The 69,000-nt window shown below is 39.2% G+C and overlaps 5 protein-coding genes and 1 non-coding gene across 8 annotated transcripts; all 6 read right to left on the reverse strand.

The window, feature by feature from the left end:
* Positions 1-502: 502 nt before the first annotated feature.
* Positions 503-6,847, reverse strand: bicdl2l (bicaudal-D-related protein 2-like). The gene is made up of 6 exons (XM_030783074.1): positions 6,419-6,847; positions 4,935-5,057; positions 4,288-4,446; positions 3,958-4,040; positions 3,096-3,216; positions 503-820 (listed from the first exon to the last, which is right to left on the reverse strand). The coding sequence occupies exons 1-6, from the start codon at positions 6,845-6,847 to the stop codon at positions 503-505; spliced, it is 1,233 nt and encodes a 410-aa protein (XP_030638934.1).
* Positions 6,848-10,126: 3,279 nt separating this feature from the next.
* Positions 10,127-13,492, reverse strand: sumf2 (sulfatase modifying factor 2). The gene is made up of 9 exons (XM_030781949.1): positions 13,234-13,492; positions 12,918-13,065; positions 12,686-12,800; positions 12,438-12,482; positions 12,152-12,302; positions 11,880-11,935; positions 11,576-11,660; positions 11,154-11,295; positions 10,127-10,686 (listed from the first exon to the last, which is right to left on the reverse strand). The coding sequence occupies exons 1-9, from the start codon at positions 13,304-13,306 to the stop codon at positions 10,584-10,586; spliced, it is 918 nt and encodes a 305-aa protein (XP_030637809.1). The 5' UTR covers positions 13,307-13,492; the 3' UTR covers positions 10,127-10,583.
* Positions 13,493-16,285: 2,793 nt separating this feature from the next.
* Positions 16,286-22,784, reverse strand: cct6a (chaperonin containing TCP1, subunit 6A (zeta 1)). 3 transcript variants are annotated; one of them, XM_030781485.1, is made up of 14 exons: positions 22,586-22,784; positions 21,881-21,944; positions 21,010-21,144; positions 20,426-20,599; positions 20,020-20,123; positions 19,653-19,763; positions 19,371-19,530; positions 18,833-18,915; positions 18,352-18,448; positions 18,088-18,235; positions 17,572-17,705; positions 17,360-17,462; positions 17,095-17,167; positions 16,286-16,659 (listed from the first exon to the last, which is right to left on the reverse strand). In XM_030781485.1, exons 1-14 carry the CDS (start codon positions 22,720-22,722, stop codon positions 16,587-16,589), a joined length of 1,596 nt encoding a protein of 531 aa, XP_030637345.1. In that variant the 5' UTR covers positions 22,723-22,784; the 3' UTR covers positions 16,286-16,586. The 3 variants fall into 3 exon arrangements, with proteins under 3 accessions (XP_030637345.1, XP_030637347.1, XP_030637346.1); XM_030781487.1 differs by lacking the exon at positions 21,010-21,144; XM_030781486.1 differs by lacking the exon at positions 19,653-19,763.
* LOC115819888 (small nucleolar RNA SNORA15) lies at positions 16,767-16,898 on the reverse strand. Its single transcript, XR_004025559.1, has one exon. It is a non-coding gene; the product is annotated as a small nucleolar RNA SNORA15 (small nucleolar RNA).
* A 912-nt stretch (positions 22,785-23,696) lies between the features above and the next one.
* LOC115818581 (protein NipSnap homolog 2) lies at positions 23,697-29,945 on the reverse strand. The gene is made up of 10 exons (XM_030781993.1): positions 29,854-29,945; positions 28,633-28,772; positions 28,395-28,440; positions 27,951-28,045; positions 27,685-27,755; positions 26,916-27,056; positions 26,382-26,413; positions 25,652-25,746; positions 25,244-25,327; positions 23,697-25,049 (listed from the first exon to the last, which is right to left on the reverse strand). The coding sequence occupies exons 1-10, from the start codon at positions 29,943-29,945 to the stop codon at positions 24,985-24,987; spliced, it is 861 nt and encodes a 286-aa protein (XP_030637853.1). The 3' UTR covers positions 23,697-24,984.
* A 1,864-nt stretch (positions 29,946-31,809) lies between these two features.
* Positions 31,810-33,069, reverse strand: mrps17 (mitochondrial ribosomal protein S17). Its single transcript, XM_030782457.1, has 3 exons — positions 32,981-33,069; positions 32,626-32,775; positions 31,810-32,247 (listed from the first exon to the last, which is right to left on the reverse strand). Exons 2-3 carry the CDS (start codon positions 32,746-32,748, stop codon positions 31,951-31,953), a joined length of 420 nt encoding a protein of 139 aa, XP_030638317.1. The 5' UTR covers positions 32,749-32,775; positions 32,981-33,069; the 3' UTR covers positions 31,810-31,950.
* Positions 33,070-69,000: the final 35,931 nt, after the last annotated feature.

Below are 69,000 nucleotides of genomic sequence, written 5' to 3' on the forward strand. Positions count from 1 at the left end.
TATCAAAACAGTACAAAAAAAACGATTGTGAGGTTATTGTTCGTACAGAAAAAAACCCCACTTCAGCACAGAATTCATAACAATAAGTAAAACACTGCATAGTGTTAAGGTCATTACTAGCTTTCAAGAGTCGCAGAAAAATCCCACAGAAGAAGAACATACTGAAGCATGGGGATGTGCATTAGATGTATGGAGGCTATAGTACTCTATGTAACCCAGATCAATTTAACTAACAGCTTGCTGCACAGCAACAACATTCACGTCCATATAAGTTCTTTATTGTATGGAAAAGTATTGGAAGCGTAATCTAGTGCCTTCAACGTGTTTGCCCAAAATTTTGCGAGACTTAGCATTGATGTATCCTTTATGGAGGTATCACCTTGGTATAAGAGGCTTGTGGGTGTAGATTTTCCACAGATGGGTGTTTCTTGCCCCCTAATCTTTTCATAAAGGTGATGGAAAGTAAGGACTCGTGAGTAAGGGCTATATATAGACTCCAGCATCAGTCTAGAGAAATTGTGTGAAAAGTGTCTTCAATGCCACCGGTTGGGGCTTGGGATTCTCGGCTGGGGAACTGGTCAGAGCTGTCACTTTGGCGAGCGGTCCTCCCTCGTCGCAGTCTCTCTTTCCATCGCTGTGCAATTGGTGTGTTGGGGGTGGAGGGGGGACCTGAGGAAACTGAAGGAGTGGCAGGGGAGGCATTCTTGGAGCCGACTTTGTTTCCCCGTCGCAAGACACCCATCCGGCTGGGTTTTCTTTGGCTCTGCTCGGCTTGCTGCTGACTTTGCAGCTGATGGTTGAGTATGTACTGAACGTCATCCTGGGAGGAAGACACATACGCCATTGAGAAAGGGGAATGTGCCCCAAACAGCTCATATGATTTACAGGGTTGGACAAATTGTGACTTATCTGATGTGTGAATCAGCTGGTTAAAAAGGAAATTCTTTGTAACATATGCTACAATGTTTTAAAATATTTTTCACATCAAACCATTCTGAAAAGCTGGATGCTAGGCGTTCGTTCTAAATCATCAGTTGGATGGTTGCATAAATGTTCAGGACGACTTCATGGCAGATGCTAGAAAAGTGAACTATTTGTTTTAGATTTTGTTGTGAATTAGCATTGAAGCTTCAATAGTTTTCCATTATATATCTATATGGGGATTTCATCAGGACAATGAGGACCTTGGCTCTGGACTTGCTAGCACCACCAAAGCTGTTAAGAAACAGTTACAGACCAGATGGTCACAGTGTCAGAGCCCTGGATTCCCATAGAGGCACAGCTAGTCCTACCAGATGTCCTCTCTCACCCACAGCACTGCAGTGTACAGCAGAGCCATCCGGTCCTGCCTTTCTCTGTTATCCACACATACACATCTATTCACTATCGTATTTCTGCCTCTTCTCAGTGCTGGACCCCTAGGTCACAGTGTGTTAACCTCATTTTCATACATCACTACTCAGACATCTTTCGTTACTTTCGTAAAGAAAGTTTCCTCAATTCTTTTAACTGGTAATTTACACTTATCACCCATATTATTAGTTACTCCAGTACAACAATAAGTTTGCGATGCAAAGACCTTTTTGCTTTTAGAGGCTTCATTTGCAGATGGGTCAGTGGAATGACTAATGGAGAAGCTGTCAGTTCAGATGAATATGGCAGGTGTTTAAAACATCGCTCATGTAAGACGTTGTTATGGAGCATGTACATAATGCAACCAAATTAGAAAGCTTAAGTCCCAAAACATGCTAAAATTCTGGAATAAATTATAACATTCTTTTATGTAATTTAAGAGCACAAAGTATCTACTATGTATGAAAGCTATTTACTGTAATTATTTGCATGATAAATTAGATACCCCAATATGAAATTTGAAGATTGAAGTTTTCCTCAGTGATATAGAGCATACTAACCAGGCTATATATGTCTATGTCTATATATATATATATATGTGTGTGTGTGTGTGTCTATTGATATGCGATGAATATGCAATGAATTAGGGAAACAGCCAGAAGACAAAAAAGTCTCATATTTATCAGTGTGTATATAGTTAAGTAGGTGAACTTCTATTTCTTATCTTATCTTCTGTTCATGTACTCTCTATACAAGATGTTTATCTTGATATGGTCTTCTCACTGTATCATTCAGTTCCAGTAAGGAACGAGTAGTATGTTAAGACCAAGAGCAGGGCAGGATCTGAAAGCACCTCACATTTCAATGTGGTGACATAAGCTAATTCAAAATGAACTGTCTAACTGCTAAGAACAATTGCTCGAAATTTTTATTGGTAGTTAATCTAACAATACTTAACCATGATCAGCCTTAGTTCAGGCAGACTTGCAGTTCCTCTTATCAAATATTGGAGTGACCGACATACTTGTAACAGTGACGTTTGCTTCTAAGGCCTGGATAATAGCCTGCACTCCATCTACCACTTAGGCCTAGATTATAATGTGCTTTCCATCAACCCATTCTCTGCCAGAAATCTAAGGATATGTATACTTTGTGAAAGCTGGCTGCAGTCTGATCAGGAACAAGCAGCTACTCTCTATGTGCTGGGGAAGACTCCACATTAAGCTTCTGCCAGATTTAAACAATAGTGTGGGACACTGAGGGTAGAAAGAGTCTCTAGAGAGGAAATTCTCAGCCTCAGAGTCTTTGTTGGAATCCTATGCTCATACTGGCAGGGACAGAGTGAACCAAAGCTTCCAAAGTCTTCAGTGAAAGCTTCAGAAACTATAGAAACCAAGACGTGAGATACAATGATTCCGATCTTAAGTGTTCCTACTTTTACATAGATTTGGAGAGTCTTGGCATTTAGTGAAATCTCATTAACTTGTCAATAAGCATGTTGGTGCTGGCTAAATCTGTTGTTTTACATTCAGTTATGTAGTTATCATTCATCTGAAGCCAGAAAGAAGGAAGGAAGGTCTCTAAAGACTGTTTAAGGTTTAGATACTTGGACTTAATGGACAAGGATAAAAGTTTCTGTTTTAAGTAACACTAATTTCATATTTACTTTTTCCTCTATCCATATATATGTAGGTGTTCAGCATTCTACCATTCTGTCTTCTCACTGGTTATTTCAGACCCACCTTCCAGGCCTCCAGCTCCAATGATATCTCCAGCCTGCGCTGCACAGCCTCCAGAAGTTGGTTGTTGAGTAACATCAGCTCTGTCTTACTCTGCAGAAGCTCTGCCTCCATAGCTTTTTTCCTACGAATTAGTGGAACATAAGCAACATTAGCCGAAAAATGTCCTTATCCTAAAAGGGAATTTCCTGATTTGACATACAGGTTCATTATAACGCCTGCCTCAGAATTTGGCATTACGTCAGAGGTTTTTCAATCAAACATGCTCATTTTCAGCAACTGCATAAAATGCAATATAAACTGCACTTTAAAACTTTTAGCTATGAAACATTTAGAGAATGGGAGAGAGAGAGAGAGCGAGACAGACAGACGGAGACAGAGAGAGAGAGAGAAAACAGAGGGAGTGAGAGAGAGACTTATTATTCCAGCATAGGGCCTTCTGAGTGGTGTGTTCTAATTCAGTCATACAGCAGGAGAGACAAAACAAAATCTTTTACGATTAGATGGAATGTAAAGTTATTTTGGCTCAGTCAGCTGCACCTGCCCAACGACTATCTAAATGTAAACAGCAGCAAACTTTGATAAATATTGGTTTATAAAGATATAGAGATAACATATCAGAAAAAGGACCCATGTTCCTGATTGGACAACAAGGAGGTAATTATCAAAATGGACCTATATGTTAAGAAACGTGACCTTCTCCTCTAACAGGAAAAATATCTCACAATCCAATATCCACAGTATCTGATATTGTAATCTAATCAATCCTATCAATATCTTAGATACTGACAATCCAAAATGAATCAGACACATTTCATTTTAAAATACAACAAAGACTGATTCCAGCTGTCATAAATAAACTTACCTTTCTATAGCATCATCTCTGTCACGTAGTGCTTGTTGTAAAACAGCTGCATCATGACCTGAATCTCCATCTTTATTCTTTTTCTGTGAAAAATTAGACAAACAGACATAAATGTCACGTTCCAGAGGCAAAACGCGTACTCATGTCACAGATCTCACACTATTTCAGCCTCTTAGTTTCAAACCATGTGGATGCAAACATAAATAGACTGACCTAAATCCAGATCAGTTATTAACGGCATGTTTTCCCTTTGAGCAAAGAAGTAAATATTTTGAATACTTTAATACGGGGTGGAAACGTGCTCACCCCATGGGCGTGGTAAAAGCTCACCTGAGAGGTGTGGTCGAGTGCTAGTTTCCGTGCCACATGCTGTAGCTGGAGCAGAATGGAGTCTAGCTGGTGCTCTGGAGAGGAGGACTCAACAGGGTTCAGGTTGAGGTCTGTGAGTGGAAGCAGCAGCCTCAGAATGGACTGAACCTCCTCTGTTACCTTGACGACACATTGCGCAAATGTCAAAACACATCAATCAAAATACTGAATATATGGACAAGTTTGTTTTGCCTTATTTCGGTTTTAAATTGCAAAACAGTAGTCCACAAAACACTAGTTGGTGAATGATTTGCATTGTTGACTCTTAAAAAAACGAAAGTGTTTTTCCCATTTGTGGCAAAGTTTACAGAACTCCTGTACTCCGGCTGCACAGACACCGCTTTGGATTTTACGCTCTTAAATGACAGAAATACCACCCCTGCAGTTTTCCTGCTCAATGCTCCTCTCTGTCTGAAGCATTTACAAAAGACCTAATGCATTTCTGTATCAGAGCTTGAAATATTTGAGACATCTATTTAAAAAAAAGTGGTTTCTTTTACATGGGTTTGGTATCTGTTGACCTTCAAGTTTTCTCCAACAGCCACTGATAAGTAAACATTACATGTGAATTGGCTGAATGAAGGTGGTCCAGAGTACTGGACTCTCACCCGCTCTCTGTGTTGACTCCAGCCTGGGCCATCGTGGTTCTTCTCCTGCAGCTTCTCCACCTGAGCCTTCAGCCTCAGGCTACGGCGGCGTGACAGCTCCACCTCCCTGCGCACTTGCTTCAACTGCAAGGACAGTAAAAGATTTGAGTGGTTAAATCAAAAACAATACCTGCTGACACTCAGATAATACTGCTGATAATATGACAAAATAATAAACATGTCTAACGTCTATGTACACCTAAACAGCACGAATTAAAATTACGAAATCATATATAGTTACCGCTTCATATATAGTTACATAGCTATTATGTACAGTTATATACATTCTCACTCACTCACTCATTATCTAAGCCGTTTATCCCAATCAGGGTCATGGGGGGGTGCTGGAGCCCATCCCAGCGCTCATAGGGCGAAAGGCAGGGAAACACCCTGGACAGGTCACCAGTCCATTGCAGGGCACACACAGACAAATGCACTGACATGTTGGGGCAATTTAGCATCTCCAATTCACCTAACCTTCATGTCTTTGGACTGTGGGAGGAAACCGGAGCTCCCGGAGGAAACCCACGCAGACACAGGGAGAACATGCAAACTCCACACAGAAAGGACCCCGGCCGCTCGGCCAGGAATCAAACCAGAAACCTTCTTGCTGTGAGGTGACAGTGCTACCAACTGCACCACTGTGTAGACATTCTTATTTTACAAAACATTAACTTGCTGAAATAGTTCACTTGAAGTAGGTGTACTAAAACACAGTACACAGAACACACCCACACTCATACAGTTCACATTTAATAACAAGAGTGTAACTGGGTGTAACATAAATACACACGTCATCCGAAACCCTGTGATACCAGATTCCAGTAAGAATCAGTAGATGCAGAATCTTGCCTTTCAAGCTGAAGTAAGAGAACCTCAGTACAAAAAAACACATCAAATGGAGCGAGTTTCTTTACAAGACCACATGCTCCTTTGATTCAACCTGCAGTTCACATGATTGTGATAAATCAGTACATCTGAAGGTTTTTTTGACACCCCAACAATCGAAACCATTCTACTTTTTTGTTCATTCCTACATGGTGGTCACACCTGCTGAGACTGCTATTGCCATAAAATAACAGAGAAAGGCATACTGTGGTTCTCTGAGATTTTAAGTTTTGTCATGTATTGAGATAGCTAATTGTTTGACATTTGAGCCTTCAGCATGGAATTATATAGACTTATTTCCATGACAGAAGAATAAACACAAGGACAGACTGAGCTGCATGACCTTAAATGAGTATACACTTAAAAGAGACTCTTTTGGCCAAGTTCTCTCTGTATTTTCTTGCCTGACCTTCTCTGCCTCTGTCTCTCTCTTTTGCTCAGCCACTCTCTGAGTCACCCATTAACAACCTTTCATTGTCAGTTTAGGCGTTTTTCACTGGCATTTGCTCCCATTCTCTGTGATACTAAAGGTAAACATTAAATCACACATAGCTCACCGTGTCAGATACAGGGCTCGATACCCGTCTGCGAAGAGGGCTTCCGCTTCTCAACAGATCTGGTAAGGTCCCATCCACATAAGACTGGAGAGGTTTCCTCAGAGAAGAGTCTGGTCTTTCCTCCGACAACTGCTCCGGTTCACCAACCTCACCCGTCACTTCACGGACATCAGTATAACTGATCAAAGTCTCCTGCTCCTGTCCCTCGTCGGAGGTGGTCAGAGAGCAGCCCAGCGGTTCTCTGTCCAAAGTTGCCCGAGTTACTGATTCCTCCTCGTTAGCAGTTGAGTGTGACCGTGACTCGTCTGTATCCATAGTTAACTGTTCAGATTCGTCTTCTATCGTTAGCGATGTTTGTAAGTGTTCCCTAATAGTATCCAAAGGGTTTGCAACATCTGACTTAAAATAAGGCACTGTAGAGTCCTCCATGAGTCTCCAAAGAAACCGCTGAGCGGGACAGTTGAGTACCTAGTGATGTGAGACCGAAGCTAAACAAACGAGAAAGAATGTTTTCAGACTCGTTTTTCCTGCCTCTCAGCCAACAGAGATAGCGCGTACGTTTGTCCTCGGTGATTCACAGGTGTGACGTTTGTGGTCGGCAACACCTGCGACACTGTGATATGGGACCTTTTTTTTTTTTTTTTACTTAAAACATCATCCCTGTAATAACGTCACATGGACTGACACATTTATTGGCGGGACGTGTATGGCGTGAAGAAAAGCCCCTTGACTTCAGCCAAAAGATATTACCAGTGTTGCCTCGTGACGTATACAGCTGTAAAACTGCTATTTCATCTTAAGCAGAGTGCGCGACAGACGTGATGCAGACAGTGACGGTATTATTCATGCCCTACATTTGTTGCCCCACTTCTGTGATAATGATCTCTCTATTAATAGAGACAAAGTGTAGGATTGTTGTTACGGTTTCGGATTGATGTAGTGATCCTTTCTGATTGTTTGTTTTAGTTCAGAGCCAATCATTATCTTAGTGTCCTCTTATGATCGTATCATTTGGTGCAAACTTTGGTTACATTCACTTGAACATTTAGCGGACCGACATTTTCCATGTGCGGAGTGCTCATAATTCCTCTTCCACTCCATTGAGGAACTTGTTAAATTTGAGTCTTTAACTGCATAAGTAAATTATTCTTGTTTAGTGCAAAGTTATATTCACACATCGTGTTGTCAACAAGGCAGTGAAAGCAGATGCCAGTACACCCCCCCCCCCCCCCACACACACACCCCCACACCCGGAGTTGTTAGACGTGCACATGTGTCAGACGAAGAACTTATTTAGATGTCACATCATAACGCACAATGGACACTTTGTCCATAATCTTAAATCTGTGTTGTGTAAGAAAAGGTACGTCACTATCTGAATGTCATACCCTAATTGGAATTTCTCTGAGCCCATCAGATCGGTGCACCTCCTAACATTCCTGAGACTGGAAAAGAATATTAAGTTTAGTGAAAGAAGGCTTTGTCTTTTCTTCTTTAAGCTATTCTTAGTCCTGGTGTAAAATACCAAATTCAAGTTTCAGGTGACTGAGGCACCTACAAAAAAGGCACTAATCGCTTCAAAGGAAGGAACAGATCAGGAGTTCTATGACAAATGCCAATCCAAAGAGGGTTTTGGAAAGTATGCATCAGGCATACACTCATATGTACACGCATATGTAGCACACATGCATACCGCAGCTTAGTCACTTGTGGTAATATGTGGCATGGCGGCAGTGTTTCCTCACAGCCTTTCAGTCAGATTCTCTTTCCTCCCACCACTTACTGACTTACACCAGTATGACACAATGAGCTGATGGCATCTGCAAACTCGCTGCACCTTCAGGGAAAAGCCTGCTTGTGATACTACGTTTCTCCTGATCCAGAAGAGTGAGGAGTGAGGGGTAAATGCCCCTGTACAATGTGGAAAAACAGACCAGGCAAGTATATATGGTTAACATCATAGACATCATGTCGTCTGACAAGACGAACCCTTAAGAAGCAGAAGAACTTCAGGAAAGCTACAATGAAAAAGACTGCCACTCTTTGGAAAGTTCTCTTTGGCAAGAGAATATAATCAAGCCATGCTCATAACCATACCAGCATCAAACTTATGAGACAACAAAGTATTCTGTGATATGTGACTCACATGTACATAATTTACCAAGAAATACACACACACTTTTGCACTGTTGTCATTGTTACACCGTTGTCCTTACTCCTCTGTCTCACTGAATTTAACTGACTGAATTAATGAATATAACAGTGTCTGAAGGTCAGCTTTGCCAACTGATGGGTTTATGTGTTTAGTCTCCTTGCGTCCAGTGACTGAGACTGTCATGCTTGCATGGGAATGAGGAAATTAGCTCTCTCTATTGACTATAATACATGACTACTTCCTTCTGCCTTGGCTGATTAATTGTGTTGGCTGTCAGATTCAGTGATAACACATCAACACCTAGATGGATAGCTCTGTAGGAGCAATAGTAACATGAAGTTACATGGTGTTCACCTCTAAACCTCAGACGATTGCTGATTATAAAGAGGTAACTGAACCTTGTATAGCTTGAGCATATTTACTGTATTGAGATCCTTTCCCTCTTATTCTCACAATCCAAATGAAGGATCGCTTTATGTCAGAAGTATGTCTTTTATTCTCTTCATGCCTTTGCAAACTATTTCCCTTGCTGTCTTCTAATGGTCCTTAGAGTCTCATCTACTCTCTGAAATCCTAACTTGATGAAGAGATCATGACAGAATAATGTGCCTTCCACATCTTTTCACACTGTATTTAAGGGGGACATTGGAGCACAATGCTTGTTAGGGAGAGCAAATGTATGATTCCTGCAGACATAAACACACATATTCAGTCATTTACTGCCTTCGGCCTCTCTCTCTCTCTCTCTCTCTCTCTCTCTCTCTCTTTATGCCTTACACACCCACACATTCCTTCATTCACACTACTTCTCTGACACAAATAGCAAAAACAGATCTCTTTTCAGTTCCCAAGAAAAAAACATCTCTCTGTCTGTTTGGGTAACACATTCAGAGAGTACCTTTACATGGTTTCCTTTTGTTTGTTTAAAAACCTGATTTCTTTTCACGTTCCAAGTGTGATAAGCACTGCTTTTTCATGGCCATTGTATTCAAATGTCTTATCAGAACTGTGATTGTCAAAATTATTTATCGCTCTGCCACCACTATTGTCTGTATGTAGGTCAGTGTTGGTCAGGGTGCACTGTGGCTTTGTGTTTGTCATCACAATGACTTTTTCATGACCACAACTACTGTCGAATTTTGTGTAGTCACCATAAATCGCTTTCACTGAAGTTGTTATTCGTCAGTGGGGATGAAAAAGGAGAAGTGTGTGACTACATCACAGTAACCCACCTTAACAAGACTTAAACATACAGCACATTAAAAAAATAAACCATGTAACTCAAGGATTTATTATTTATCTACATACTTATTTGCATCTGTAGAACTTGAGGTGGCCTTGCAGTTCTATAGGACCTATGTTTATTAAATATTTTCTTGTTACTGTTTGCCTGAAGCACTGGTATTTAATTAAACAAAAACTGGAATTAAAATAAGCATTTAAATTCAAAGTAATATTATTTAAATTAAACATGATTAAAATGAATTAAAAATAATGAACATATTTACACATTCCGTGTAAAAGTCTTTTTAATTTGTAATTTCACAGTTTTGGATTTTGTGAAAAAAACAAAGAGACACTGAAAGGAAGACACGGTTGGTCCTTTGGTGCAAATCTCCACAGGAGAAAGATGCTGTGGTCCAAACAATTCACCTTGAAAGCTGATTCAGGAACAAAGGCACTAAATTATGTATTGCTATTAGTACTAAAGTAACATGAATAAATAAAACTCTTTTAAAACTGTTTATGATCCTGAAGTGGTAGAATTCTGTCTCCAGACTGTGGGTGCACTCTGTTTCATGGAACACTGTTACCATAGAAATGAGGGTGTGGTTATTATACAGTAGAAAGCTGTCATTGGAGTAGGCATGTTCTGATAGCTCAGAGGTGGACTGGCTTATTGTTGTCATTGTAATCATTAAAATGAAAACAAATGGACAACTTCTCCTAGATCTGCCCTTGGAATTAATGTCCTGGACCAGTATCCATTAATACTTAAATGTTTAGTCCTCATAGGTCAGTTTTTGCCCTAGTCTTCCCTTCCTTTACACTGTGGCTAACAGCACATCTGAAGCCTAGGTTATCAGACGCTGAGTCCGGAGTATTCCCCATCCTACAGAAAGGAGAGAATGAGTTATAAAATAAATTCATCATAAACAACAGCCATGTAAAGACAGATCAAATATACAAATAAAAAGAGGAGAGCAAAGCTGTCAAGGTAAAGCAGTGATTTCAGACTACTTGTATTATTGGTAAACTTAACACCAAAATATTTTCTGGTTATCAACAGTAGGCGACTTGTTATTTGGGGGATGGCCCAATCGTCACTGACACTACTCTATGGAGTATATAGGGGGATGGCAGGTTAAAAAGGGGGATGTATTTTGGTCATTTGCTAACAAGGGGGGTGGCATCCCCCCTCATCCCCCTACAAATTGCTTACTAGTTGTCAAGTTATATTTAAGAGGACACTGGAAAGGAGCATAATAGAATATTTGAATGACTCAGCGTACACGGTTGAGCATTTCTAACTAAGGTAATGAGCTCGAAGAACATCAGTTAAATAAGACAGAAACTGGCCTGGTAGTGACGCGAGCCTTGTGATTGGCTGAGCCATCAGCCGTGTCGATCCAAGATGCACCACGCAAGACGTACATAGTCTGTGCACCTGGAAAGGGCGTGGATGTCCACTCCCAGGCGTTTCCCAGCATGTCATACAATCCTTAGTCAAAAGTAGATTAACACGGATCAGATAACAAGAAATGTTCATTCTTCTAGAGATGAATTAAGAAAACAAGGTAAAAAACCCAGCAATTTGAAACTTGAAACAAAAACCTTCAGCAGAAGGTTGTTGAATCCTGTAGCAAAGTCAGTTCTATATTGCAATCAACCTGCAATGCATTTGTCCCAGTCAACTGATCCCATTATGCTAAGAGCTCTTAACGTTTTCATTCCCATTTTCTTTCTCTGTCTTTAGACACATGCATCTCATGGACATTTACCATAGTTATTCTGAGGGGGAAACGCAGCAACAGGTGCAATGCCATGATAACCATCCTCTGCTATGTCTCCATCAGGAAATTTTCCCTAAAATACAAAAATGTATGCCACCAGATGGTTGGGGGAAAAAAGAATTTGAACTTAAATTTAAAAAGACATATTTTACTTTTAAACTTTGTAAAACTATGAGGAGCTTCAAAGTATCCTTCCTTAAAGACTAGTTTTGTGAGTCAAAGACAAAGCAACAAATACCCAAAACAAAATTCCATTTTTTTTACTTTAAACTTTCAAGATAAATGTGCTGACCTGCCATAAATTAGTCCGGTTCTTCTGGAACTTATTTCCCCAGGGATATGTCCTACCTGAAAAGAACAGAGAGAGAGAGGTAAACTAAACCCCAGGCCATTTGAGGACAACGATATAAGGAAAACAAGTAACTTATAGATATCTAGAGGGTAACTTGACATGCACTGAACTAAGGCACTGTACAAAAGAACTTTGTACAAAAGGAGAAACAAAATTTGCCAAATGGTGGCACGTGAGAAATACTTGAAATGCAATCAGTAATGGAAAAATACCATCAAGTCCTCCACGAGCAGCGAATTCCCACTCTTCCTCTGATGGAAGCCTCTTCATTCTCCATTTACAGTAAGCTTGAGCATCATTCCAGCTCACCTGCACCACCGGAGAATCCAGCCGGTCCCTGATACCAGACCCTGGGCCCGCAGGCTGCAAACAGTCAGAGGACTTAGTATGAGAAAACAATTCATCAGGCTGGCTTAACAATGACTAGATACTGACTTATTAAGATAAAGATTACAGTCACAGGTAAACTACAGATGATGTTTCAGTAGCGATGCCTACCTGTCTCCAATATGCCTTCTCCACTGGTAACCACCAAGGGGCAGACTATAAAAAAAAAAAAAAAATATATATATATATATATATATATATAGAGAGAGAGAGAGAGAGAGAGAGAGAGAGAGAGATAGATAGATAGATAGATAGATAGATATATATAGATATACACATACACACACACACACACACAATTATGGAAATTAATACAAACAAATACAAATGAATTTAGTATTGGCTCAAAGCCCTCAAACCTCGATTCTCTGTGTAACCTTGCTCTTCAGCTCATCAGATACAAAATCCTGAAACACGAAACTCCATCCAAACGTTTCGGCTTCAGTTTTATACTTCTGAGCTCTGATAAATTCCCTGGAAGAGAGTAATAAAGGGGACATACGTATGGTAAGAATTTTTCAATTTAAAGCGTAATCTTCAATTATCACTTAAAAGTTACTTGACTGATAATTCGTAGTTTAAAAAAGACACCTGAAATCCGAATTAGTCACGGGATATTTGTCTATTTTGAACGGCTTGACTGACACATCTCTCGCAGGGGACTCTCCGTCTCGTCCATCAACATCATTTGTTCCCATTCTCATGCTCCCACCAGCAACATATACCATTTGCCCATCCTCTGAAATATCGGAACACATCACATCACTGTGGCACCAGGGCGCTGATACGCTTTAAATTAGTTACCAACTTCTGTTTAATAACAGTTCACAGAAATGCAAAAACTTGCAATACGCGTGACCGATCATTTCCCTCAATCTGACAATGAGCACTTTCACCAGCTACGTACCTGTTAAACATGGCACTATCCAAAGGGACAGGATTATTAGTGTACACTGATTTACCATAGTTTTGAATGGCATTTTAAGCTACTGTATGGCAACAAGACTCTCTTACTACATCCGTATCAGTTTATATGGAGCTCTCTTCAAAGTTAGCCTTCATTCAGTGCCTTGTACAGACCCCTACTTAATCGTCTTTGTTTTGACAATGTAAAAATGTCAAGAATGGTTATAATCCCGTCTATTAAACACTACGTTTTCAATTTAGTTACAGCCATGTTCGTCTCAGCGGGAAGTGGATGTTGGAATATCCCGTCATGCACTTGGGGGAACATTTGTAGTTTTTGTCTACGAACGTATGTTTGGTTTAACTGTATTTCTTGCTTTGTGTTTTCTCAAAGGTGCAAATATATAGACAGTGAGATAATAGGCATTCCATACGGGAAAAGGCGACTGTTGGAGAATTCATCCGAGAAGCCGTGCTGAATGAGACTCCCGGAATTTCCGGAAGAGGTGGGATTTTCTGAGTTGTCTGAATAGTTTAGTAAATAACTGTTTAAAGAAAGAGGCTAAAAGAAAGTTTGTTGACAGCACAGATTACTCTAGTCCGACGGAACCCCACCCAGAATGTCTTTATTGTAACCTTCCCTTAATCAAGGGTTTGACGATTAATTGATCACCGACCTGAAACAAATATTTGCCGAACAGATACTGAGCTCTCTTGCCCTGCAAATGGGCACTAGCGCACCTGATCAATTAATCATCAAACCCTGGTTAGCTCAATCAGCAGTAATAATGCAGGATTAAAACAAAACAACAGCACCCCCCCCCCCCCCCCCCCCCCCCCCAAAAACCCCAAAACCCAAAACCCGATATGCAGGGCAGGGGGCAGCAGGACTGGGGTTGAAAACCACTGCTCTAGTATATCCTTTCATGGCTAAAGAAAGAGAAACAAAAGGACTCCTTGGGAAAATGATGATGGTTTCCATTACAAACTATCAGCTTTTTACCATTAAAACCATGATGTAATTCTTGCCATTATATGGTGTGTTTATGAACATGCTTCAACAGGATTTGATAGTTTGCACTGGTTCCCCTTAGAATTTAATAATTAGTACTGGTAATACTGGTACTGGTAATACTGGTACTGGTGCTGGTATTTGAACTGGTACCCACAGTTCTTCAACTTTTTCAAAGCCACTGACATGCTGCGGCATGCGCTCGTCTTTCAAGCCTTACAAGCATTGGAATTTGGCAGTCAAGTCAGAATTTTTATTGAATCTTGATCTCAGAAAGCTCAGTCCCTTTACCTGCTGCCGTTTAATCTCAGTTTAAAATGAAGTGTAAGTGCAAATGCGTGTCATCTGCATGATAACAGTTCAGATTTCACCAGAATGCATCAGAACAACAGACAGCTGGGTAATGACGCCGTCTTTTCATAAAGAGTGTGAACAAAACCCTGAATGCAGTCTTTGCTGTAATACCTATTCTGTCCAGTCATGATTGTTAACCTCAAATCAGAGGCATGTCCTGTCAATCATTACTGCCCTCTAATGGCTGCTTTTAATACACGCATTAGATCAGGCATAAAATTCTTAGACATACATATAAACACACATTGACCTAAGGGAAAATTTAAATGTTAGTAACAAAATTAACAAATATATGCAGCGACTTAATGTGTATTACAGTCAGACATCTCTATTTTAAGTCTAGACTTTTTCATTTGGAGAAAGAGAGTTCAAGCTGAAAGAAGGTTTCTATAACACAAGAGACGGTTTAGTCAAAGTTTATGGTAAGCTGCCTTACAAGCAACTTTTTTGACTGTATAGATGGAACTCAGGTTGTTCATATTGGTTTTTAAGTCTTTTGCATTACTTTCTAGGCCAGTATTAATTAAAGCTGGTAATATCTGATAAAGTTTTAGTGATTTCTACATTCAAACCTTACCTCCTTTTCATCAGCAGGTCTTAATTTACTGGGGACCCTGTAACACTCCAGTTTGGAACAGCATATTGGTGCTGATTCAAAACAAATCTCCTAACAGCTAGAACTAGATGGGGAAAAGAGTTTGGCCTGCAATGGATTTACAGGACAGCAGGGGGAACTTTATACCAAGACTTTCTAGAGCACAATAAGGACAAATTGTATTCAGTTATTAAGGCTGTCCCAGTCTCTGTGATCAGGATGGTTCAAAACATCTTGTTTCGCCCTACCCTTCCCTGATCCCACTCCTTCCAAAATGTTTGACTGAAGGCCATAACATAATGGAAAGTGATCTTTCAAATAAATCGATCGCTTCTTTAATCATAAATCCAGTGTATTTCAGTAGAGAATCAATATCAATTTACCGAAACATTACTGTTCTCCAGCAGCTTACAAAATATGATGCATTTCCTAAACAAATTAAGTTCAAAATCTGTAATGCAGTATACCCTTCTGATGACCTATAACCAAGGATTTTGCATCAAATCCAGTAAACATAATTAAAAGAAAGAAGCTCATTCAGGATAAAATATGACACTGTAGAATCTGATCTAAATAATTAATTTACTAATTCATAACTATTCAGCCATTTTAAAACTACACATTAAGGGAAATAAAGTGTACAGCTACAACAGCTATTGTCACTGATTTCATCTTTAATCATGCAATTTGTGGTACTTATTTAAGTATAATGTTGACAGGATTATTTCTCAGCACACACCACCCAGTCAACCAGTATTAATTAGTTATAAGTTTAATTAAATGTGGAAATAACTAATACATGTTGGAACGATTCATTAAATGTAGTAATACATGGATACATGTGGCGATAATTAAATGTGTTGTTTCATCATTTCTTTTTTCACTATTTGATTACTTATTCAGTATTGACAATTTATGATTCAGTCTCCAGTCAAATGGTAATGGATAACACCCTTAAATGTAATTACAACGCTCTCATTCAAATCAAAAACAAAATTTTAAATTTGACCTCTCAAATTCACAGTCTCTTCAAAACATGTTTTGTTCAAAAATCAGACATTACCAAAGAAAGCAAGGCAAGACACTCATATCTTGGTTCATGAATCAAAACTTTTAATGGGTACAAAGAAAAGGGTGTGTCACAGTTCAGTGCCTTTCAACAAAATCTCATAAATAAACCAATCAATGTGAGGGGGAGGTGACTATTCCAGGGAGGCATAAGAATGGCATTGGACACATGTAACGATCAGACGATGATCAGATGACGAGGATGTGGATGATGCCTTGGGTCGCCCCTGGCGGTTGGTCTCCAGGCAGAATCCGGTTAAGCGTGGAGTTCTGTATGCCCACGGCTGGCCTCTGTTCATCCCATAGTTGTCTTCACACTGACTCATTAGCCTTTGAGAGAAGACATCCCAGCCCTCATGATCTCATCCACCAGCAGGATGTTACTGGCAATTACCGTGCTGTAAAGAGAGTGAGGGAGAGAGGAAGAAAGACTCAAATTAGTCTCAGCACAGACCTAAAATCACAGCCTGTTCGTGTCTTTGTGGTTATGAGTCCACAGAATTTGATGTGTTCACTCTCCATCCTGTAATGAGACACACATCAGGCCTCAATGTAGCACAAAAGAGAGTGAAAGTTAATGTTGCATGGTGTCTGACTGTATTTACTACACACAAAGTAACACAGAATTCAGCCATGCTGACAGGGAAGAAAGTCCATCTTTTTGTGTACTTTATCCCTAGTTTAAACTGGTAGCTTATGACAGCTCCTGAACCAGAGAATTCATATGAAAATGTAATAAGCATTGGAGAAAGATTGTATCATATTGTGTCATAAAACTGGGTTTCTCCCACAGTTATGATGCAAATAATCACAGAAGAATTCACTCTTCTCACCATGAGTGAAGGAGCTGTTTTTTCACACTGTAGTTGTCCCAAACACCAGCCTCTCCTGCCAACATGGGTTCACCTGCCCCAAAGAGACAAAGACACACAGGTTAAAAGACATTACACTTTTTTTTGAATAAAGACTTTGTCAAAGACCCAGATGTAGCCTTATCCAGTGTTAGATTCTCTGTTTTAGCCAAAATGCATTCTGACCTTTGATAGTAGCTGTTTAAAGTGGAAAACACAGATGACTTTTTTTTTTATAGATACATGCCTGTGCTGAGGTCCACACCCACGAGTTGGCCAGACTCTTTAAACTCAGTCTGAAGCTTCACCAGGGTCTCCTGTGGGTCGTAGCCTGAATTCTGGGCCAGAACCTAAACCAGACACAGAGTCATCATTTCAAACCACTTTGGAAACTTCCGGAAGTGACACTTTAGGGGAGAGAAGTCTAAACTGATTATCTTCCAGAACCTTTCCCGTTACCTTTGGAATGATGAGCAAGGCATCCGCGAAGGCCTGGACGCCGAGCTGAGCTCTGCCCTTCACTTTGGGTTTGTGTTTTACCAAAGCATCAGCCACAGCCACCTCAAAAGCCCCTGCTCCAGCCACCACACTGCCTGCACAGAGGGGACAAAAACCAAAACGCTATCATTCACACACCCAGAGCTTTAGGAGATCCAAGAAAGCATTTTTCAAACCAATTTTAATGAGAAGAAATGACAGAATGTTGAGTTCAAGAGGAGCGAAGTAGTAGTTTGTTTTTTTCCAAGTTAACTGTGACAGTTTGGAGACTTTAATTTTTTTTTTTTTTTTTAAACGAAAAACTTGTTTTAATGGACCTCATGTATTCAAACACACTGGATAATTTTTTGTTCTGGTGTATGAATATTTAAAATCTGTCCATTCAAAATGTAGTTTCGCTTGACAAGTGTTAGTAGCATTTACAGCACAGGGATAATCTTTGCTTCAAATATTCGTAGCTGCATGTTTGAGTCATACCGTCCTCGATGGCGTTTTTGACTGCCCGAAGTCCGTCTCTCACAGCATCTTTGATCTGTGTGAGCGTGTGCTTGTTAGGCCCTTTCACCAGCAGAGTCACGGAGCGAGGGTTTCCACACTTCTCAATGAAAGTGAACTTCTCCTCTCCCTTTAAACATAAAAACCAAACTTCAGTCACTCAAAACCCCCCCAAAATATTCACTATTCACACTATATATATATATTAAATACACGTTACACACAAAATAAAGTTGTTTAACTCACCAGTGTGTGTTCATAGACCAGACCGGCATGGCCTAGACACTCAGGAGTCAGGTCCTCCACAGAGTTCATGGCAATACCTCCACAAGCCAGAGTCAGTCTGAGAAAGACCAGACCACCACTTCTAATGTAAACTATTTACTCACTTCATTTCCCCACTACATCATACAGAGATGCAGGTGTGCCAAAAGTTAGGACTGATTTCCATTCTCAAATACAATAATGGAACCATTCTCTCAAGATGAAGTGGCAGCTATGTGGACTTCAAGGAAATACCATGAAAACCAATGCTTACACAGTTCTGTCTCTTGTAAAAATAATGACTGTAGCGTGTAAATGGTAATATGGCATGATGTAAACTGCACACACACACACGCCATCTCATTACCTGTTATATGTTTAAGACAGACAGTTTTACTGCTCTGTCTCAGACTTGTTTATGGTTATAACAGCTCCACAGATGGATATGTGGGAAAGCACTCACCTTTCCATGTTCCTCCTCTTCGCTCTACGCAGTGCCACAATGCCCTCTTTAGCCAGAGCGTCCAGAGAAAACGGATCAATACCCTGTAGGGACAAAATACACTAAAGGCACGGCACACACAGTCACAACAACGTGTCTTTAGGACTAATGTAGGCTGGTCTGATGAACAGATGTAGTAAAGAAAGGAAAAGTCTTGTAATGCAGAGGTACAGACAATGCTTTGCTCTAGCATGGATAGAGAGCCCAAGAATAGACATACTTGTAACGACCATGACTTTTTAAATCCTTCAAAACCTGTTCACTGAGATCAGAGGTCTACCCGTGAGAGGTTCAAAGTTACGTGGTTCAACCAAGTTGTATTTAAGGAGCTGCCCTGTGGTTGTTTACTCTAGAACTGCAGTCAAACAAATTAAATGTGTTTGACAGTCTTTGCAAGTCATTCTGAAAACTGCTATGCACAATAATTTTCTAGAGGACCTATAAACCAAACTAATACGCTGACAGAAGACGTGATACGTGAAGGACAATCGCTCATTACCTTCTGATTGATGACTACAAAGCCCTTGGAGTCATCAGTGCACACTTTGTTCTTCAGCTCGACGATCTTCTGCACGCGCTCCTCGATGAACTTGCGCTCTGCCTTGACCAGCTTGTCCCTCTCCTCGGCGCTCTTGTAGAAGAAGCCTGAGTTGACCTCTCTGTGGGTAGGACCAGAACATTATTCAACTTAAAAATAAGCACAGCCTTTATAAAAAAACACCTGACATATCATCTCAGTTCCTCTATTTTACTCAAAAGGTTAAAAAAAAAGGACACCCACGTCTTCTCATATTCCAGAGACACGTTGCAGGTGAGGATGTAGGCATCCTCCACCCTCTTCTTCATATCTGGATGTCTGGCGCCATGATCCAACACAAGTCCTCGGATCAGTCTGTATAACAGAGAGAGATGAGACCAGTGAGATATGTAATAAGTAACGTTAAAAAAAAAAAAAAGAAACTACTGCCATGTAATCAAAAATCATGAGTCATCCACTATGATCATATTTAAAAACTCCTTGCAAATCGCTTGGGTCATAACGCTATGACAAGAAACCAACTACAGAGAGTTACTCCTGATTCATTTCATGAATGTGCTTTATGATCATGTCTGACCAGAGTGTTGCTGCACAAGAAAAGGATTCTTACTGTGTGTCGCAGTCACTTTTATGCTTCATCTCCATGACCTCCACCATGTATAGGTCAATGGGCTCGTTAGGTTTTTTGATGGCCAGCACAGCATCCACGACAGCCTGAACAAAAAGACAATCAATCACTTTATAATATATATTATAAAACACTTCAATTTAACTTCAATTTAAAGACCTAGTTGACCATGTTAAGGACAGAGGATAAGCCAGCCTACATCTCTTTGTGTTCTCTAGGTGTGATGAGAACAAAATAAGGTTGCTCTCTGAGATGGCCATAAGCCATAAGGAACAGCAGTGTCCAAATGTGGGCATGTGAACTGTGTGGAAACTGAGTGAGGCAAGATCAGGTATGTCTGATTGATCTGAGCTAATCGCCACCCGTAGCAGGTCAGATAAAATGTCACCTCTGTGAGCAGGTCAGCCAACTCCGCATGGACCTTGGTTCTCAGAGAAGTCCTGGCCACGCTGATGAGTGTCTCCCTGTCCATTTCCTTAGTAACTTTAACCTCCTCCAGAACTTCAAGGGCTTTGTCTTTTGCAGCTTCAAAGCCCTCAGCAATTATTCTGGGATGAAGACCCTAGAAATGAAAGCAAGAAAAAGTTTTAGAGATACTTCATGGCTGAAACCTAAAACATTATGCAGGCAATTTTGACTGTGACATTGTCATGAGCTAATGCAACAGTAGTTTTTCCGACTACTGCATGTTTTCTTTTGAAAGAGTGAGCATTTTGATCCCAACATTGAATAAAACACAAATTCAAATATGAAACTATGAAAGGTTGTCAAGAATTCATCATATTTACGGCTGCATTTTAAGTAAACCATTTTTGTGGCTATGTGCCCCAACATCACTCTTCCATAAAAATTCCTAGATAACAAGGTCTCAGAATGGAAATATGAATGAACGGGATCTTTCACTTCCCCTACAGGCCTGCATCTTCATACTGGAATTACCACAGTAACAACACGAGTCATACTGGTGCTGACCTCAGACACATAGAGGTCTGCTTGCTTCAGCAGCTCCCCGATAATGAGAACATTAGACGTGGTGCCATCGCCAGTGATGTCATCCTGCGCAGTGGCCACCTTGGCAATCAGTGATGCAGTTGGATGTTGAATTTGCTGATCAAAAAGGCATAAAAGAGCGAGAGTTTAAAGTCCACTCTATGAGAAGGGTGGAATCATCTGTACCACAGAATACAAACCAATTCCTGTTCACATGGACTGACTTGGTGAATGTGTGTAGTTAAGTATATATTCCAATACCTCACCTAAGCATAGTTAAAGACACTGTGGAAAGGTCCACAAATATCCATTAACATCAGAATGCTGACTACTCCTTGTGTTTTCTGTAATGCAGCCTCAGTTTAATTACTTCAGAGTGTAGCAATAAAATCACCAGTGATTTGAGCTACTATATACTATGTGAAGAATTGATAATGATTATAGTAATAAATTTACATTGTCACTGTTATTTAAAAAATTACAAAACAGTCCTACACTGCTAATATTACAATATCCTCAGTAATACTGTGAGAGTGCATCACCAATATATTCCACGTTGATTATGATTAGTGGAAAAAAAAAGAAGTTTGCCTGAAACATCAAGCCCTTTTTGTCTCTAAACAAATGTCAGCTTTATTCTGTTAACCAGGTCATACCTTCAGTCACTTGCAATATTAAAATAAATTTTAAAAAGATACTTTAATTGCTAAGCATGTTTCTGTAAATTTGTAAAGGCAAATTCAGATAAAATTTTAAAAATGCCTAGGGTCTGAAAGAGAGAGCAAAAGAACGAGAGAATAGCTTGACCGTCAAAATATTCAACTTTTACATTACAGGGGGGAAAAAAGCTTACCATCTCATGCAACAGAACATTTCCATCTTTGGTGAGCTTAATGTCTCCGGCTCCAGAAACAAGCCTAATTGGAGAGGAAAGACTCGTTATAAATCAACACAAAACGCTATCATAATAACGTGCGATTTTTTTCCACAAAAATGGTCGGGATTGTAGTAACCAAGAAAGCCCCATTAACAATAGACCGTTAACAACAGACTACTGAAGCCAGATGGGTGGGTCGGATGCAGGATAAATATGACAGATGCAAAACATCACAACGGAAAAAACTGTTTATAGTCAGTTCATCCAGGCATTAAAATGCTCCCCGTTTTGAATCATCCGAGCAATATAGGAGTCAGTTAACCGGATAGCTTGTAACTCCTAGCCCATTATTAAACCGCTAATGACGACATGGTTTTAGCTAGCCTTCTTGATGGAAACCAACCATGTGGGCCATTCAGTTTTACGAGAAACTTGCCTTGGCCAAACCAAAAGGACTCTATTTTTTCGTTTATGACACGACTATTATTTTTTATTTCAATATTTGAATAAATACATAAATTATATCCCATGAATGAATGTAGGAGGGATATGCACACTGTACACGTTTATTCATGCTACGAGCTAGTCAACGTTAGCCAGCTACTTTGTCAGCTTACCAACTGTAGCACGCGTGCGCCGACAATGGCACTAAGAGTTGCGCATGAAAGCACTGAGACTCACATTTTCATTGTTCCTTTGGGTCCCAGATTTGTTCGGAGGACATCCTGAAGTCCCCGGGCTGCACTGATATTCACAGCCAGAGCTGCTTGGGCTCTGGCTACCTCTGCTTTCGGATTAAGAGCTTTTACTGCGGCCATTCTGCTGTGTAATAGCCAAGTAGGCTAACGCGTCCGCAAGGCAGCTTCACAGGGTACCGAGGCCGGCTTCAGAGGCTAGCGGAAGGGAAAGCTTCCAGAAACCTCCAACATGCGTTTGTCGTCACATCCTGCCCCTTGCTCTGATAGGACAAAAACCTTAATGTGGGTCTTACCTATCTAGAATACTGGAAATGGATTGGTTAAACAAACTGTCATCCATTGGTTTATTATTCCGCACACTTTATGTTGATTGACGTTTTACGAATAAAAGTTGGCTGAAATATTTTCCATGTCCCTTTTCCTTGTGACTTCGAATCTTGATAGTTCTTACAAGAAATCTTTCTGATCCTGAACAGTAAAACGTAGAAATAGTATGAGAACGTTCCGTAAATGCAGTTTTAGTAGCAGCGTAACTGCCTTTGAATTATGTGGTACCCTGTTGAACACATGAGAATACTGACAAAGTGATGTTGCATATTTGATACAAATACACGCAAAAAGACATGACCAACAATCAGTATGAAAACACACTTTCATGGCTTTATTTTTTGTGCTTTTCTGTCAGCCTCGTTACACCTCTGAATCATGTTTGGTCTGAGACCTCTGAGATAAGCGTACTGCCTCTCTGTGATGCAGCCCATTGTAAAAATCATCATGATCATTTAAAGACGTCAAGCAACAGGAGTATCACTCAAAAGAAAGAAAATACAGCATATGTTTAACTTTACTCTCTATTCGAAACCGTAATTATACCATAAACTATTGAAGCCAAAAATAAAACATAATGGACTAACATGACGATATTGTGTTACAACTGTAATGTCACCAGTTTCCATGTCTCTCCTTCAAAAAATACACATTGTTCTCATTAAAATATCAGAAATTATATTCAGTGTTAAGTATGGAGGAAACTAAGTCACTCAGTATTAAAGCACTGAAGTCTGAATCAATGAATATCATTAAAAAACATTACAGAAAGTAAGATTGTTTTTATTTGTTTAATTCAGTATGTACACCTACTCTTATCAAAGCTCTAGATATACATAGTACACAGCTTGAACACAACTAGAAACCAATCATAATTAAATTTCCCTCAAAATCTCACAGTATTGCAAATCAATCCAATGAATTATGTGTCCTGACATGCGTCTGAGATTCTTAATAGAGACACGAGCTCCTGGGTCATGTATAAGGGGCACCGAGTTAAGGCCAAAGAAGTTAACCACTAGATATGGGGCACCAGCTACTGGTTCAAATTCTAACGCGTGCCAGAGTATTAAGGAGCCCTCCTTTTCTTGACATTTATCATGAGGTACCAGAATCCTCAATGGAACTAATACAAGCCACAGGACAGGACATTATATGCCAGGACATGGAACAACAGTATTTGTGATGTTTGGACTAGTTTGATTATTGATGGAAATAATAAACACACTTTTTCAACACAATCTGAAAAGGAAAAAAACAACAACAACAACAAAAAAAACAGATTTGGTTGGAGGTCTGCAGCGTATCAAAAGCATTAATGCACTGCTGCTGATTCGCACTACTATACATGACTGATATGGAGGGACTGATATGAACCATGCCAGCATCATCAGTATAAGGGGGGCTTAGACAACAGACTATTTTGATGCGAAAGCCAGAGTTTTGATGAAAGTGTATAAAATGCACTTCTCTGGTACATGGCACATCTGCTGCACACTCACACTTCTCTTCCAACGGGGCACATTAAACAACCGACAAATCCAAAATGACATCATAAAATACTGTGAGCAAAAGACTACTCACACTGTTTCAGGGTAATTTCGCTGTGCAAAACTACCACCACTTTTGAGTTGATGAATGAAGTGCCATAATTTTATAAAATTAACAGATGAGATGGTCAAAGACAAGAAATGTAGTCCTTGGATGATAGCAATGCTCTCTTACTGTGGAACCATGTCTAACATGTCTTCATTGATGATTTTCCTCCCTACCAGATAATGTGAATATGTAAGAATATTTAGAGCTTTCAATGTCTGTCTGTCTTTCCAACACAATAAGTGTTTAAATTGTGGGACTTCAATGCTTTTCCAATAAGGAGTAAAGAAAAACGTAACAAAAATTCAATCTCTAATGCAAATCTTAAAAAAAAAAAAAAGGAAAAACCCTTGCTAGCATGTCAAAATTAACCATAATACTCGGCAGTGCAAAACTTGACTGACAGTTGGTTAGAATTTCTAAAACTCCATTTAGATTTCAGTTTCTGAGCATCAGCAGCTACTGCAGAGGTGAAGACTTCAGTGGGATCATTATTCTGGACTCCATGTGCTGAATAAGAGGAACTGAAGAAGAGAAAGAATATAGTTATATTTCATCTGAAATTTCATTGTAATGCTGTTTCACAGGAAAGCTCCAGTGCCACTGAGATTTAACAATGATTTCTAGTCTGTTTCTGTTATTTTTTTAAATATTTCAAACACCCATTATTTCCTTATTTGGTTTACAAACACATGACACTGCATGCTTTTCTACTTACCTGTGTAATACACAACTTCATCCCAGCCTTCATGCTGCCAGGCCGCATTCCGTGTGTCCTCTCTCGACTGAAGGTCTTTATAAGCTAAAGGTGACCAACAGTTTCAATGATATTATCAGGGGGGCAAAAAAGGCAAAGTATGTGTGCACTAATGTGAGGGGGCTTTCTATCACTATTCTGTCTAACATTTGAGGCAACCCACCCCCTATTGAACATTTTCATTTTCAAGAAAAAAGGTTATAACACAGTCATAAGAATATCAGGGGTTTTCTTTCAGTCAAAAAGTAAAAAATGCTTTGAGATTATGTATGACAGCACATCGTCAAATGTTACACAGTGTCTATGAATCTCGGGAGGAGCTGACTGGGTATAATCCATACAGCTATAAAGACAAAGCTGTTTGCATACCCCAGAGGTGATGTACCATGTACAGGCTTCCAATCTGAGAAAAGAATCCACCAACTGCCTCATGGTTCTGCTGGCGGAACTCAATGGCTCGAGCCCTATGGATCATTATTGGAATTAACGTCAGAACAGCTCTTAATGTCAATCATTACTATTTTGGGGTTTTTTTTGCCTCACTGGCAATGTGAGGCCATCATCACATCTTACCTTAGACAGGCCAGTTGTACTAATCCTCATCTCGTCCAATATATTTATTACAGTCTCACTGATTTAACCATCAGTGTTTCAAATTCATTTTTATTCACAAAGAGCTATTTTTCAGTAGAGCATGCAGAATTGATGATTCCAAAGCTCTTATAATCATGTAATAATCTAACGAAGGAATCAGAACAAATTGTTCAAAATTTTCAGTTTGACAAGCAATATTTTGAAAGATAATTTGGGCAGGCATGGTTAAGAGCCGCAATGGGATTGTACATTATTTATGAATCCCACGGCATTCTTAATTCATACTTAGTTTGCTTGCTTAAAACCAAGGCGTGGGCTCATCCATTCTCAGCTACTATAATCTGTAGAGGCAATAATGAGTGTAATTCATAGTTTTCAAAATACTTTGTGTGCTTTTGCGATTCTTGAACTATGAATATGAAAAATGATATAAAAAAAAAAAGGAGTTCAACAAAAAGGTTAAAAGAGAACAGGTTTAACAGAAGAAATGCTTCAATAGCCTTACCAGTAATTTCCCCACTCAATCATGGTTCCAGGCTAAAAAAAAAAAAAAAAAAGGAAAGACAAGCATGTTATTTAAAATTCATTAGTGTAAGCGCATGACTTTGCATGCAGCCCTAGTTAATGTAGTATTTACAACAACTCAACTGTGCAAAGACAAGACATGTTAGGACACGCTTCTGAAAGTCAGACTCAGATGATCATAATTATACAGAATGAGAGAAGATAAAGTAATTAACACCCAAGATTAACTGGGCCAATTACTGTTTAATTCTTTAAAAATCCATTCGCTGACTGCTGTCTTATTAGAGGCACATAACATTATGGATGATTCCACAAAACTTATTGTGTATATCCTAAATCTGATCTCATTTTAAAGATACGCCTTTGCATCTTTTTGAACAACGCAGTTCCAATAAGAACTGTTGTCCAATGGCTGTTTAACATATCACTGACAGACAGGCCAGCCCCGATAACCCTATAACCCCACTGAAATTTACCAGGTCACAAAAAATGTTCCCGATTAGACCACACTCACCCTGAGCTGGTATGATCTGAGCTCATAAATGTTGGGTCCTGATCTGGGCACAGGCTCATTCCAGAAGCTGAACTCCAGCAGCAGCTGATTCCGACGAGACAGCAGCATCGTCCCACGTTCTTTCCTGAACTCCATAAACTCCTGAAAAGTTAAAAACGATATCACAAGTAAATAAGTTATACTTACACGTGTAAATATTTTTTGGTTTTTAATTCAAACTAAATAGAACTAATGATGAAAGCAAAAGAGACAATGTGACAGAAATTACAAAAGCCTTGAAACGAGAGAAGGCCATTTCTGGAACAGCAGACCAGTCCCAAACCTGTACACTGCAAAAGCATCAAATATGGAAACATGTCTTTCCTCTACAACACAGTATTTGATAATAGTACAATACAATCTATTCAGACAATAGGCAGATTTACCAATGCTGAACATCAGCCTTTTACAAACATACAAAAATATCACACTCTAGTTTTAACAATAGCAGTACCTTATTGTCAAAATAAAATGACATATTATTTCTCAGGATCACCAATAATTTCGGTTCAGATATCCTAACAGTTTGAGTAGTTTCTACTGGTCAATACAAAATTGCACTTTATTTGAGGATTACCAAAATTCTTTTTTGTTTAGATATTCTAGTAATTTTACAAGACAAGAATTAATCAGGGATAACTAACGAGATGTGGAAAACACACCTTTTTAGAGCTGAATCATGTGACAATCTTAGCGATTTTGAACCTGGTTTATTTCCTCAGGCATATACCTTATTCTGCCTGAGTTTGCTCATGACTTCAGTCAAGGCTGGGTAGCCTCCTCGATATCTCCACAGGTGCACTGAGGAACAGAGACACAAACTCACTCCACGTTCCACATGGACAATGCAGCCAGATTGTGACACGTAACAAAGGGTTATCCAATAGAGAGGAACAAAAGCGTCAAATCTTTGAACCTCTCCATGTATTTTTCATTGGAAAAGGCTTAAGCCAACATCTTAATGACACAGAGGAGTCAAGATTGCTAAGCACTGACCTGCCTGGTCCTGCTCCCCATACCATGTGTTCCATGTACCCACCAGCTGACATGGGTACTCTGGGTTGGCATGGATAGAAGGTAGAATATCCTCACTGTGTGGGACATGAGAGTGATTTACCATTATAAATATGTGATGCACCAAGGACAGGACACATGTACAACAACATAAGACCATGTATTTTTCTCTCAAATCTCAGACAGATTATATCTGAGTTTAAAACTGTTTTAAAAAAAAAGTATCTAACAATCTGTAGTCTTAACAATGCTCAAATAGCATTTTTCATTACTTTCCTACCGATTGTTATATTTTTTATAATTCAGAAAAAGAGTGCATGTTTAAATAAAACAAAAATATTTGATTTCAGAAAATGTGATGATGTTAAAAGATGGGGGCATAAACTTCATAAATATACAGCTATTCCAAATTTACAAAGATCTTACCAAAGTTTGTTATACGCATCAAGGCACTCTGGCTTGACATTGTGAACTGAAAGAGAAACATTTGTTAGAGCATCATTCCAGCTGAGTGACCAATAAAAGTCAGGAGCAACAACAAAAACACACTGTTTAATCAATGTCCAGCTGACCTTTAAAAAAAACAAATAAAACTCGAATATTATCTTGTAACAGAAATTTTACGATACTATCTTGTATAAGGTGACTAGAAATAGTAACATACACTGAATTTTATACAAGTTGTGGTCTTCCTTTTTAGCAAGCAGGTGAGAATGAGCATCCTTTCTGGGGTCGACTTTTCGGACAAAAAGAGATTTGAACCAGCTGTCTTCACGGTTTCTGTTAGTGGATGCAGAGAGATTCCTGAACAGAAGAGAAAAAAAATGACATGTCACAACCACTTAAAACAGTCAACAACGGTTTTCTTTCACGTTGAATAGAGGATCACAGTAATCACGGTCATAACGTTCCTCTGTAATCTGAGACCGCACAGGAGGAACACATCCATCTTTGTATCCTCTCGCCTTCACTACCTAGTCCACTAAGACGAATAAGTGGAGAGAGGGAATTTGTGTTATGCACAAAGTTCAATATCCTCTTTTTCTTAAGGAGCTTGGGGTATGTACTGATCAACGTAATCAGCAGCTCGTTGTTTAGCAACTGTATAAGCTGTGGTGCTGAGTGTGAAAGGTCAAGAGCTACCATTAAGGGAAAAGAAAGTCAACTTCACCTTGTCGTTAGTTAGAATATTACTGATCAAATATTTTAAAGCTGAGGATTACTGCCAGAACATGCACCAAACCGCATAACTTAGAGATAGTTGGTTTGCAAACACGACGCTGGACCGGTTTGAAGCACTGACACTTCTCCTCCCCCTTACCTCTCAACGGCTCACAGTATTCAGTGACATAAATTCATATTATTCCAAGGGCTCGCAAGCAACTTCTCAAATTTCTATACATAAACTCAGAGCCAATACGTTTAAAACTACTTGCACTGTTGAGAAGGCCATATTATGTGCAACGCCAGTTAAGTTATGACCTTGAGGCAGAATTCAACTGGATAACTAACCCTAGCTACACACAAATGCCACGCACCAACACACTCAGCAAGCAGATGGTGAAAGTTCCTTCAGAATAGGTGTCCGCGCGTAGTTTTCCCTGAAAGCATTAACTAGAAGTTGTATAAAAGAAGGCATTAAAGCCTACGTTGAGGTGCGCTGAAAGTTTCTGCATAGGACATGTTTCTGTAACCATGTTATTCACAGCAAAAGTCAGTAGCTAAACAACCTAGCATGTTAGCTTGGTCTGCAGAGAACGCAGATTTCCTGATTTAGGGATTTGGTTGAACCTGAGAGTCGATAACGTCTAAAATGCATGTAAATCAGTCGAGAGTGCTTTGTACCGTCCTCTATGGTCTACCATATTCTAGAAGGCAATCTCACCTGACAGTCAGTGCCACTTGCTGGTTCGCCCGAACCCGGTTCTTCGCCTGGTTCAGGCCATGTCCTATTCTCTGAAGGACTCTCGTCGCCATCTTCCCTGAATGTTGAGTCAGTGTAGTTCCTGCTTAAAGGGTTACTAAATTGCAATGGTAAACAGGCCTCGCCTCTAGATGGTAGCCGTGAGCAAAAAGGTTAATGATGTTGTTTGATCGCTTTACGTGACGACCAGTTACCAGTTGTACGATTATTTATTTTGGTCATAACTAATCGGTTAATCGGGAAGACAGATACAGGTATCATGTAAGGCATTCAGTCTAAAAAGTGTTTATCTTTATATAAATTATGCCTAAGGTCTAAGAAGATCTGATCTTCCCGGTTTAGTTTCGTTACTAGTCAAGGTATCTGCTTTTTGAAAGTAATACGCAGTAGAGAGAAATCGTTAAGCCACTCATTTAATCGATACAGTACATAACTAGATATTGTGTTCTCGTATTGACGTGCTCAGTCACACAGACTTATGGTTTCTTTCTTTTTTTTGTTTTGTTTTGAATAGGTGTAACACGCTGTACATGCGCTTGCATTAAATGACATTCAGCACAGTGATGCATTCTGAAAGACTGTCTAAATCTTATCTCTCTGAGTGAAAGCAGTGTGTACACTATAATAATGTGACCTCTGAATACCACAAGCTTAACTATGTTGTTCCTCAGGGATCAGTCCTTGGCCCTCTTCTATTCTCTATTTACATGCTCCCTTTGGGTGACATTATTCGTAGTTACAACATTAACTTCCATTGTTATGCTGACAATAGTCAGATTTTCTTACCTATCCAGCACAATGACCGCTCTGAGTTGGCGAACCTTGAGGCATGTCTTTGTGCTATTAAGGGTTGGATGTCTTCAAATTTCCTGATGCTTAACGCAGGCAAGACTGAAATGCTGATCATTGGTCCCCCTACGCATAAGCATCTTTTTAGTGATCTTACCCTAAATTTTGACAACTGCATCATCTCTCAAAACTCTTCAGCTAAAAACCTTGGTGTGATTTTTGACTCTAGTCTCTCGCTAGTCACTCATATCAAGAACACAACCGAAACTGCCTTTTATCACCTCCATAACATTGCTAAAATTAGGCCCTTTCTAAGTATGGCTGATGCAGAAACCATTGCTCACACATTCGTCACATCTCGCTTGAATTACTGCAATGTTCTTTACTCTGGCCTGCCTGCCTCTAGTACCAATAGTCTTCAGCTGGTCCAGAATGCTGCTACTAGAATTCTGACCGGAACAAAGAAGTTTGATCACATTAGCCCTGTCCTGGCTTCCCTTGATTGGCTCCCAATTCATGCAAGGGCATATTCAAAGGTCCTCTTATTAACATATAAAATTTAACATGGGCTTGCGCCTTCCTACCTGTCTGACTTAATTACACCCTATAACCCACCTTGCACCCTCCGCTCTCAAGATTCTGGATTATTAGTCATTCCAAGAGTTAAAAAGAAGTCTGCTGGCAACCGAGCCTTTTCCTACCGCTCTCCCTTCCTCTGGAATGGCTTACCTACAGAAGTTAGAGAGGTAAACTCTCTCAATACCTTTAAAACAAGACTAAAGACTTATCTATTTTCTCAAACTTATGCATAATATAATTTTGATTTGACTTTGTTATAGACATGTAAAGCCCTTTGAGACTATAAATAGTGATATTGGGCTCTAAATAAATATTATTATTATTATTATAAAAGCAGGGTTCATAGCAATTTATTATTTTGGCTCTAAGGTTCCAATAAGCACGTTTTACCTAATTTCATTCTATATAGGCAGCCACGTGCCAACACATTATTACACCTCCATCAACACTGAACTGTAACCATCATAGATAAGTCACCATCACTCATATCAATGAAAGCACAGCATATCAGACCAACTATACTGTTTTTATTATATTAAGTATAATAATGCAGAATAATTAGAAAAAGAAGAAATTTTCACTATAGATTCTTCATAATAGTAAAGTACATTTAATATGGTCGGCAAGGGTTAAACATGAGGGTAAGTAACGTAACAATGAAACATCACATGACAGTCTATATAAACAAGATTATGTGGATGTTGATGGTGGGGAAGCAGTAATGTTCAGTTCTTGCAACTTTTCTGTTAAGGACTCTGGAGAGGGAGAATCTGTTGTTTCGGTGAGGGGCTCCAGAAACTGGCGACCTGCCACTCTCTTTCCAGTGAGAGGGTCAATAACATTGCCCACTTTGTACACAATCTCTGACAGTTCATGCTTAACATGTTTGGATCTCCTCTCAGGTAAGGCCCTCAACAAAACTATGTCCCCGACAGAGCACTGTTGCAGGGCATCATGAGCAAAGTAAGTCTTCCTCTTGTTGTAGAACTGCAAAAAATAACACAAGTATCAAATATTTTTCTACGGAAATATCACAACACTTGTGTGTAGCGTCAGATGTCACAATATATTCACACAGGATATTTTGTGATCACATAACACTGGACTACAAACAGCAGTGCAGTAACAATAATCATATATTTCATTAGTATTTCCCATGTCAAAACAGCAGTAAGGTTACTGATTTGCAATGTGAGTCTGGTTATCAGTAGACATACGCTAAGATTTTGGAAAATTAGGCTACATCACTCACCGTGTACCTCTCCACCAAAGTGCCATAACCTAAATGACAACCATAACACTGAGACAAACAGTAGTATCAGTGTCTCTCTTCAGAAAATGACTAGTAACGGTAGAGTAACTTGCCTTGAGAAGATAAGGATCCAAGACAAGCCTGGTGACTCGCACCTTTGCCGTCTTTCTCATCTTAGTTCCTATCACTTTGCCAATGATCCATTTAGCATGGACCGATGCCTGTTTCACGGACATGCTAAGATTTCTTGTTACGTTGGTAACCTGAAACCCCAGAAAATGGAGTTAGCTACATAAGCTCCAGAGTCGAAATGTAGTTCATGTAGGGTTCAACATATTCAACCTCACAAATACACAAAATATATTCGCATCTTTGAGAGAATTTAGAGAATTTACACTAACTTCAGTGCGCCCTCGCCAATATTATTTTGGAACTCAAATTATGAAAATAAACAGATCGTGAAATTACCTCTTGCAAGAATCAGTATAAATGTCATAAATTCACGAAATCCTTCTACACGCCATCGACTCAACTGAATGTCAAGCTTAGCGCACGTTGATGACGTTTAACTACGGCTTCGCACGAGGAACAAATAGCACGATTTCAAATCTCAAACGTGCAATGACGTACAATCTCAAACGTGTAATGCTGTGCACTTCAGAGACCATTTCATTATACAGAAAATTGGCCACAGTTCACAGTTTGCACTTTGTTAAATATAAATAACCATTATTTTAGGCAAAATACAAAACACACTTAATGTTTCATTGTTTATTGTTATGTAGACTACATTTAGGCCTTGGTTTAACTCAAAATGTAAGTTAGAACACATACTCAAATTGCCACACCACCCATGTACTCAGCTTTTTAAACTAAATGTACTTTAATGTACAAACAAACTTGTTCTAGCAGACATCTAAGGTGACAAGCAATTGCTGAAAATACTCTTGTAGGTGCTTATACATATGATGTGGTGTATGTGGGGCAGTGGTCGGGACCCTTGCTATGAGTTTGAGAACGTAAATCAGAGCCGCTATGTACCCTCACCCATCGTGACACATTTCTTTGAGCTCTGATGAGCCATGACGAAACACCCCATGCAAAACTCTCGGCTGGCATATTTTCCAGTTGGCTATTTTTATCCTACACATTTCCCTGTGTCTAAAATCAACATTAATTATCTGAATTTTGTTTGAATGGGTTGGGCATGTCATCCAAGACTAAAGCACCCTCAGTGAGACACAGAGGAAGACAACTATTTAATTTGTAGACTTCAGATATTACTGATTACTGATATTACTTGTGTGATTCACATTAGCTTACTAGATTTGTCAGGACACTGCAATCTTTTTAAGAAGGAATGCACTCATCAGAGAGCTGATAAGGTACAGCACTCCTTTCACAAAAGTAGATATAGACAGTAAGTTATGTTGCTGTAGCTTGCTACATAAAGCAGACAGAGAGGTATCTGTTCAAACATTTCTGTACTGTTTGAACATTAGAATGGTCAAGATGAGTGACCTAAATTACTTAATATGGTCATTGCTCAAGACCTACAATTTCTTACATCTTCAGAAAGGCTTGTTACACAAGGCACCATTTGGGGTCTTCTGAAAGTCAGGTGAAAAAAAATAGGGTTGGTGACAGTCCTGTTTGTGAAATATGCTCATTGAGTGAGAAAGGCAAAAAATTATGGTAGGAATCATGTAGCCTAATAAATAAATGCCCGAAAACCACAGCAATGTATAGAGTGGCATCTCAAGGCATGCAGTTCAGTTCTTTCCAATGAGCCATAGCAGCAGACAAAGAGACTGTGGCTGACCTGTGTCAACTAAAAAAAAGAAGAAGCAACTGCAGTGTCCACATGGTCACCAACACCTGGGCATCTGCGAAGTAGAAAAATATCACCTGGTCTAAAGAATCCTGATTCCTGTAGTGTCAGAATGATGGCAGTGTGAGGATTTGCATTAGACGAATGAGTCCATAGACCTGTCTTGGATGGTATCTAGAGCCCAGTCTGGTGGCAGTGGTTTAGTGACATGGGAAATGTTTTCCTGACACCTGTTAAGGTTATGATACCAAATATGTAATGTTTGAATTACAACAGTATATCTAACTGGGTGCATCTCTTCATGGCTACAGTTTACCCTTCATTACATGGATATTTCAGTCAGAATATGCCTTACATAAAAGCATGTATTGTCTCAAAATCATGTCACCAACATGACTGCAAGTTGACTTTCCTTGTGTGGTCTTCACAGTGCCATGACCTCAACTCAGTGGAGCATCTTTAGAATGAGATGTAAAAGGCTGTTAACAGCATGACTGTACTACTGTCCAATCTCTCGTCCATCCAACATTCATCCGGAGCCTCTCTTATACTTTGTAAAATACATATCCTGAAGAATTCAGGCTGATCTGGAGACAAAGTATTATTCAAACCAAGGATTAGATGGGTGTACCTAATAAAGCGGCCACTGAGTATGTATCAACATGTTCTTGATCACTTGTGTAGTTTATCTCAGCATAATGGTATGATTTTTTGGGTGTTCTGTGGGGTTTCCAATTTTCTGTTGTACTCTATGGTTTAAGAAGTAAGTGCTCATACTGGCGTGAAATCAAGAATTTGGTGTTTAGTACTTGAAAAGTAAAGGTCTGTATCTAAATTAAGTTCATGCTTTTCTAAAACATGTGTTCTACATAGTAAGAGGTAATGCATTTGTCCCTGGATGGGAATTGGATGAAGGCCAAAACAGCGAAATCTGGTATTAATCAGACCCATATGAAAACATGCCCTGTTGCTATGTGATTCCCATTTAAGGCAGTGTAGTTGGACCTTTAGTGGAGTGTTAGCAGTCCATCTGTCTGCCTGAGTTCTCTCATAGAAGACTGTATCTTTCACCACAACTGTATATTCTGTTTGTCTCAGTATGCTTTAAATCTATGAGTTCATAGTCTGCCCCACAGAGTGAAAATGGACAAAAAGCTGTGTGAGATCAAGCTGGATGGAAAAAGATCATATTGCTTGAATGTCTTCAGTGCCTGCACAATATACCTTTTTAATTAAGATTTTTGTCTTTTACCCTCTCTTTCTCATGTAGATATTGGTAAAATGCTGGTCAAATAAACTAAATTTATTGAAGGTTAGACCTCTACCAGTGCAATAACAGGAGGGAAAGTGACTGATAACGAGGCTGCAGGATATGGAAGTGTGAGATCTGGGGGCAGGATGTCCCCCGGGCGTTAACATATATGTTAGTGTATGAGGGCAGTGAACCGTATGTCATGGTCTGTTTTTTTTCACTGTAAATTGAAATGGAAATGGAATTTCTAATGAAGAAGACCACGGATTACCCTCTCACTCCCATCACTTTTCTGTGGGTCTACTTATTTAAAGCAACTGCATTTTCCCAGTGTTACTCAGGCTTAGGGAGCACAGGATAACTGAGTGAGATTTCAGTGGAAAACTCTTTGTAACCTGGTTTTTTTTTTTGTGACAATACATGGCAGCTTCTGTCTTGGGAAATCCCAATATCAGAAAGATTGTGTTGCAATGTGCCTGGTCTCGTCCATATTTCGTTTGATCGTAATATTCTGTTCTGTGGAATTATTCATTTTTACCACAATTAACTGGGTACCTGCTCCCTTTCCGTTGCATGCATAATGGCTGCTAACAGTGACTCAGTCTTGAAAAACTGCTTTTTTGGTGGGGCAGTGGGCCACGAGTCTACACTGACATCAGTTATTTTAGCTCTTTGTTTGATGGTCTGGGAAATGTATTTCCTCTCGAGGAATTAAAAGAGATAGATCTTATACAGCTGTTTTGATGAATATCAGAATGTTCACTTTGCTAGTGTCAGTAGACATGTCAACAGTTGTGATGAATAACATCAATGTATTATAGTTAGATGTCACAATCTCCTGTTTATGTCACGGTCCAACAGGTGCAGTTCATAAGCTGATGTCACTTTCTCCAGAAAACAAGCTTACATCATTGTAGAAATAGGGGTCACCCACTCAAGGAATATAAATCATTCAGTAATTACTTAAATAATATTTTGCTCTTTTAGATGGCTATGTAGCAGCCAGAGGGATATAGCTCATAAAAGTTTCCAACCACGTGACACCTGAGACTACAACACTGTCTATTTTTTTTAGCAAATTCATGCACGCAGAAATGTTGTAATACTGGTCTATGAAATCCTTTAAAAAAGCTGTGAGACATGGTGAAATGGCATTAACTAAAAATGCGTCTCTTAACAGACACAAACAGTCCATACAAATATACACACGCAAACACCCGCACATCCGCATGTTGAATATGAGGGTAGCCAGCTTGGAGGTGGAGTATTTGTATCCTGACGGGATGTGGCTGTCAGTGAGGCAAGTGTAAAGACAAACACATTCATAAGGTACAAATACATAACTGGTTACAGTTATGTTTCTGATTTTTAGTAGAGATATTGAGCGACAGAGAAGCATGTGTAGAGACAGTTGACACTGCGCACCTCTCTGCTATCTCATCTGTGAGTGGCGGGAAGGCACACTGTCCAAGAATCTGACATGCTGTTTACAAAGCACAAGGTTGCAGGTTACCTCAGTGCAGCACTGCCCTTCTCACACAATGACACTGCTCTTTTCAGGATTTTAACTGAAGACATTCAGCTCAGACCATAGAGGACTGACTGTTTACTGGCTAAACTTTATACTACCCTGAAGCACAGTATACCTTAAAGGAGAGTTAAAGGGTACTAGCACAGTATAATATTTCATTATGGCCCAGTGGAAACATACACCATTACGAGATTTTTGAAATAGAGGTAGCAATGATTTTATGTTGCATTGCCAGGGAATGACCATGTTCTGTCCTGAACTAGTCATAATAGAATGCTCTGTGAAGAGTCTGATAGACTGGCCTGCATCAAAGAGTAAATCACTCCTTATGTTCCTACATAATAATTACCCGTTTAGCTAGTAACAATTAAATGCTATGCCTCATGATATGTTTACTCAGAAAATCATTTGAGATGAAAAAAAAAAAAATTAGGTTCAGACTCAAGTATAACCTCTCTGTTATATGTACACATCACCACATAATTAGCCTGTGAACTTTGTGTTTTGTTACTAATGTGAACTATATTCAGAGGTATGTTCGTATTTTGCTGTCCTGTCTGCATATCCTCTGCAGAGGTGTGCAGAGCATGTCATAAATCATATGTCTACAGCTGAAATGTAGAGCTAACTATGACATTTTTTATGATTTTAGCTAGTATATACATACTTCACAGTCAGGACAAATTTAAACACTTAAAATGCTAACCATGTGTCCGTGATTAAACTGCATTCATATTATTTTTTTCTATCAGTCATCCACAGGTTGTCTTGATTTGTTAAAAAAAAAAAAAGGTCGTAATAAACGATTATTAAATTCTCCATATTCATCCCTAGAGAGTCCTTCTTCTTGATTAACAGACATGAATAACACTTTTCTCCCCTGCATTTCTTGTCAGATGTCCAAACCTAGCCGTGCTGAGAGTGCAGTAGAGTGAGCGAGACAGTTGGATAAGGCATATCGAATGAGTCTGACTGCGTTAGCCAGACTACGATCCATTGACATGGCCGTTGACAGGGATGCTGTTTGGCAGCCACAGAGCAGAGATGACTTCAGCATGACTTAACTGGCTGAGAAAAACCTAACACAGGAAGAGGCTTTAAAAAAAATCTTCAGTTGATGGGTGTGTAAGCTGTTCATTTTTAAAGATGTCTTTGCCTTGATGAAATGCATTAGAATAATTCAAGCAATCTACCATCAAGAATCCTGAGATGCAGGTAATTCTTAACAGGGCTCTCATGGAGCATAGAGAGGTCAAACTTGTTTCTTTGTAGAGGCAAAAGCTACAGCCAACTGAGAGAGTTAACAGGGTATTGTTTCAACTTGGAAAACATACACAATTTCCTGTGAAGACTCAGGAGACTAGGATTTCCCTTCTGATTGTTGCACTGCGCTTTAGATTTCAGAATTTTAGAAGTTGTCACTTTTAAATGGTATTGCTTATGGATGTATGATATGCATGAAAATAAAACAATAAATAGGATTGTAACTGTGTGTCAAAACAGAGAATAAAGTTTCCATTAAATGCATGTTGTCCTTTCTCTGGAAATCTTCCCTTGTGGATGTTCACATTAGATTCATTTCTATGGAGCCTAAGGTCTTGCACATATGGAACTGGAATCAACTGCTCTAATGATGACATTAGTTATTGTTGGCTGTGATCCAACCCCGGACCACCAAATCTCTCAACCAAAACGGATGTGCTTCAGTAAATCTTGTCAAATGTCTCTTTGGCTGTCGTAAAATATCAAGTTTTGTGAGGATAAGTGGAGGGTCATGACTTTAAAACGATATTCTGTCAAAAAGATAAACTTTTACAGTTTCACAGTAGTTAGTGTGACATTAGGAAAATTCGACTGTGTTTTGTGTGTATGCACTGATAGGTAATGTTTTCCTGCCCCCAAAGACACTACATGGTAACTACTTATGAGAAAACTATTAAGAGTAGCTTTCTATTGTTTTTTATATACTCCACACTTTGTGTCAAAATCATACATTGGATTTTGTTCACTGGAACGTATCATGTACTTTCAGTAGAATGCTGTGTATTTTTGGGGGTGTCTTTGTGTCTTTGTCACATTCCCTCCTGTTTTGTGTTTGTAGGTATGTTGCCCTCATTCTGTGCTGTGTCTGAGTTGCTCATTTGTCTGTATGTGGTGAGCCATGTGTGGCAGTGGCTGACATGGTCATTGCTGTGACCATGAAGTTGACTGTGTGAAACACTGTCAAGCAGGGGGGGATTCTGACAAATTGAGTGTGATGTCAGAAAGAAAACATTGATTGTGTTCAAATACCATACATTTTTGGCTTAGGTCAGCCAAAAGGGCGCAGTCCATTCCATAGATAACATTACTCAGGCTCACCCGTACTCTTGAATTAGCGTGGGAAGGCAGCTCAGATGCAACAGTTACTGACAATTGGACAACATGCGTTGTTCCAAATTTTCTAATACACTGACAGCTCCAACAATTACAGAAAAACATGCAACAGTTATCGTAATGAAAGCATTTTAAGACATTGTTTTTCATGTAACAGTGTCTATCTGCTCATCGTGTCTGATCTTTCCATCATCTCGTAATGTCTGTAGGTGCTGTTTACTTAAAACTCTACCGTCAGTTTGATGAAAATTGAGGAGATTTTGAATGTAAATAAATGGTCAGTTCAATTCTCACTATAATATAAATTCTGGACTGGTGTACAGTCGCTTTCCCCCCTTTGGACTGGAAAAGGAAAGAATGTGAATAGAAAGGTAATAAAACTTGCTGCAGCATAGTTTCAGCACTAAAACCTTTACCTCTGCTGCCAGGCATTCTAAATTCAAGACTAATTTCCCCCATTCTGATGCGAACTGACTCTATTTAAGGTAACAACTTACAGTTGTAGGTATGTGCCCCAAAGAGTGCATTCTCTGAAGGCAAAAGCTTGATTGACAACAAAACCCCTCAGCTCTGCCTCTGGCTGATTAAATTCCCTCCATGTTGTTTGCTCAGTGACTCAGTCTGGCTCGGATGCAGTGTGTATACAATGCGCTCATAATAAAAGCATGAGCATAGATAGATATTTTTACCACACTACCTTACAATAGATACCATGGCGATATCTCTGTATGATTTATGTCACAATACGCACAGCTACGCACTTTCTCCAACTCGGTGTCAGCCAAAAAAACTAATGGATGGCAGGGCCCTGGATTTAGAATTTTGTAGCACCGCCGTTGGAGTGATAAGCTGTGATTTCTATGCGTGTAGCACATCTGTTGGTGGTATATAGTCCTTTTAGTGCTATTAGGTAGGTCAGGACAGCATTCACAAACACTCAGCTTTACTGTTGCCATGATACGGTACATTTTTGTTGTCACTCATCAGGATGCCTCCAGCCAATTAGCAATCTTCCTATCAGGCATCCTTATGAAAATTGGTGATAATCTGTTTGCTCCTACATGTACCAAAAGAAAGTTTGCCCAGGCTGTGAATTAAAGCGTTCCCTTTTTTGTCCACGTGCAATACCATTTAGGTATTAAAGCTGGCAAACTCTTCTGGTCATCAAATAAATTAAGATCTTATGTGTACAACTGCTGTTTATTTAGTCACCAGTCCAGCAAAACAAAGAGTGAGCAAAGAGATTTTTCAGTAACGTGTATTTTCAAACTGTTACTTATAGTAGCTTACAAGCCAGATAATTATTCGTGATGGAAAATTAAGAATTGTATTTATTCAACGTAATTATTAAGTATAAATATATAAATATAGTTATATTTATGCAATTTATGCCAGCACCAACCATACCACCAGTTATCAATGTAGCGTGCACTGTGGTTACAAGTTTCTGCATCGTCTTATTTTTGGATAGCTGTGTGTAATTACACATTTAAAGCAACATTTATCATTTGGGACAAGCAGGTAGTTTTCCCTTCCAACTGATAGATAGCTCATTTAAATCTGCAAGCCCTCATCTGTAATAAATTATCCTGCTTTTTGCATTTTTTGACCATATGAGACAACTTGTAAATACTTGTGATATGACTTCATATCTCTTTAAGGACATGACTAGCTACCACATAATTCTACTAAACTTTAGTAGACCATACAGGACGACCACTTTCATGGGAGGCATTTGTGGTGTTGTGTCAATGTTGAAGAGACATATTTGTGCTACAGCTTTAAGCTGGCATGGTGTGTTCAGGGTTTATTTTAGTATATACTCTGAATTCTGACATGCAGCAGCATTTTTATTTATGTTTAACCTGATGTTGCTTCACATCGAGTGAGGCCTCTGTGGAAATGTCAAAAGTGAATGTCTGAAGTGAATGTCTGAATGTCAAAAGTGAATGTCAGAAGTGAATGTCTGAAGTGTTATTTTTAACTGACATGTTCAGACCACCAGCTGAGCACAGTCATGATCCATCATCATATGAGGTTATCCTTTTTTAGACTATCCATTTCACAAACTAATGCTAAAGCAGGTGTGGAATATGGGGGTTGTGGGATAGAGATAAATCCTTGAAGCTATGTTATACTTGTTGGCCTTGGTAAGCATGCCTGATTTCTCAATGATTTGTAAAAAAATACATATTATGTCTAAGTTTGCTGCAGACTGTGCCACCTACAAGGCACAGCAAGCTTATTTTGCCATTAATCATAATGATAAAGTACCGACATCTTGGGGGCCTTACAGTCATTTTTTGAACTCCTCAGATAATGAAAGAAACTTTCCATTCTGACTTATGCTGTGTGGTGTGGTCAGCAGAGCTAAGAGGACTAAAGGCAGTGAAAGACCTGTGTTCACTATTATTTCTATTCCAAATATATCTTGCTAAATCTCCTGATTGTGTCTGGCAGTGATAAAGTGCAATGTTTTACAGCAGTCCAATTGCACTCTTGCAGCAATTGTTCATCAGAACATATAGGATTTTTCTTTCGACTGGAGAGGTTAAAACTGTATCTGCCTTAATTGTGTAAATAATTCTTACGTAGACCATTAAATCCTTTTCTATGATGATGAAACGCCTTACACAGCAACACAAGCTAACTAATCAATCATGATGAAAACTTTTTGTGTTTCTGACCCAAATTTGTAATTTGGTGAAAAATGAAGCATCTAAAGAAAAATACGCACTCTGTAGACAAAAGAATCCTGCGCATATTTTTGCGCTGAGTCAATTTTCCAGTTCTAATGTAATCGAATGACAGGTCATTACTCACTAGGGAGCAATGGCTTACATGAGTTTTCTCATCTGCCTGACAAAACTCTTTACACTATCCAAAATGCCCAAAGGTTGCTGAGTAGATATTTCATCTTCTGGCAGTGAGACAATCTCTGCTTCCACTGTCACATTCTCATAAAATAGGTAAGAGTCACCTGTGTTTCCCCATGAAAAAGCATAAGCATGACTATTTTTCACTTATCCACGCCCCCAGTGTCCCATGTTAAGGGGAACCTCCTCAAACAAAATAACTTAATAAACAAATAAATGTTGCAGTGAGGTCTTACACTTGCAAGATTTGAAACATTTCAGACATTGCTGGTTATAAGTTACAAAAAGAGGCTGAATTCCATGATTTACATTAACAATTGGTGTAAGAAACAAAGTTGTCTGGCACTGGCAGTGGAGTGCTGATCTGCCCTTTTGGAAACCTCTGGAAATCCAGATCTCAAACTCTCTTAGATGACAGCATTGGGACAATTTAGAAATGTTGTTAATTTTGTCCCTGACAATGTCATCTGCTGAATGCAACCAGTCAGGAATCTTTGGGTAAATGTCGTGCAAGCAATGCAAAATGATATGTGCAGATTTCATCAGTAAAGTGTTTAAGTTTGATCCGGGCTTTCATTGTTGCTATATCCAAACTCTGCTGGATGGGCTGCTGTATCATTAGTCCATAATGATGTCAACAGGAATGTGAGACCATTACTTATATCCACAAACTAATCCATGGAAATTGCATCCAGCTGGATGATTCTGCCTTAACCTGATGATAGGAACTCTTTCATCTTTAGCATAGATCTGTGTTCCTGTCTAGTAGTGGTGACTGGAAAGTGACTTCAGATTGCATGATGGGTCTTAATTTAGAGTATGAGTTACTGTGGCCTATCTCTCCATAGGGTCAAATCTAGTTAAGAACTGAGATACAAAAAAATTGTTGGATTTTGTGAGCTTATGGTCCTCTTTTAATATTTTACGCTTTTAGGGCGTTTTTTTTTTTTAAGTTTTTTGTCATGAAGCAGATGGCAATGCATAAATTGGAATCCATGTCCTGGTGAAGGAAAAGATAAAACCTAAATTACTGTAATATTCAGTTTAGGTTTACACTTAGCGTTCTTTCTTTCTTTCTTTCTTTCTTTCTTTCTTTCTTTCTTTCTTTCTCTCTTTCCTTCATTTTTTTTATCAATATATAATATATAAAATAGTTCTTTGCCTAGAAAATTTGACTCACTGATTTGATTCTTTTAAAAGAACATTTTCTGATGGAAATAATTAGACTGATGTGTTCAGGTCCAGATGTTTTCCGGGACCAATGATCAGAATGTCAGTTTTGTCTCTGTTCCAGTGAAACTAATCAACATCCACAGTATTAGATTTGAGTGTCATTGGTGTATCAGATACAGATTAAGTTATCTGATGATTTGCTTCAGAATCAGAAGGTAGACAATGAAAAGCAGGGGGCCGAACGCAGAGCCTTGGGGCATGCCTTGAGTAACTTAGTTAAAATGGATTTATGGATATTGTCTTGTGGACAGATGTGATTGAAATCAGTGTTAGGCAGAGACTGATACACCCAGGCAAGACTGTAAGCAATGAAAATGATTCACATGCAAAACAGAATCAAATGCAACATACTGGTCAAGTGAGAAGACTGCTGTTTCATTGCTATACCTAAAAAAGCCTAAAAACAGGTTGTGATTGTACAAACATACTACAAACATAGTTCATGTTTTAACACAGAACTCTTTCGTTATGTTGCAGCAGTATGTTGTGATGTTTTGGAAAGAAGTTCAGGGATGGAGTCTGGCCGATAGTTGTGAAGAGTTACTGGGTCAAGTCCAGGCTTTTTCTTGTGATGGATTTTGTCGATTTTTTTGTGATGAAATTTGTTGATTGTTTCAGGCACAAGAGTGGAGAGTTCAAGCAGGCTTATCTTTAGGACTGGGGCAGGTATGGGTTCAGGCAGTATGGAGCTGTCTTCTGCACTGTCAGGTTGAAAGATTTTGAGCCCACAGTGCAGCTTTACATTGATCATGATATACTGGGCAACAGAGGAGTCATGACAGTGAGGATGCTGAAAGACAAACAGTATAGATGAACAGTACTTTATGCTAAGTAAAGATGAGAAATGCATTTCAGGGCATGGTGTGAGGGGAGTGGTAGCCTATATGGCAATGGGAATTTACTAAAAGGAGACATTGAGAAGATTTCCTGTAGGTAGACTTGAGATCGTATAATTTTGGAGTTGTGCACACAGACCCAGAGAATTCAGAGCTATGAGCAAAGGGGATGCTACATCAGCTGTAAAATCTATATCACTGTTTGGCTGTTAGCACAGGGGATCTGACATAACATACTCCGATGGAAAAGTGGAATCATGAAAGTGGTGTCATAGGAAGAACAAAAAAGGTCCATGCAGAATTGCTGACTCAAGCCGCAAATCCATACCCTCACATGCAATGTCATGCTCACCTTGATTGTGAAGGATTAATGATAGTTGCTGCAGGTAACCCAGTCTAAAATTATTCACAATTAGGCCAGATAACATGCAACAGGCAAAAATGTTAGTGAGGTGTGGAGCACAGAACACAGTCAGGGAGCTGAAACAGAATTGGATTTTAATTTCTATTTTGAAGAAAGGATAAGAAACAGGACAGGTTTGGAGGAGAAGCTGTGGCCAGTCTGCGTTAGCATAATCTCACAGCCCAGAGGGAAATAGTACTGTGGGAACGAAATTATCTTTTCCCGGAGGATGAGCAAGTGATGTCCTCTGTAAACCTTTTTACTCAAATGCCCTTAATGAAATATTTTCACTAAACATCTAGTTATGTTTAGGGGTAATTTGGTTTGACTGTTGTAAGAGGACAATGACCTAAAAGGTGTTTAGGAAACCTTAGGGACATTTTTCACTAGGAATTTCCTCTTAATAGAGATGACCTCACTATTGCATGTGAATCCCACTGCATGCGCAAAATGAGCTCACTCACAATCTTGAGTTTATTTATCACAAATCATCTCCACTCGGATCGTTCTGCTCTTGTAACTTCATTTTAGGTAGGCTATCTTGTTTTTACATCAGTCATCTCTACAATCAGGCAAAACATTTGTTATCCCCCAGTGAGGTGTTTTTCTCTTATTCTAAATTACAGTAGAGAGCTGGTGGGAATACAGCTTCAGCATTTTGTAGATCCTCATTTCTTTTGTGTAGATCAGCAGGTTGTTTTAGTGGGTGACCCATTTAAATGAGACAAAAACTGATTTAAAGCTGACTCATGAGTTTCCCATGAACAAGAAATATAATTTTTACCAAATGTTGACTGTTGTCACTCAGTGCAAAATGGGAAGATAGTTTAGTGTTTAACGCTAAGTTTCAAATTCTGTACACCTTACACAGATAGTCCCTGACACACTCATTGCTAAAGAGGCATTTTCTGTGGTTTCCTACAAAAATTTCCCACATTTTTTTTACCTCCTTATGTATTTTTACTAGACATTTTGATTAATGCACTCTATTTAACAGTTTGCTTAAGTCACTTACTGTTTTGTTTTTGTTTTGACCCCACCAGTACAGCAGCCAGTCTGGTGCAGTGAGTCATGGGAAGAGGGGTAGTGGTGGCGGGCGACATAATGCTGCATAAGTCAAGTGACGTCAGGCAGCTTGTCTTTGTTTTCAAAGCTGTGCCACAGCCATTTACTATTATCATTACAGATTATGCACTTTACAATGACACAGCTAAACGGTCCATTTAGTTAAATATGTTTTCTTCTCATTTAATAGACCTATCAAACGAGTTTAAAGCAATCAGGCCTGGACAAACCTTAGTATTTCTCTCCTTTGCTAGCCGTTAAATGACAGTAATGTACTGGGTAAAGCTGAGCTTTTAAGCTTGCTGAAACTACAAAACAGAGGTGGTATTTGATGCGTGTAATGGGGTAACTTCGCCCAGGCTGCAGACATCATGTAAAGTCAACAATATTATTTTTCTTTGTTTTGAAATGACTTGTCTTGTTACACTGGAACAAAACCAGCTTATATGCCTGCTGAATTATTGGTTAAGAGGTCATACAGAGATCATGCTGCCATTTTTAAAAAAATGTATTTTCTACCTGTGGCCATTTGAGCGATACAAGGGGTATTTTCTTGCGTTGCTTGAGCTGTGGAAATTGATCCTTCCCAGACATTTCAGCTGAAAAATGTCGATACTAGTGCCAGCTTATCTAAAGGGCCCCTCTGACCTAATTCTTATTTCATTTGCCCTTCTTTCCTTATCCAGGACTTGTTAAACAGTGCAGCAGCCTTTGGGAGTTCAGCCTCAAAGCATGAAAGCCCTTATATAGGCAGCAGACATTAGGTAAACTCAAGGTAGACATTAGGTAAACTGAACATGGGCACTCCTCTGTCGACAACTTTATTCATAATTGTGATATGCCTTTCTGACCTGGCAGTGGCACTGAGTATGGGGTAAGGGGCACAAAAGAGAAAGAAAGACTGAGAGACAGCAAAGGCAGGGAGTCACAGCTGGACCTCAAGTAGTTAAGGAAAAAACACAAATCACACTGCATATACTATCATTTGAGCCTAACCTAAATCAGACGAATAACATACATATTATATATAGATAATAAATAAACTTTTACTCATGCATCACTGGTTAAGATGACCTTTTTTTACCTATATAACCCAGAATAATATAATTTACCTTATAACCCAGAATTCTTCATTCTCTGCCATGTTTCTGAAACCCTCTACATTCTCAATCAACATGCTGTGTCGGTGAGAGAAATGTAACTCTTTGTGTCTTTTTTTACATTCAGCCCCCCTGTTATTTCATCACATAACTATGTTACTCCATCAAAGTTATTTGTCTAAAGGGTTCAGTCATGTTTGAAATGGGGCAATAAATGCAGTCTGTTCTGTTCTATTAAAGGATTACAGTTAGGGGTAAACACCTCCCCATCCAAGTCTACACACTAACTCACAGACACACTCCTTCTCCCATCCTAATAAAGCCACTCTGAATATTGGCAGAGCCCATGCAGGTCTCAAGAATATCCAAGAAACTATTACTTGATGAAATTTGCCACAAATGCAGTCATTATCTACTGCTCGTTCTGGAAAAAAGCTGCTTATTTGGAGAAAAGTCTGATTGTCTGAACATACAACAATACACTGATCCTAAAAAAAGCAGGTGCTCCACCTACACTCTCTCCCTTAGAGATTTTACCCCATAGTCTTTTCTGGTCATTCAGTTACCTGTGGGGCCATGGTATTAAGGACACATTATATCCATAATGCAAATCCAAAAGGCAACATAAACAATGTCTATAACAACTGCACGTTTTTACAACAATATGTTTGGAAACTAAAGGCACGGCATGTCCACATTTTAGTCTCACTACATATAAATTGCTGTATAAATTACCTGCATTTGATTTTCTTAGACTGACAGGACATGATTTTCACAATAATGTAATTGGTGTGTGCTTCTGAGGATCATGTTGGTTACTATAAAACCATAATAATAATAATAATAATAATAATAATGATAATGATAATGATAATAACAACAACAACAATAATAATAATAATAATAATAATAATAATAATAATAATGAAAACCCCTCACATTTGAAGTTTTTTTGTTGTTATTTAATGTCTATGTCCAATGTGATTGTGAAAAATACATACTCTATATGCATAAATCCACACAATTATAAATAATCATAGAAAAAATCATATCAGTTGAATCATGATTTCATCTTCACACTTGGCAGTAACCTAAAACATTGAAACAAGTTCCACTTGTACTATATACAGACTTTGGCAGAAGAATCCAGCCCAAACAAGGAGAACCAGACAAGCCAAGTTAAAAACCAAAGAAAAGGATGAAAAAATTATGGGAACTTTCCAGGAAATGCCTTTGGTCTCTTAGCCGAGCTGTGAAACAATCTGCCAACATGAACGTAAATAAAAGGTATTGATGTTTTTTGAGTTTAATGGCTATACAGTAAAGAAACTAACTTTTAGGTCATTGAAAAAGAGAATACACAAAAACAAATAAATAAATAAACCAAAACATAATGTGCATAATGTAGTTATGAATGTCCTTAAGTAAACACAGTAGAGATCACCTAAAAAGTCATTGCGTAGTCCCACATGTTAACAATTTAAGGGATTCTACTCAAGTTTTCTACTCAAGGTTGTCTGAGATCTGTGTGGTCAAACATTAATAATGTATACCATTGTCTCATTTCATTTTCCCATCACTGATATGACTTAATGTGTTCCTCAGAAACTGATACTTCACAAGCAATAGAGATATATGGAGTGTGGCCAAGTGTCATCTGTGAGTGCTGGGAATACTGAACACCAAAAAGCAATAAAATTAATCTCTCAAGTGAAAACACAGTATAGTTTCCCAGTATTGGTTTCAGTATTTCATATAATTTTGAAATTAGAATCTAGAATTATTTCAAACAAAGGAGCAGCATAGCATATCTGAATGAACATGGTATGGTTTGTGTCTTCGAAAGTTCATGTAGAGCAACAAGCAAAAATCTGAAACTTCATCATTTTTGTTAGTGCTCTTCCTAATGCACGCCATCAGACTCCATGATATTTTTCTTTTTTTTCTTTGTGTTTTTTTTTAATTTGTTTGTTTGTTTGTTTGTTTGTGGGTTTTCTGCTGGGACAGGCAGTGTTACTCTCTGCATCTCTCTTTTCAGTTTGGCTCTGTGGCCATATGAACTCGTCTCTTGTGTTTTTATATGTCCTATGTTTCCCTTTCTGCCTCTGTCTCTCTCCCCATGTTTCTCTCTCTCCGTCTCTCTCTCTCTCTCTCTCTCTCTCTCACTCACTCACTCAGTTTTCATCAACTTCATTCTGTTGGCAGGAGTATCTCATAAAACCACTAATCTATATTGGGGGTTGGGGAGCAGATAAAACATACATTAACATACTGCGTCTGGGGGTGTGTGTTGGTTCTCCTAATTACATAGTGCCCCATATTTTTCTCCTCATTTTTTCAAACTTTCCCTCTTTCCCCTCCTTCCTGAAGAGTGTGCAGTGATTGGGGGATAAAACGCCTGGTTTGAGAAAGGAGAGGAGTATTGAAGATTAAGATGGCGAAGGAGAAGGTAGTGCTGCTCTTGCACGGATTTCTCCTCCTGTCTCTGTGTAGACCCTCACTTCAGGGAGGTAAGGCTTAATTATGTTTTAATCCCACAGTTTCTTACACAAGCTTTCCGACTGTTGAAACCATGGCAACACCAGCATCCTTTGCACAATAGGCATCAGTGGTAACAGACACAACAGATGCAGTTCTGTTCATTACATATGTTTTGTTTTAAGAAGTGAGGGTAAAAGAAAAGTAAGGTTAATAAAAAGCCAATGTACTCAAATTAAACCAAGTTGTAGGTGTAGCTCTGGTTGCTGGTTTTGATATGTTTCTGATTCAGTTACTGCTTGGGGCAACTATGCTCTTATTCTGAGGTTCTAAGGCGGTGTTACTGGTGTTAATAGTTACTTACTGATATGTGGGATTTTGAATGTATTGTCAAAATATTAGAAGAAGACAGTTAGGTATCCCTTTTCATTTTGAAAATATAAAGTAACACCACACAATAAAGTAAATAATTTTTGTAAATTATACATCTCATGCCATCAATCAAAGTGAAGAAGTAATAATGATGGTACATAACAGTGTGATTGCTGTAAACACATCTTTTTCAAATTTGGTCAGCAAACTGTCAGATAACTTTCAATTAACTGAAATAGTTTTCTACAATACAATACTAACATATCTTTTTTGATCCAGATGTTACAAAGTCTGAAACATTCTGATGTCTAATGTCATAACACATGCTTACAGCGAGAAAAGTTCACGCATATAGAATAACAGGAGATTATTTCAGATATCCGCTCTTTTAAAGCATATGTTTCTTCGTATAAGACTTCCCTGCTGGCGATTCTTACGTAATTGAAAAGAGAACTCAGAGTTGGGAAAGTCCAAGTGTTTATATGATAGAGTGATGACTATGGCCATATCACAGAACAACTTTAACATATTTTATTGCTGTCTATGTAACCCAAATTTGAAATCCTGTGAGATAGTGGTACTCTACCTCGCCTGAGACATTTTCTCCCATGTTTATGACAGTTACTCACTAGTACTGAAACTGATATTTAAGTACAGGACATGTGGCTCTTGAAAGTATCTGATATTTATTGCCGTAGAAGATAATACAGTGTGTGTGCACCAACACCCCATTCATTCATTCATTCATTTTCTAAGCCGCTCCTAATTGGGGTTGTGGGGGGTGCTGCAGCCTATCCCAGCGTTCATTTGGCAAATGGCGGGGAAACACCCTGGATAGGTTGCCAGTCCATTGCAGACCAACACCACATGAAAAGACTAATTGCATTGACGCACCCAGATCTTAGTTATTTATTTCCATGCAAGAAAACTCCCTAGGCCACTGTTTTACTCACAGCTTAGCTCATTGGATTTGATATGTATTGTTTTGTTCAAGAACCTGTAGTTTTGTAAAGACATTAAAAAGAGGATGAAGGATGTGTACAGCTACCATTAGTTTAAAAAAAGATGTAAGTTTAAAAGTTAATGTAGCCATAATGAAAGACAGTGTAATAGGTGTGTCTGTTTTCACAAATATGGAGATAAACTCAACACGAAATATGTTGCAGGTAAACTTTTGACAGCTGAAAACCAGCTTGTTTTGTCTCGTTTTTAATGGGAGTACCAATATCAATGAGAGTACTGTACATGAGGATGTAGCCTCTGGATGCCTTCTGTCTCTATTATGAATTATTTACCTTTTGATACTGTCCAAAGTCATGAGACTGGGCATGTACATCCAAGCCATACAGACATTGGTTGCTAGAGAGTCCTCAAACCATTTTTTGCATGGCAGATGATTTTCTGATTAAACAAACTCACTGACTTTAATGGCTGAATACTGGCTGAGTATTTCATTCTTGAACCATGCTTTGACATTGCTATACCATCCCACAATGCCTAAGATGCTAAAACTACCATTCTCTCCACAGTAGTCAGCCAACCGAAGCTCACAATGAAAGTACATGTTCTACACACACACACACACACACACACACACACACACACATACTACTGAACACTACACAAATCACAAAGCCATTACACAAAACTAGCAGCTCACATTAAACACACTCTTCAATACTAAACATACAACATGTGAATACACAAGCAATACACACACATACACACACACACACGTGCATACACATCATATGAATGTTCCATTCCAGTATGCTACCAGAATAATTGTTCAAGGTTACCCAAATTATCAGGAGATGCCCTACTGTGTTGTGGTCAGACTATTAGATTTAACAAAACGTACAAACCACACACACCATTAACACTTTAATCACAGTTTCTTACATTTTCAGTATTAATCACGCTACACACCACTCACATTATTCAGTCATGAGAACTCACTTCTATCCCTTCATGTTTTTTGACACTTTCAACAGTTTTATACCTTGATTATACAGACTTGGAGTCTAGGTGTAGCCTAAAGTAACATAGATGTAGGTGTGTAAGTGTCAGAGTTTAAAAGACTGTTGTTGTTGTTACAGGCATGGGTTTTTAAACTTTAAGTTTGCTCACATAATGTTTATAGAATCTAGTTCTGGAATGTTAACTTGTACATTGATTAATAGGCTAGTGTTGTAGATGATTAGTCCTATTAATCATTTATCAAAGCCAAAAAAGTGATATAACCTTAAAGTTTTGGACCTTTTGCAAGATATCTGTTTTCCTGTATACATATATTACTTTCTTCGCCTCTCTTTGTATCTTTCACTAATAATAATTTTCCTGATATTTTCATGTCATTGTCATACCTAACTTATTTTTCATAAAATTAATTAATCCAAATGTTAAACCATGTCCATAAGTTACAGTGGGTCTTTAGATTGTTGAATTCTTTTACAGGGATATACATTCCACCTGGAGCTGGAGGGGGAGTTGGAGCTGGATTAGGGGCTGGTTTTGGACCTGGAGGTGGAGTGGGAGTCGGAACAAGTCTTGGAGGACAACCAGGGGCAGGATTTGGTCCTGGTGGAGGAGTGGGAACGGGTGTTGGCCCTGGTGGAGGAGTAGGAGCAGGACTTGGTCCTGGTGGAGGAGTAGGTACAGGACTTGGTCCTGGTGGAGGAGTAGGAACAGGCCTTGGTCCTGGTGGAGGAGTAGGAACAGGACTTGGTCCTGGAACTGGATTCGGCCCTGCAACTGGACTTGGTCCCGGAGCTGGAGGAGGTTAACATTTTATGTGATGCGAAATAATATGTGACATTTAGTTATGTAGGAATTAGAATATTTTAGGTAGACTGACATTTATACTTATGCTTTTTCTCTGTGTATAGATTCAGAACTACTGGGCAGGCTTATGTGAATGATCACAGATGATTTTGTTTATTTATAGGATAGAAAAAGCTTTTTTTACACTGTTTTTTTTTTTTTTTTGCAGGAGCAGGAGGCATTCCTGGTTACAAACCTGGAAAAACAGTTGGTGAGTTTTTCCTCTAAATATTTACCTTAAAAACAACTATGGCATTGAAGCTGTGTGTGCACCATATATTATTTTTTGAAGAACATGATCCACAGTTCTCCACAGTTTCTGCTCTAGCCTAGAGCAGTTTTTATTTTGCTTGATATGTTATTTTATGGTTTTTGTATATTTGTTTGTTTGTACAGTAAAGGACAATGCAGTCAATGCTAGGGAAAACCATTTGCATTAAAGGTTCTTATCCTCTACAAGAGTTCACACAAGCTAATTACAACATTTACAAAACACTTCAATAAAATTTACAAATTCTAAGAAATGCTTTTACAGCCCCAAATTGGTACAGCACAAACTATTTTCCCCAGTAATCCATACTTCCTACTCCACAACTTTCAAGATGTTTTAAGCAATTAGAAAAAATGAAATAGCTTTGTCAGATAAGAGGACAAGATGTGGCCGAGATGTATTGAAACCTTTTCAAAATCACAAACCAAAAATCCATGTACTCTGATGGGCATAGATTTCAAAACATTAGTCAATTTAGATTATTCAATGAATACAACATTTTCAAGGCCTGGTATGTCAAAGATTGCTTGAACACTGATTGTTACATGTTATGACTCACCATCTTGCAGGTGGCTATGGAAGTCGTGGTATAGGACCTGGTGGACAAGGGGCTGGACTGGGTGCTGGTGGTCTTGGAGCTGGTGGGCCCGGAGGTATTGGTGCTGGTCTTGGGCCAGGAGGTGTTGGGCCTGGTGGTTATGGTACTGGCCTTGGTCCAGGTGGAATAAGACCTGGGGTTCCTGGAGTTGGTGAGTCTTTGAGCAATTTGAAAAAATTGTCTTAGATCTTTGACATGTTATTTTCTGTGCCTCCTGACAAGTCATATTCACTCTGTGGGGACATAGAAAAGACTCTCAAAGTAAAACAAAGGAAATGCAGGTTGTCCAAGAAGCTCCAGTGAAGATATAAGAATCTCAAACTCAAATATAGTGGTTGTGCCAGATGAATACAGAACTTCAATTTCTTCTCTCTTGTGGATCATATCATAGATTATATCTTTTTTTCTATAGGGGCTGGTGGAAAGCCACCCAAAACAGGTGTGTACTTATTAAGTGTTTTGTGTATTGGTAGTATAGCAGTGTTATAAGACTTGTATTGTATAAAATTGCACAACATTCATCTAGTGTTAGTATAATCATTTACATCTGGAAACCATGAATGCACAAAATCGGTGACTAGTGATCCTGCCATATAATTCCATAGGAGCATATGGGGGACGTGGTGGTCTTGCACCTGGTGGTGTTGGTGCTGGCCTAGGAACTGGTGGTATTGGATTAGGAGGTGTTCCAGGTGGTGGTCTTGGACTGGGAGGTGTTCCAGGTGGTGGCTTCGGACCTGCAGGAGTTGGTACTGGGGGTCTTCTTCCTGGAGGAGTTGGTCCAGGAAGATTTGGCCCTGGCATTGCTCCTGGAACAGGTGGTCTTGGACCTGGAGGCCTTGGAATAGGTAAAGCTTTATTTAAAGGTCCTTTTATTTTAACATCCTTAATCACAGTTTGGGCAGTCTATCCTGAAAGATTTTATCACTGCAAACTATGATAAGCAAGTTGCACATTTGTATTTAAATTCTCATTATGCCACTAACCAAGTAAATAAATTCATGGATCTATTAAACAGAACTAGATAAATGACACAAGGCAAATAATGTTCCATTTTCTCTGCTCTGTCAACAGGAGTTGGTGGAAAGCCTCCTAAAACAGGTTAGATAAAGACTTATTTATATTTGAATTTTCAATTTTATTTTCATTACATCCTCTCCTTTCTACAGATATTATCATGATTTGATCTTGATGCTCCCCAGGAGCAGGATATGGAGGTCAAGGAGCTGGTACTGGTGGACTTGGTGCTGGACAAAGACTTGGGGGCCTTGGTACAGGATTAGGACCTGGTGGCCTTGGCACTGGCCTAGGACCTGGTGGTCTTGGTACAGGACTAGGGCCTGGTGGCACTGGCACTGGATTAGGACCTGGCGGTCTTGGTACTGGATTAGGACCTGGTGGTCTTGGCACTGGGGGTCTTGGACAAGGTAAGAGTTCCCATAGTTCCTGAGTTTTGATTGCACTGATACTGATTCTTTCTTTTGAATAAAATTCACAAACCGTTGCTGTGCTCATTTAACAGGATCAGGAGGGAAACCTGGGAAGACAGGTAGGATATACAGAATTCACACAAACCATGCCAGGCAAAATCATAATTCACTTATATAGAATTGTCATATACCTTACATCAACTATACATCAGGAGTTCAGTGACTGTGAGAAACCACTACTAGTTTTTCCCTCCTTCAGTTGGATATGGCAGTCGAGGTGTAGGACCTGGAGGGATTGGTACTGGTTTGGGTGTTGGTGGACTAGGTCCTGGTGGACTTGGCCCAGGAGGAGTAGCCCCTGGTGGAGTGGGCCCTGGTGGACTTGGACCAGGAGGAGTGGGCCCTGGTGGATTTGGTCCGGGTGGAGTGGGCCCTGGTGGACTTGGTCCAGGAGGAGTAGGCCCTGGTGGACTCGGACCAGGAGGAGTAGGCCCTGGTGGACTTGGTCCAGGAGGAGTGGGCCCTGGTGGACTAGCAAGAGGTAAGAGTCATACACTGTTATAGGGTAGCTCCAATGTAACTGTTCTATAATAATCTGCATCACAGTGACACTCCTTCTCCTATACTCCTCATTTGTTAATTCTTTCCAGGTGTAGGTGGAAAGCCTCCAAAGACAGGTGGGTAACTTTATTGTAATTGTAGTTTAATAGTGTTAAAATACTTTCATGATATTAAAGACAGTAGACCATTATGTAAGGCTGCAGTATGCTCAATGTCAATAGAGCAAGCGTACAATTTAATGTTATAGGTGGTTATGGAGGACTTGGAGGACTGGGTCCTGGACAGGGAATTGGTGGTGTTGGACCAGGAGGCATTAGACCAGGAGGTGTTGGACCAGGAGGAGTTGGACCGGGAGGGGTTGTACCAGGAGGTATTGTACCAGGAGGAGTTGGACCAGGCGGTGTTGGACCAGGCGGTGTTGTACCAGGTGGGTTTGGACCAGGTGGTGTTGGACCAGGTGGGTTTGGACCAGGAGGTATTGGACCAGGAGGAGTTGGACCAGGAGGTATTGGACCTGGTGGGTTTGGACCAGGAGGTATTGGACCAGGAGGAGTTGGACCAGGAGGTATTGGACCTGGTGGGTTTGGACCAGGAGGGGTTGGACCAGGTGGGTTTGGACCAGGAGGTGTTGGACCTGTCGGGTTTGGACCAGGAGGAGTTGGACCAGGTGGCTTTGGACCAGGAGGAGCAAGACCAGGTGCTAGACCCAGATTAGATGCACTAGGAAGCATTCAACCAGGTTTTGACTAGGCGTGTTAAGTAGGCTGGTGCAGAACAGGTGGCAGAACATTTCCTACTATGACAAACATTTTACTGAGTACCAGTTTAAACATATTAGGGTGTGAAAATAACAGTAACACCAGCCACAATATCTAACCAAAGTCAACTCTGCATTTACAGTGCTAAAGTCAAATCTTGGCAGTGAAAAAACAAATTTTGCAGTTCTTCATAATTACTGATATTTAGTCACATCCCATTACTAACTAAAGTTAATTAAGAGTTTATTAACTTTAAGATAATTATCACCAAGTACAAAAACATCACCACTGAGAGCACAAATCTAAACACGGAGCAGATGTATCATCCTGGTGGTATCCTTTTATATTATTGCACATTATTGTACTGTATGAAATGCAATACTGTTCTGTAAATGAATTAAATATATATTTTAACTTTTTTACCCTAACAGGAGCTGGTCTAAAGCCTGGTAAACCAGGTAAGGAAGAAAGTCAGTTTCAACCTTCACTTCTGAGTTTAAGATAGAAAAAAACAAATCACATGCATCACTTTGGTAGTACAGAGACATTGCGATTCAGTCCTTCAATACAAAGGAGAGGAGGAACAAGAGTATTTTTTGGCTTATCTAATTTGAGTTGTACTAGTATTGTTTATGATGAAATGCAAAATTAACTCAGTCAGTGAAAATCAATACGATGAAATCAGTCAATGAAAATCAATCCATGTCTGATTTCCTGTAGTCCAGAATAAGCTCCTATCATTGAGTAATATCGTTGTGATGATAAAGCATTCTTTGCAGTAATACACAGATACACAGAAAGGATACACAGAAATTAGACAAAAGCCTCTAAACCTACACTGCATCACATTTTAAAAGGGAACTGGCATGTTTATTAGGTATCAGAATGTGAAAGGAACCAAGTCACTTTTCAGAAACAGATAAGTTTAGCCTGTAACCTCTTGTCACAAAAGAGATATTCTGAACAGTAGTATCTGCCATGCTAATCACATTTTCCGCCACCTTGCACACAAAATTACAAGGAAATACACATAGACACCTTTGGTCCATCTGACCTAAAAATATTATTCTAACTTTAAGTCAAGTTGTGACTTTGAACACATATGCTATTTCCCCAGACAATAGCACACTGTTTTGTTAGGTTCACCAGTATCCAAAGATTAGGAGTAATAAATGAGGGCAGTGTGACCTGTTAAAATTCAGTCCTGTAAGTAAATGTCTTCAGAGTGATATTCAGCTGTTAATTCTGTCCCTTATGTTTTATTCTCTGTCTGGGAAGAATCAATTGATGTACATTAAGTATGAACTGATGCCATTTCTTGTGCATGATGTTGACTTAAAGATAGCATTTACCAAAGAATAACAAGTTTATGAAAGTAGAAAATTCTTCCCTTTGAAAAAGTATAAATTCTTTAGTCTGAGCACATCAAGCAACACATTTAAACCTGTGTGGTATTTTAGATTAAATGTTGCGTAGAGTAGACAACCCCTGAACTAGATTACAGATATCCATGGACTAATCATGGACCAGATAACAGTCCAAATGTTTTTTTTTTCAAAGAATGAGAAGGAATTCAGACAGCACTGTTTCATTTTAAGGACTTGTTTTAAGGATATAAGGATCTGCATGTGGTCAAAATTCCTATGTGACTTTTGCAGTTAGAATCAGTTAAGCATAGAGATGATACAGACTGGGAGATATTGAAATGTACATACACATCCCCACATATCCATCCACGTGATAGCATGATATGATAACGTTATGCATTCATGCTTGTATCCATATGCATACTGTAATATAAAGGTACAAATCTGAGGATCTAAATAAATCTTTAGAAATAGCCTAACCATGTTGCTTTGTCAGCAGAATATACCTATAATGCAGCGTGTATTTAAAATTTTAAAACAATTTCATGTGAGGCATTTGACATTTGATACATGTTGAATCTCTAACAGGATATGGAACAGCATTAGGTGGCACAGGATTTGGTCCTGGTGGTGCTGGTGGGGTTGTTCCTGGCAGAACTGGTGTTGGACTTGGTCCAGGTGGTGCTGGAGTTGGACCTGGTGGTGCTGGAGTTGGACCTGGTGGTACTGGAGTTGGACCTGGTGGTGCCGGAGTTGGTCCTGGTGGTGCAGGAGTTAGACCTGGTGGCACTGGAGTTGGTCCTGGTGGCGCCGGCATTGGCCCTGGTGGGGCTGGAGTAGGTCCTGGTGGAGGTGAGACACAGAAGACAGTATAGCATGACAAGCATTATTCCAAAATGAAAAATAAAGCTAATTCAACTTAAACTTTTCATCTCTCTGTTTTTGTATTGGCCCTATGTTAGTACCAGTGCTCCCACAATCTGGTCTCCCAGGTGTTGGAACTGGACCTGGTACAGGAGTCAAGACAGGCGGGAAGGCTTCAAAAGTCCCAGGTAACAATGATTACTCCTTTAATCCAATCCATTGTGCATCTTTAAGCAATTTGTTAATGCTTAACAAACTTTGTCAGTTAACTGTGATTTGCTTTTCTTGTCTCTTAAAATGATCCATTGTAACAGGTGTTGGAGTACCTGGATTGTACCAAGGTGGAATAGTACCTGGACAAGGTATGCATTGCACACCCATATGATGTGTGTGATGACATAGATAATAGGTATGCTATTTTCTTGGATATGGCTGATTTGATGACAGTATCCCTTCATGACTTTTTAGGTTTTGGCGGTCAGGGCTTACTGCCCGGCGTGGCAACAGGGTCTCAAACTGGTAAGTTTATGGTTTATTACTGGTGATGCCAAAGACATATGAATGCACTAAAAATAACCTTAAAATGATCCACATTTTCTCCCATTTTCTCATTTCTATCTTTCCTAACTGAGCAGCTCAGCTTGGTCAGGGTGGGGTTGGAGCTAACGGTAAGTGTTCAGAAGCCTACTGGCAGATGACAAATGACCTAACCTGGGGTGCGGGTTCTTCCATAACTCAACATGATTAAATGTATTATTATGTTAACTGTTCCAAAATTGATTGCTAACAAGGTTGCTGGGCCTCTAATTTGACAATACAGTCCAGTTTTCATAGTTAGAGAGAGAGGGAACCTGTAGTATGTTTTAATAATTTCACTGTCTCCAGAATAACAAGAAAAATGTGAACAAGCACTGAAATTCAGGTTGACTAATTGTTATCATTGCTAACACCCTGGCCATGGAATTGCACCTTATTTCCCAAGTGCTCTACTAAATGAATAGAAAAATTGGATGAAGTCTGTTAAGAAAATACCACTATCCCCTTGACAGTTCCCAGATTCATCTACGGAACACTAGGAAAAATAAATTATTTTAGGCTGAATTTATCTTATATCTTGGACAATAGCCTAAGTGATGCAGTGGTTGTGTGGATTAATGCATATGGCTTGCTTGATGTGACATTAGCTTTGGCATTAGCATTATCCCCTAGTACAGATTACCTCTGCACACTACTAGTGGTGCCTTAGGAAACACAGGAAACAAAGTGTGAAAGTGTGAGAAACTCATGTTTTGGAGCACATTAATTGTCTTTATTGTTACGAGCCAATGAAAAGGGTTTTTTAAGTACAAACCCTACCCAAGAGTCTTTAGACTATTTTAGACTCATCTGTTTTTCAACAGGCGGTCGTGGGAGCTTTGCTGGACAACAGTTGCCTGGGGTGTTTCGTGGATACCCACTCATATCACCCAAAACTGGAGGTATTACATCTTGTAAAATACTCTGACCTTTTGGGCTGCATCCAGCAGTGATTATGATAATACATTTAATAATACGTATGCTTATTTGCATAGGAATACTTATGTTTCTCTCTATATATCATTCTCAGGTGCTGGCTCAACTAAGTCTAAGGCTGCTAAATACGGTAAATTGTACTTTTCAAAGTGAAGGACTAGGTATTTTTTTTCAGGTATAGAAGATTATATCAGGCTGAGGTTTCAGAGGTACATAACATTTTCCTTTTCCACAATAGGTGGAGGAGCCAGAACAGGTGGTGTAACTGGTGCTGGTGGTGTTCCTGGTCTTGGGATTGCCGCTGGAGCTGGTGGTGTACCTGGTGCTGGTGGAGTACCTGGATTTGGTGGAGTACCTGGAGCCGGTGGAGTGCCAGGTGCTGGTGGAGTACCTGGAGCTGGTGGTGTACCAGGTGCTGGTGGAGTACCTGGAGCTGGTGGAGTGCCTGGAGCTGGTGGTGTACCAGGTGCTGGTGGAGTGCCTGGAGCTGGTGGTGTACCAGGCACTGGTGGAGTACCTGGAGCTGGTGGAGTACCAGGCGCTGGTGGAGTACCTGGATTTGGTGGAGTACCAGGCGCTGGTGGAGTACCTGGTGCGGGTGTTGTTCCTGGTGCAGGTGTTGTGCCTGGAGGTCTGTGTTATGTACCGTACATAAAAAGATATGGAAAAATATTCATGTGCTGCTCAGGGAAATGTATACAAACACATAAAATTGGTGGAACGGTGTAGAAGTTGAGAACAACCACCTCACTGTAGGCTGAAATACATCTGTTGTTTCAGTGGCATCCTTAATTCATGGTACATACCTGGAAACACATCAGAGATTTGACCAATTCACTTCAAACCATGCAGATAAATTTAATGGTTCATTAATAGTTTGTCTAGTATCATCATAAGTAAGTTTCTGCTGCACTCTTCTTCCCAGTCAGTGAAGAGTCTGGGAGGTAACTGTACTCAGCTCATTATTTTATGTATACATTTTATGCTTACATAAAACTTGATTCGATATTGAGGAGATCTGCAGTCAAGCAGAAAGAAATATGCCATTTGTTGATTAGTCAGTTTTGAACTTGTGAATTTGGTTTGGGACTGTTTTCATTGCATTCATGTCTTTTTCTCTTTTCTTTTTCTTTTTGCAGGGTACGGAGCTCGCAAATACGGTAAGTAAATACCAAGACAACAGCTCAACAAGAAGTACAATGATAGGAACATAATTTTAATACAATCTCATTCTTCAGGACTAAAAAGAACCCTTTGTTGTTTGAACAATAAGGTGGAGCTGGTGCTGGCATTGGTGGGGGACCTGGAGCTGGTGGAATCCTTGGGTCTGGACTTGGAGCTGGTGGACTTCCTGGGTCTGGACTTGGAGCTGGTGGACTTCCTGGGTCTGGGCTTGGAACTGGGAGAGTTCCAGGCTCTGGATTTGGAGGTAATTGTGAATAATGGACTGTTATCATGAATCTTTTTGAGTTATTGGGGCTCGTATGGAGTCATAAATATTGCAGATGAATAAGTGGCATAGCCTTTAGTCTAGCTGGAGTGATCACCTGTGAGAAGATTATATTTTCATCCATAATACTTACAAATTTTACAGTGAATGCTTTATCATTTAAAATTTCAGGGTATACTGAAGCCAAAGCTCGAAAATATGGTAAGAGCCTCATTTATATGTCCTGTAAATGGTAATATGACACAGACAGATACTGGACTCAACACAGTGGTGTTCTTTTCTTCTTTGGAGATTAAGTCCACACACTGGATATGTTGCTGCTTAATGAACAACTAGGATGATTTATAATAGAACTTTGACCTTATTTTATAAAATCCATCCGCAAACTTATTACTTACTTTTGGTGTAATAATATTGCAGTGATTACCTATTAATGTATTACATAAACAAGTGTCAAAAATCAGCATGGCAATCTAATTAGACTCTATATTTACTAACATGAAAGACAGGCACTCTCAAGCCAAACAAGAATCTGGTCACCTGTCCATTCTGTAGTTAGCTGGTACATGGCCTTCAGTGTAACACATTTACAGCCAGCACCATAGCACCCTACATCTTAAGGTCTGTTGATCTGGCACTTAATCCGGAGACATTTTGTATTGTGTATATATGCACCCAGAAGAGCAGGAGTATGAAATGACTTCAGTTAGGCAAACGTTACTAAACTACACTCTGTCCATCATGAAAAGCAAAGTGTCTAGAATTAGCCATAGATGGGTCCTCACACCAAACAGCTAATAGCCTGTGAGGAGGTTTTTGCAGGTCCGTTCATACCTGCAGATGAAGGATACATATAACATTATCTGTGAATTCATTGAATGCCAGTTGACAGTGTCCATTCTATGATCCATGAGCTATAATGATGCCCTAAAATAATGTCCTAAATTAGGTAACAAACCACATTCTTCAGCTCTATCAAATGTGTTTAGTCCTTTCACAACCTGGGAGTCTCAACTAATCTGATTTAAAATGAGCACATACACAGCATCCTGAAAAGACTCAATCCTCGGATCCACCATATTTGGGCAGTGAGAGATGTATGTGTTGTACTGTGAAAAGTCTAATTTTTCTTCATTCAGTCATGGAGCATGCTGTTCTTCCAAAATACCTTCAGATGATTTGGAAGACACTCAGTAAAACCGTAGAACAAAACCAGAACAAAACCAGAGATAGCATTTTATGTATCTGTGCTGCCAATCACAAAAATAAGTTCTCCAGTGAGAACCTTGAACTTGTGCAAGTAACCTGTTTTGCATGACTAACCATATCTGAAGTGTATAATACGCAGTCCTTAGTATCTTTAAGAAACCATTTAGTATCCCTTTACATGTTCTATTTGGACTATTTTCTGATTACAACAATGATAAATAAACATAAACCTAAGCTTAGGGTATGTATTCTAAATAATTCATTTCAGGATTCATTTTTAAAGGTCTGTGCACATGGTGCCTTTATATTGCATATTCTCCACACTGATGTCATTATTTCTAATGTTTCAGATGGTTGGTCTATATTTAGAAAGGTTAACTAAAATTCTCACCTCTAGCTCAACTTGGAGCTGGTGGTGGAGCCCTTGGAGCAGGTGGAGTGCAAGGGGGGGTTGGTGGTGGAGGTAGAGGTGTGCCTGGTGGTCTTGGTGCTGGAGGCCTGCCTGGTTCTACGACTGGAGGTAATAAATAAGGTTTAGCCGGGGTTTTTTGTGTGTATTATCATTATTTGACCATGAGAACAGTTTTTTGAGTTCAATGTATTCAAAATTTATATAATGTTAGAGTATTAGGTCTTTTATACTAATACAGAATGTGATACAGTTGCAAAGGCTTGTAAATGTTACAAATATTTTATGAAATTTTAAGAAATTATTATACATCAAAACTCATTTTTTAGTCATCCCAGGTGGTGGTCTCGGACCTGGAGGACTTCCAGTTGGAGGTCTTGGACCTGGAGGGCTTCCAGTTGGAGGCCTTGGACCTGGGGGTGTTCCGGGTGGTCTCGGGCCTGGAGGTGATTCAGTCTGTCTAAAATTTTCAGATTGCACACTTATGCCTGTAGTAAAACCCAGTAATGTGGATTCAAATATATTTTTTAAATATATATTTTTTATTTTGTTATATTGCTCAATGAATGGATGTTAAGTTACTGAAATAACTTTTTTGTAATTTTTGTAAAGGGTATCCTGCAGCCAAGGCTCGCAAGTATGGTAAGAAATGGCACATTGTTTCTATGGTGTTAAAAGCTTGTCTAAAACATTTCATATACCAGAATATATACAACTCTGATGTGGAATTTCCATATTTTTTAAAAAAATATAAAAAAAACTTTAAAGTCACTATTGTGTTCTCTGAAGATGTCCTCGGTGGCTGTTGCTGCAGGTTCTGGATTAGCTGGGGGGTTAGGAGGGGTACCAGGCGGTTGGCTTGGACCAGGAGGAGTGCCAGGTGGTGGGCTTGTTCCAGGTGGAGCACTAGGTGGTGGACTTGGACCAGGGGGGGTACCGGGAGGTGGACTTGGGCCAGGAGGCGTACAGGGAGGTGGACTTGGACCAGGCGGACTACCAGGCGGACTTGGACCAGGTGGAGTACCGGGTGGTGGACTTGGACCTGGCGCTGCAGGTAAAATCATATTAAAGAGTTTTTAAGGAACTGTTATTTTGCAGAAGAAGTGGGACAGCCATGAGCAGCTGAATAGTCATGCTGATAGCTCTATATTATTCAATAACTATTTATGATAAACTGATACATGTAGTGCTTTAAAAAATCAACAACTGACGATCAGTCTTCATGAAAATTCAGAAATAGGACATTGAATTTGAGCTATGCAGCTAGAACTGTGATAAATGCCATAATAGACTATTAATTTGAATCTGATTTTGTTTTATTTTAACTTGTTACAGATTTCAGTGTATCTGTATCATCCAGTTATTGTTGTCATTTATCTTTGCACAGACAACAATGAGTAATCCAGTTTATTAAATGTGTCACTCTCATTACAGGATATCCTGGTGGAGCCAAGGCATTGAAATATGGTAGGGCATGTTATCTAATCACTTTTTCCCAGTATTCCTATTGTTAAGTTTTTTTTTTACTGGAGAATAAATTTAATGAATTGACTCACAGCGCTGATAATTATTTCCTAGTCATTTTGTCATCACTGATAATTACATGATAGATCTTCTTGTACACAATGTGATATTTACAAATTCTCCATACTTTGAATAGGTCTTGGTGGGAGTGGAGGAGCAGCTGGCTCTGGTTTAGGCGGCAGATTTGGAGCTCCAGGAGGGCCAGCAGGTGTGGGTTATGGCACAGGAGCTGGACCTGGTTATGGTCCAGGTACTGGACCAGGCTATGGAACTGGATATGGACTTGGAGTAGGAGGGGTGCCTGGAGGTGGATATGGAGCTGGTACTGGAGGTGGACTAGGCACAGGTGCTGGAGGTATGTCTTTAAGTAGTTTTGACACTAGAAGGAAGGGAGGGGAATATCTCTGGACCTCTTTCTGGGATTGGGAAAGAGTCTGCACAAAAGACAGAGTAAGAGTAGTTTTTTTGATTTAACTTCACCTGCTTAAGTTGATCAGGCATTATATCACATTCTAACATCTGTGATGTCATTGCAACTCTTTCTTTGCTCTGAAGGCAATAAAGTAGGACCGCTCCAGTAGGAATGTACAGCCAATATACTTGAAAGTACAAACACACCAGGATAAATACATCATCAAATTTTAACTATGAAATAATCTATTCTATTTGTCTGCTTCATCAGGTGTGCCTGGAGGATTTGGAGGTGGTGTAGGGACTGGGCCTGGTGGTGGACTAGGACTGCCAGGAGGTGGATACACGGGCTATGGAGGTAGGTTTTTCATGTTGATAAAAGTAATGATTTCAGTTTAATTCAATGAATTTTATAGAACATGTAAATTTTAGATGTTTAAGAAATTCCTAACACATTCCTTGATTTATTTTAATCAATAGGTTACGGAGGTGGAGTAAAACCCCCCAAATATGGTAAATACCAATTCATTGTACTTCCTTGACAGAAACGGATACATGCATGCTTAAGATCCACTGATCCTTTTTTGTGTATGATCAAAGTTTATTCATTCATTTCTGAGACAATTTAGAATGCTGTAGTTAGATTAAGGGATAAGGATTAACAGGTTCACCAGAGACACAATAAATTTATATGTATGGAAATTCCAGAAATTGTATATGTTGAAAGGGTTTCATTTTAACATTAATTTGGATTGAAAATGCAACTGACTATACCTTGTATTATGTTTTCATCTTCATCTTCCTTTTCCTTTGTTGTTGTGATTGATGCATTGATGCATGTTGTTGTGATTGAGCCATGACTCAGCACATACCTTTGGGACCACTGACTTTTATTGCTCTTTCTTTTCTGAAAAATTGCACTAAAACTCCATTTTTGTGTGGTATATAATTTTGTGATGAAAAAAATCCCATAGACTTTTGATATATTTGTGATATATACACAAAAGTATATCCAATATCAATATACCCTCTGAACTGCTGTTCAATTTGTATACCCTTTTCAAACTGTTACTACTCTACTCTCAATGAAATTTTCTGTTCAGATATAGATTAATGTGTCCCATTTTCTCTTTATTACAATTTCAATCATCTATTTATTCTTATTATTTGAAAAACCACTGTTGTTTTTCTTGTACTTCCTTCAGTTAAGCAGCTTATTTACAAAGAGTTAGCATTACAAGTCTTATTGTACAGTTGTGATGATTAAGTCATAGGATCCAGTGGCAAAGACATGATGTTTAACGAAGAGGAGTTTCACAAAAATCCAAAACACATTCCAAGAGCAGTGGTCAATAGAACAGGCCAAGTTCATAACAAGCATCAAATGATAATATATGCAGAACACTCGATCAAAATGGTCAGACAGAGCACAGAAAATGCATTACTGGGCAAGACTCATGCACAGGAACTAGGGCAAACCGAGCAACAATGAACAAAGGCTTGGTAATGGCATGGACCACTCAACATTTCACTGGGAGGAAGCTGATAATAAGCACTGTTTCTACAAGGCAGGGTAACTGAATCAATTAGCAGCAGATTTTCTTAATAATTAGGGATGGCAGAGCAAGGCCAGACTGGAAGTGACTTAGTGATAAGTTGGCTGGAAGCAGGTCTGACAAAGATCAAATGGCAGGGCCAAGGATTCTTATGTTCTAGCTTCTTCTATTGCCATTTGTACTCACAGGATACATTTTAGCTGTTTTGATTTATTCCAGTTGCACTCCAGATCCTTAAATGAGTACTCTATTTTTCTGTAGGACAACCAGGAATAGGGGTGGCAGGGTCAGTCCCAGGTGCTGGTGGAGCTGGAACAGTAGGAGGAGCACCAAGCACAGGAACTGGAACTGCAGGTAGAGTTTTATATCAGGTTATAATAGAAACTAATGAGTTCTTACAAATGTCAAATCACACTTTTATTCTTGATCCAAAGGTGTTCCTGCTGGGACAGGTGTTCTTGGTGCAGGAACTGCTGGAGGTATGGGTGATTTTGCAAAAGAACTATGTGAATATGCTGGATGTATATGGGCAACTCATATTCAGTAATATGATCGTCTTCACTAGAGAGGTATTGATATGTACAATTTGATTTAAAAAAAAAAGTTGCTTTGTAATAGTTGTGTTTAACTGACTATTATAATGGAAGCAAATATCAGAGGCATCATATTAACGATGTTGGATATGAGGATGTGAATACATTGTACCTTAAATAAATATTTCATCTGGATATTCTACATGGTGAAGCCCTATAAGAAAATTATCAAACCCACAGGAGGGCTGCCTGGCAGTGCAGGAGTTCCAGGAGGACAGACCAGCACACCAGCAACAAGCATAAATGGAAAAGTAGACACGAAAACTGGAGTGTCTGGAGGTAGCATATGTAATGTCTTGTTATGTCCCATTTGCAGTATTATGTAGCCTTGCAGTATTCTGATACAGTCATATTACTGAACTAACAAAAATACCCTCCCCCTCTTGAACAGGTACACCTGGCAGAACAGGGACTGCGGCAACTCCTGGTGGTGTAGAAGGAAGCCCTGGTGAATTATGACGTCTCAAACATAGTTTCAAAGATATGGTGTAGTTAATTGTTAATTTTGTTAAATTCATATTGTTGCTTTGTTGCTTTGTTTTTCTCATTGATTATTCAGGTGGAACTAAACCCCCTAAGACTGGTGAGTATTTCTATAGGTCCTTTTTTCCCCTATACCTCCTTTTTATCCCAAACTGCAGATTTTTTGATGAACATTCTCCCCCCAGCAGGAGAAACAGGAGGAGCAGGTGGAGTGATAGAGGGCTCTGGAGGCTCAATTGGAGGGGGTCCTGGTGAAGGTAGAGAAATACTGTGATTTGTATAGAGTATATGTAAAAACAGAGTTAGACAAACCATGAAGAATGTGACCTTTTTCTTTTCATAGGGGGTACTGGTGTTACTGGTGGACCCATCGATGTGGATGGGTTAGATGATATTACTGGAACAAAAATACCTGTCCTTGCCAGTGGAAAACCAGGTATGTTTTCATTAAACGGAGGATAGTCATTGATCTTGCTGTTCCTTGATATTTTTGCTGTTATGTAGACCATCCATTTGTGCTGAGATTTAATACAAATTTTAGAAGTCACAGATTGGTTAACTTCCTGAAAGCACCGCACACATTTAACTGGAAGTCACACTTCTCTGCTGCTCAACAGACATGAAATGTGATGTGTTATTTGGGGGAATTCAAGTCCCAGGTAAAATTCAAAGCAAATTGTTTGTTGCTGTGCTATTGACCAACCTTTTAATTAAAAAAAGGGGAGAAACACAGCAACTGGATAAATTCTCAGCCTTGTACTTAAAGTACAAGAATTAACTGCCAATGACTGAAACATCTAGTGACATGTAAAGACATCTAGCAAAATTCTGTGTCAGATACAACTACATGTTTGGTTGTCAATCGTTACAAGTTGTATGGTTTTATCTTTTTTTCAGGGGGAACAGGGGTACCTTTGCCTGATAGTAAGATTTTTCTGGATTATTTTGCATCTAATATTATACTGTGTTTGTTTGAGTTTTATATTTGCTGTGGTATTCAAACAGAAGCATGGGTACTAAACATTATTTTAGTTTGTTTATAACAACAACAACAACAACAATAATAATAATAATAATAATAATAATACAAGTTTATTTAGAGTCCAGTATCACTATTAATAGTCTAAAAGGGCTTTATATGTCCATAACAAAGTAAAATCAAAATTACATTATCCATAAGTTAGAGAAAATAGACAAGTCTTTAATTTAGTTTTAAAGTTATGAAGAGAGTTAGCCTCTCTAATTTCTGTAGGTAGGCTATTCCAGTGGAAGGGAGAGCAGTAGGAAAAGGCTCGGTAGCCAGCAGACCTCTTTTT

The sequence above is a fragment of the Chanos chanos genome, chromosome 8 (genome assembly GCF_902362185.1).
Source record: "Chanos chanos chromosome 8, fChaCha1.1, whole genome shotgun sequence".
Lineage (NCBI taxonomy): Eukaryota > Metazoa > Chordata > Actinopteri > Gonorynchiformes > Chanidae > Chanos > Chanos chanos.

Coding starts and splice junctions, on each gene's coding strand:
- bicdl2l (XM_030783074.1), bottom strand. CDS start 6,847: ATGGAGGACTCTACAGTGCCTTATTTTAAGTCAGATGTTGCAAACCCT. Junction 5,058..6,418: donor CGAGCCCTGTATCTGACACG/GTGAGCTATGTG, acceptor CTGTCCTTGCAG/TTGAAGCAAGTGCGCAGGGA. Junction 821..3,095: donor TGGAGCTGGAGGCCTGGAAG/GTGGGTCTGAAA, acceptor TCTTCCTCCCAG/GATGACGTTCAGTACATACT.
- cct6a (XM_030781485.1), bottom strand. CDS start 22,722: ATGGCCGCAGTAAAAGCTCTTAATCCGAAAGCAGAGGTAGCCAGAGCC. Junction 20,600..21,009: donor CAGACCTCTATGTGTCTGAG/GTCAGCACCAGT, acceptor TTTCATTTCTAG/GGTCTTCATCCCAGAATAAT. Junction 20,124..20,425: donor TGGCTGACCTGCTCACAGAG/GTGACATTTTAT, acceptor CTTTTTGTTCAG/GCTGTCGTGGATGCTGTGCT.
- mrps17 (XM_030782457.1), bottom strand. CDS start 32,748: ATGTCCGTGAAACAGGCATCGGTCCATGCTAAATGGATCATTGGCAAA. Junction 32,248..32,625: donor TGGATCCTTATCTTCTCAAG/GCAAGTTACTCT, acceptor TATTTTTTGCAG/TTCTACAACAAGAGGAAGAC.
- LOC115818581 (XM_030781993.1), bottom strand. CDS start 29,945: ATGGCGACGAGAGTCCTTCAGAGAATAGGACATGGCCTGAACCAGGCG. Junction 28,046..28,394: donor GATGCGTATAACAAACTTTG/GTAAGATCTTTG, acceptor TGTCCCACACAG/TGAGGATATTCTACCTTCTA. Junction 25,747..26,381: donor ATTGAGTGGGGAAATTACTG/GTAAGGCTATTG, acceptor AATGATCCATAG/GGCTCGAGCCATTGAGTTCC.
- sumf2 (XM_030781949.1), bottom strand. CDS start 13,306: ATGCCATTCAAAACTATGGTAAATCAGTGTACACTAATAATCCTGTCC. Junction 12,303..12,437: donor AGAAGGCATATTGGAGACAG/GTAGGCATCGCT, acceptor GACTGTTTGCAG/CCTGCGGGCCCAGGGTCTGG. Junction 11,661..11,879: donor ACCGGACTAATTTATGGCAG/GTCAGCACATTT, acceptor TTTGTATTTTAG/GGAAAATTTCCTGATGGAGA.